The sequence below is a fragment of the Nicotiana tabacum genome, chromosome 4, assembly GCF_000715075.1.
Source record: "Nicotiana tabacum cultivar K326 chromosome 4, ASM71507v2, whole genome shotgun sequence".
Lineage (NCBI taxonomy): Eukaryota > Viridiplantae > Streptophyta > Magnoliopsida > Solanales > Solanaceae > Nicotiana > Nicotiana tabacum.
Window position 1 is genome coordinate 17,801,685 of NC_134083.1, and position 71,412 is coordinate 17,873,096.

Below are 71,412 nucleotides of genomic sequence, written 5' to 3' on the forward strand. Positions count from 1 at the left end.
CGACCGTTGACTTGGTGGCGTCGGATTCATCAGGAATTATGAAGGATCGAGGGATCCAATAGCCGCCATCCTCGTCGATCCCTTGCTCCTGCAATTGGGTCGAGGCCGGTGTCTATGGTTGCTATTTGGCCTCCTGCTTTCCCTTCGAATTCGATCCCTTCGTTGATAAGAGTGCCGATACCGGTATCACTTCATCGAATGCAAACATCTCCTTGACGGCGGGTTGCTCCCCGTACACTTTTTTAACTCCCTCCGATGTCAGGAACTTCAGAACTTGGTGAAGGGTCGAGGATACTGCCCTCATGTTATGGATCCACGGCCTTCCGAGCAGGGCGTTGTACCTTATGTCACCCTCGATCATATGGAACTTTTTTTCTTGGATGGTCCTCGCCACGTTCACTGTCAAAGTAATTTCACCATTGGTGGTTTTGCTTGCCATGTTGAAGCCGTTAAGTACTCGGGTTGCGGGCATAATTTAATCTTGTAGGCCGAGCTGTTCTACGACCCTCGATCGAATAATGTTGGTCGAGCTACCTGGATCAATCAAAACACATTTAACTTGAATTTTATTCATAAGGACAGATATTACCACTGCATCGTTGTGGGGTTGTAAGATCCCCTATGCATCCTCGTCATTTAAAGACAAAGTCTCTTCCGATACATAATCTCGAGTCCGTTTTTCTCTCGTGATCGACACCTTGGTGCGTTTGAATACGAGCCCATGAGGAATATCGACCCCTCCAACAATCATGTGGATCACGTGCTGCAGCTCTTCTTTCTCATTCTGTCTGTTTGAATCTCTATTCTTGAAGTGGTTTTTAGCCTGATCGCTTAAGAATTCTCGAAGATGCCCTTCGTTGAACAAACAGCCTACCTCCTCCCTCAGTTGTCTGCAATCTCCTGTTCTATAACCATGGGTGACATGATATTTGCACATTTGATTAGGATTTCTTTGGGTCGGATCAGTATGCAAAGGTCGGGGCTACCTGGTGTCTTTGATGCGTGCAATGGACGATACAATAGTCGATGCATCAATGTTGAAGTTGTATTCCGATAGTCATGGTGCTTCTTTGGGTTCGACATTTCTGTCGAAACCGCTCTTACTCAGAGCCCTCGAGAGCTCTGTCCTCGATCATTTCTTCTATCAATTCGAATGAGGGTGCGTCCAGGCCCGTTGTTTCTCTAATCTCCACCGTATAGTTGATATCAATCTTTGTTTGACCGTGGTTCCCGGTCAATATTCCTTTTAACTTTGTCGATGGTCCTGTTTGGATAAACGGACCCGGAAGGAGCCCCCAACTGGTCATCCTCGACCCTAATCTTTGACTGGTATCGATTATGCATATCGACCCAGGTTACAGCTGGATATTCGATTAAGTTCTACTTTAACTGTTGTGAGGCTACCGAATTTCGTATGTTTAGGCCTTGAGTGAAAGCCTGAACGGCCCAATCGTCGGCGACCGGGGGCAGATCTATACACTCCATTTGGAACCGAGATACAAACTCTTTGAGTATCTCGTGGTCTTTCTGTTTTACTTTGAAGAGGTCTGACTTTCTAGTCTCGACCTTTATCGCTCCGGCGTGTGCTTTGAGGAAGGAATCTGTGAGCATGGCAAAAGAATCAATGAAGTTATGTGGCAAATTATGGTACCATATCATCGCCCCCTTTGATAAAGTTTCTCCGAATTTCTTCAGCAGTACGGACTCAATCTCATCGTTCTCTAGATCGTTCCCCTTTATTATGCATGTGTAAGAAGTGACATGCTCGTTGAGGTTGGTAGTTCCATTATACTTGGGAATTTCTGGCATACGGGATTTCTTCGGAATGGGCTTAGGAGCCGCGCTCGGCGGGGGGGGGGGGGGACTTTTGTACGAACTTCTTTGAATCCAAACACTTCAAAATCGGTGGTGCCCCGGAATTTGATCAACTCGGGAGTTATATGTTTCCATTTTTTTGTCATTAACTTCAATCTTCTTCTCCCTCGATCCAATTCGCTTTGTCAGCTCCTCGAACATTTTCAAGATAGCGGGGTCGGTCCTTGACTCATTCATATTTGACCTCCCCTACACTATACTGGTTCGGCACTGTGAACAACTTCCTGTGATAGCTCGGGTTCGACCTTACTCGGTGCTTGGTTCTGATTTTGAAGTTTTGCTATTGCAGCTTGTTGAGCCTGCAGCATTTCGAATATTATTCGAAGGCTGATTCCGCCTTCTTCGCCGCCCTGTGCGTTCTGACCGGCTGATCAAACGTCTCTGTGGATGTTATTTTCGGAGTCGAAGCCCATATTTGCATTCAGGGCAACATGGGAACTGACGTCGATGGGGTCTGCAACTCGTACTCCCTCGAGGTCAACTGAAAGCACTTTGTTTCGTGTGGTCGCTACGTTGTCGTTTTTGCCATGAAAACCAAGGCCATTATCGTTGTGTGTGGGTACTGCTCGAGCGTTCGACATGCTGATCCTGGAATCAAAAACGCTTACAAGAACAAGTGTAAAGCAATGTGTGTTATCAAAATTAGCACGAGGCAATCACTATTATCCTTAGCCCCACGGTGGGCGCCAAACTGTTTACCCTTAAAATCGGATAACAATTAAATTTGTGAGTGGTTTTAAGGATATGTGATTTCACTTGGCACAAACTCAGAAATATGAGAATTGAAGTTAGAAATTAACTGTAAAATGAAGCAAACCAATGTAACGCGCAACTTTGACCCTCGAGCTAGGTCGCCCTCGAACCAACTGAGTATATTATTGAAAAGCAAGAACTGAACAACTGAATAAGAGATCTTAAGAGAGAAAACGTAATATATTGCTTTGTTATGCGTGAATGTTCTTTTTACAAATTATTGGAATCCCTTTATATAGTAGAGGAGTTCTACATATGGTACAATTCTAAATACAGAAGGAAATCTCCTAATTGGCTAATCAACTGGTCTTGACTTGATACATGCCGAGATCTCCGCCACAATCCTCGCCTGGTCACGGATTCCTCGGCTTTCTGTTATTCGACTTAGCAGGCTTCCTTCGATCTCGCTAGATCTCTATCCTTCTCGGTCTCGATTAACCATACAAAATTCGATTTTGACCGTATACAGAGCTGATCGGGGTAAAACTGCATACTCACTACCCTCCCCAAACTACACTTATAGGAGTACACCGGGTATATTGTTATTGTTGTTGGTACTCATTTACGGCGTAAATGGAATCTTAGCAAAAACTAAAAAGAATTCTTAGATAGTCCTAAACCATGTTCAGATATTGGTACACTCCTCGATCCTATCTCTTGACTCTCGAGTATTACCCAGTATTTCGTTATGACGAGTAAACAAGCTGTTGTTTACTTCAATTTTATCAGTTCTTCATTGGAAGATAAAAATGTGAAAAAGAAAAGGTTAGAGAAAGGACATTTTGAGGTAGATTTTTTTTTTTTTTTTTTAAGCACGTTATCAAGTATTTCGAATTTCTCATTGATTTGAAGACGAGGTTACAATCAAGTAAAATTGGAAGTACTATTGTATCAAGTATCAACAACTCTCCTGATTTTGGAAATACGAAGGCTACCCATCCTTCATTAAGTTTTTCTTGTAGAGTTCAAGTCAATTATTCGAAAAGCTGCAACTTTATTGGCCTAGATCATTCTATGCATAAACTCCATCTATTTTGATTTGAGTTAAGTTTTATTCACTAACAATATAAAAACAAACTACACATCACTCACTTATAAGGTAAATTACAGGTTAAATATCATTGATGATCGATAAATAATAATTAATAATCAGATAAAAATAATATTAACATGAGATGACAAGTTAAATTACATTGTTAAATTAAAAGTACTTGCCTTATCGATGCATATAACTTAAAATCTTGTATGAATAATATACCTTTTTATTTGGTCAAGAATGAGAATTATAAGGAACAGTGGACTCTAAACTTTCTCTTCCACGATATCATATAAATAATTCTTTTCATTCTTCCACGATATCATATGACGACTATCCATTATCCAGTTTTTGTTGCTTTTCAATACAAAATCAGAATATAGTTAAAAAATGAAACACGAGTAGTTTATGAGATCAAGCATTTATTAATACGTTAATAGCTAGTGCGGTAACTATTGAGAACATTTCCCTCCCCTAAACTTTAGTAGCTAGCTGTGGTCATTTTCCAGACTGTATACATCAATGACAATATTATCTAGATTAGTAATACTACTTTTCTACCACCTTTAGCTAATTAATAACAAAGGTTCTACGACAGATTACCATGTCTATTTTTGAAAAGGTTGGACACAATTGACAAAAGTGCTGGTTGGTGAATTTCCAGGAAATCTCTAGGGATCTATCTACTCGTGTGTAGTCGAATTAGTAGAAGAAGTAAAGAGAGAAGTTCTAAACTTACTTTGTTTCTAATCTCTTATTGCAAAAATACCTAAACAATTAATTCCAATTGACTTTTATGTATCCTTGTATTTTCTAACTGAAGCAAAAAGTTGACTATACGTATAAACTTTATTGGGTTGACCGTTGACCAGAATTAGAAGAAGCTGACCTTAGAATTAGAAGCGTTTGGGGCTCTTTCGAAGAAGCCGTTGCCACTGAAAGACTAGTAGTAGTCTACTGTATCATTTGACATGATAGTTCAATATTCTTAACCATCATCCTTGAGCAGTAATATATGATTCGAGTTTTGAATATAAAATCACATTTGCTAAAAGCGCTTTACACTATTGTAAAATTTTCTGGTATGAATTAGGCATCACATCGAATAGAAAAAAATAAGAAAATAATGTGATATGCAAATATGAGATTACGTTTAATGCTAGCAACGAATCTAGAGTATCCTACCAACCTCAAGGTTGACGTAGGCAACTGTAATTTTGTGTGTCAAAAAACTGCGGAGATGGAGATTTTTCATATTCACAACTATAATGTATGAAATGGATTTTAAATGCTACTTGAGAAGTGGACTCATTTTCTTTATAATGTAAATAAAAATGCAATTTGCTAACTATTATAATGTGTGAAATGCAAGGCATTTGTAGAGTTTTGGCGAAAAGAAAAGGAATTAATCAAGAAAGAATACGTTGTTCATTAGGAATACAATTTAAAGCGAAAAGTGTAAAGTCGGTTCTTTTACTAGAGATTGCAGTGGGATTGAGTGGTGACTTTTTTTTATAATCGTGTAGCTAGTAACTTAGTGATAAAGTTATTAAAAGTTAAAAATCACATTATAAAGGTGCTATCGACCTTTAATTCCCGGTCAATAATTTTGTTGTGCACTTTCTGTAAACTCTTTTAAAGGTTAATTAAATGCTTAACAATTACTACTACTTTTAATTAAAAGACTTCGCAATAATAAGAATTAGGGAAAACAAACTTTAACAATGCAAATATGTGTAGTTGGATTGAACAGGTCAACTTAATGTCTCACAAAAACAGTACTTGATCGCTGTTGTATGCTATTTCCAAATTCAAAAAGTGCAACACCGACCCTTGTTAAATGTAATGGATCACTTTCTTTAACTGTAAAAGAAGCAAAGGAAAAATTACTAGTATACGTTTTCTTCATAAAGGGGCGGGCCTTACCATTTCTTCTCTACCTTTGTTGGGTTATAAGGTTGACCAAATATGAAAAGATAGACTCGTCAACGAACAGAGATTTGACTTTGGGCTGCTGCTCTATAAGGCCTAAAAATACTCGCTAAAACGCGGTTTCTTGTATTGAAATGTCTGTATTCCAAATCTGGTAAATATTAATGTTAGAACTTAGAACTAAAGCGAACTTGTGAGAATCCTATGCCTAAAAGATCATGTCTGTTAAGTGTTATCACAGCTTCCGTCCCAAACCGCAATACTTTTGCATATAAACGTTCAATTTTTACTTTATTGTATTAAAGTTTAGTATCTTTTTCATAGCGGAAACACTTTACGTTGCCAAAGTATTATAAAAAAAAATGTCATTTGGATTCTACAAAATAATAGTTGCCTGATCATGCATAAAACTCCGTCCGACATATCCATCGATGATAGTTTCCTGCTCGACCTTTATATATATAATGCTTGTTTTGATAACAGTATTACATTCTATATACTGAAATGTTTTCAATGTCCCCTTGTGCAATTAGCTAGAAAAACCTCTTCTTATTCGTTATTATCTTTTCTTACAGCTCATGACTAACCACGAATTTGCCAAAAAGCTTTCTATTTGGGCGAAAATATACAAAGAATAGCAAGTATACTAATTCTATGCATTTAATAGGTAAAAATTTGGAATTGCGAGGAGAACAAACCCGAGGGAGAAAAAATATTTGAATATTTGGGGTCAATTTGCTCTATTAGACTAGATCAGAGCTTCTGCATTGCAATTAATGCTCTCTGTCTCTGGTCTATTAATTGCATTTAAGATTATAAGGATTTCGATCCCGCCATTCATGCTGAGTGACTTAAAGGATTCTTCTTATTGAACAGTTCCATTATTCTTGTAATTCAATTCTGTAATGGAAAGTAACGTTCACTTTTTCTTTTCAGACTGATGACGTTAATTAATGCTCATTGCATGATGTGACCGCGTCAACAAACACAATTATAGATGTATTTTGCTCTTTATACCAACTCTTGAGAACCAATCAATATAGGCATAACTAATACTAATATATGGAAATATACGTGCTTAAAAGTAAGGGCGTACGCAAGAATTTTTATAAGCGGTGTCGAAATTTATAAAAGAACAAGAATAATAACTTTAATTATCATATTTTTAAATAAAAAATAGCCTTAGTCTATTGGTTTTGTTGAGTTTTAAGTTAGAAAAAATCACGAGTTCAATTCTATTTCATCATAATTTTTAACCATAGAGGCTCTCTGAAGTATTTACAAAAAAAATATGCTAGTTGAGATTTGAACCTTTGACCTCTTAGAACAAAATCAAACACACAAACAACACACCAAGAGACAATTTCTATAAAGTTGTGTCATTTTTTTCTATTTATCTGTTTCCTCATAGTATTGATACATATACTTAGTAAAAGCTTCCAACGAAGCGATGTCGTGTGACACCGCTTCATTAAAGGTGCATCCGCCCCTGCTTAAAAGAATTTCCAATGTATAACTATCATATGCCTATCCATGATTTTGCCTTTATGAGTTCGAAATTAATATTCTATTACAACTCATTTGATTAATGGTTTAAAATTTATTATTTGTACTTATTAATTAATTTTTAACACGTAAAGAATACTCTACATTAGCCCTGACTATGATGTACTGCTAGGTGACTCACAATATCGATCCGAAGGTACAAATTTTAAGTGTTTTTGTTGGACGATAGATAGTCAATTTGAAACACAAAAGCTGGTGGAAAACATTTTCTTTTTTGAACAAACTAGTACAGACATAGTTCGGTAATTTCTGCTACATTACGTAGCGACAAACTAAACACATGTTTTATCCAAAAGGAACACTTTTTAGTAATGCAAATGAAATTGAAGCAAAAACTATAAGAGCTTTTCCAAAGCAAAAGATAAGAAAGATAAGTGTTCAGACTACTGGAATTTCTCCTTACTACATGTCCCACCTGGTTGATACTTTTGACAAGTAGTAGACCGTTGGAGGGGAAAAAAGGAGAAGAAAAACAGAGAAAGAAGGGGTATTACGTGCCATATTTTCTCACGTTTATCTAATTAAAAACATGTTTCATAAACTCAGCTTGTTTATTTAAATATGATTATATATCAATAATACAGGGCATGAAATAGTTGCCTGCCTAAGAGTCTACTCGAGCTATTACTGTTCTAAAATATTTACTTTTATGTATAATTGATCGACGTGTTATGGTGTTGTCACTTTGTGGATTCTTGGGATCTCTACATAAATAATTGGCCGAATTTTTAATTTACTTTTCCCAGTTGTTATACATATATTATATACTGATTTAACGGGTCAAATGGTTGTGTATGTCTTTACAAATTTATTTTTAGTTTTATGACCATATATATATATATTTTTTACACATGAAGATTTGCTTTTACACATAAGAAATATATCTTTTACACATAAGAGATTTAAAAAGTATACTTTCTTAATTTCAACATTGTAAATAGCCATGTAGGCCCATTTTCTCCTGATTATACATATATTATATCCGCTAGCTACTTTATGTAATTGATCCAGTGACTATTTGAGTCAATTTTTATGTTAGATTAGGTAATGAGATCTTTACACAAATAGCCCGTTATATTCATTATTTACCTTTTCTAGACATATATATGGATTATATATAATTATACATATATAATACATAAATTATGTATATATTATACTTTCACCGACTATTTTTAGTTTAAATGGTTAGATAAATGACTATTTGGGCTATTTGCCTATTTAGGTTATTCCGTCTGCTAACTTTATTTCAGCCCAATCAAGTGGTGGTAAAAATGGGCCGCTCCCGATTTTAAGGACTAACTGGAATAGCTAAAAAGAGGGAGGAAATGTACGCGGTATTAGCGTTCACAAAGCCCAAGTTAAAAACATTTGAAGGCCCAGTAATTAGAGGAAAGCCCAAAATACATCTATATATATATCAAATTGGAGGGAAAATTTTCAATTAGAGCATTTCAAGGAAGAACAGTTTCCTGGCTTCTTCTGTACTCCTCAGGTTTCACCATTCTTTCGATTCTTTTGCAATTCTTTCTTTCTAATTCTGTGTACTCTTAATTCTTTTCGCCTCCCTTACACATGTTTTTTCTTAGAATTATAACTATTTATCGTATATTCATTCATGAAATTGTATTCAGATTCTTGTAGTCACATAACAAATTCCAAACGCCATAGACTCGATTTTTCTCTTCTTCCATGCAAGAAACCTAGATCAAATGCGTTAAATACAGCATATGTACAAATTAAACCTCTTGGAATTCCTTTAATCCAAAAAACTACTGGTTCTTCCTGTGATACTATACATCTCCAACCCTTTAAACCTTACTCTATTGGCCGTAACTGCAGCCGCTGTGATTTCATACTTGAAGACTGCCGAGTCAGTAATATTCATTGCCAGATTCTTTTTGACCCCTTGAACAATAAATTGTACTTGTCTGACGGGTTATTTTTTAGTTCAAGTAAATCTAGGGTTTCGCTGAATGGGGTTTTTGTTAATGGGGTTAGAGTTGCAAAAGGCGAGGTTGTGGATATCTATGTTGGTGACGAAGTTTCGCTTGGCTGTGGAAGTCAAAGGACCTGTTGTATGGGGTTACGGTTAGGATTTTGTTTGCAAAAGGCTGTCTTTGTTCAGGAGGTTGTCGATAGAAATATAGTTGGAGATAATGATGTTACATCCACAGATTGTGTTCCAATTGGATATGCAAGTTATAAGCGTATTGCTAAAGCAAATGTGTTGTTACATATGTGTAGGGAGGTATTAAGTAGCAATCATCCTGTGTCGTGTATCCAAAAACGTGTTATTCTTGATTATGGAAAGGGAGTTAGATGTCATGGTAAAATTGGAGTCAATAAGGATTTTAAGTTTCCAGTGGCTAGTGTTCTTGGAGTACATTCTGGTGAAAAAGCTTGTAGGAAAGAGGTATCGATTGTTGAGGATGCACCTGGCCAGAATCGGGAATGTGATTTCCACAATGATGCTGCACTTGCTTTTGAGGTGGAAACATGCCATCTCGATGGGAAGGGTGCAGAACAAGTCAATAACGATGGGGCATCTCATGAGAATGGGTCCGATGCTAATGGCAGAGAAGAAGTTTTATCTCTGGGATGTATGAGGAAGGAGGTTGTTGGTCAAATTGATGATGTAATGAAAGAAAAGAATAGAATTGGCATTGTTCCACCTCCAGGAAAGAAGTTCGTTTTGAATCGACTGGCATGTGAAGGGCCAATTTTTTCAGAAGATCCTAATGTTGTATCATTGCCAGAGCTTCTTTATCCAATTGAGAATATTGAACAGCTATTTATTGCAACATTTACTGCTGACATACCATGGTAGGTCAGACTTGTTTTGTTGCATTTTGATTAGCTTCTGTTTTGTTACTTTCCTAAAAGCTGGACATTCTTGAAACTTGTAAGGTAATTCTAAAATGACCTTATGAAAAAACTGAAGATTCACTAATACAGTCAACATAGTCAATTACAAAGTTCAAAATGTCTATGTCCAGACTATATGTAGCTTTTGTGTTTTTATTTTATTCTGAATGGAGTTTTTCTTATAGGTTTCTGTCCTACTGTGAGATTCCAGCTGATCTACCTGTTACCATCGCTTGCCACAATGCTGAACGGTGTTGGAGTTCCAGCCCTGATAAAAGAGCCTCCAAGCCTTACCCAGATTTTCCAAACCTAGTTGTTGTGTAAGTTGACATATTTCCCCCCTTTTCACTCTGTTTTGCCAAATGGTCACGAGCATGCACTAGAAATGGTTGATTTTCTCAACTTGCTTTGGAATGGAACAATGAACAACTTTTTGATCAAGTGAATTCATGGTAACAGTTACCCTCCATTTCCTGAGGTGATAGCATTTGGTCAAGACCTGAGGAAATCAGGCATTGGTTGCCATCACCCAAAGTTGCTTGTGTTGCAAAGGAGAGATAGTCTCCGTGTAGTGGTCACATCTGCTAATTTGGTGGCAGGACAGGTGCTTGCTTAATCACCTTTCTCTCTCTAGTCTTGTATGAAGCTCATTTTCTCTCTCTGATCTTTTTTTAAATTATATTCATTAATTTGTGAACTTGAAAGTAACACATTTCCTTTTTGGAATCATGCACTGAACAATTTTTTTTTTTTTTCTCTTTGTGTTTCCCATTTCCTCAGTATACTTATTAATCTTGATAACCTGTTAAAAGTTTGAGAAAGGGAAAAGAGGACAAGATTGTGGTGCTCGTAGTAAGGTTGGATGCTCAATTTTTGCCTGGTAGAGCATATAGAATTTTTTTGACACCTGCAACGTCGTGTTCTGCTGCAAGTAGAAGTTAAGAGTCCATGATATATTCTTGTGAACAAGAAAAAAGTAGATTAGACATGGTCCTCAACTTTGAAGAGGAGTAATCAGGCTTTCTCATGTTCCATCCCTTATGAGGTTTATAGTAGTAGGTTAGAAGGACCCAATATTTTATATGAATTTGTTAATCATCTATCTGTTAGTACTAAGAACTGTTTCTGTCCAGATGTATTAATGTTTTCTGCTCCTCAAATGCTGCAGTGGTGCAGAGTGACGAATACAATATGGTGGCAGGATTTTCCTCGCCTGGATGTACCAGACTACTTCTCACTTTTCACAGCAATATCTGGAGAGGAAAATGGACATTTGGTATCTGATTTTGCTGCTCAGCTAGCTGGATTTATGGCCTCCTTGTTAGCTGATGTACCTAGTCAGGCCCATTGGATCCTGGAGCTGACAAACTATGATTTTAAAGAAAGTGATGGCTATCTGGTCGCTTCTGTACCTGGAATCCACTCAAGTCGCATTCCTTTTATATCAAAACCAAAACATTTCTTAGGGGTCAGTAACCTCTGTCCTTGTGAATTCATGGTGTCATGCCTGATACAGTTGCATATTCGAACGGTTATTTTCAGTCAAACTGAGGATATTTTCCTAGTGTTGCATTGGATTCTAAAGGAATTACCTGTTTGTTTGTTGTATAAAAGAAAAGATAAAAGCCTAAGTACAGTGATCTGTCAGCTTGCACCTAATTTAGACTACACTTTGTGGTGTTATCAAACAGTACCAGTAAGAGAAAATATTGCAAGTGGAAGTGCAAGGGAAAAAGATGCACTTACATATCTATGCACATCAATATGGAAATGAAATTAAGAAATTTAATTACTGATGCTTTTGCTTGAATGGCAACAAAATATCTTTACTTTTTTCCCCCAAAACGATGTAAAGGTTTGTGCTGCCACATTCACCAAGACATGGTTCTGTGACTATTCGGTTCTAGCTTTTGTAGGAATTCTGGTGAAAGAACAAGTTGAAAGTACATCTTAAGGCCGAGATTTGAGAAATATAAAGTATCTCAAATAAAGAGTTGTTACAAAAAAACTGTAGAAAGAGGAGTAGTTTTCTCATCTGCCTTGGGGAATGAACAGATATTTGTAGAGTTCTCTGAGTTTCTAAGCTATATATTCCCGACAATTGTGTTAAGACTTTACTTGTTCTATTATCTTAAATTTGGAACAGCTACCTGTTGATTGAGGGTGAAAAAGGTATTTATTTGAAGATTATCTAAATAATCCCACCCATTACATTCTGATTTTATGTTAAGAAGATGTATCTTCCAGTTGTATGAGTGAATCCACCCTTAAAATTCTAATAATAGGAGGCTTAAGGTCTGTTCTTGTGGGTTTTCATATCTGATGAGCTGTGCAGCTTTGTGAATACCCTCTTATATATGGTCAAATAGTTGTGTATTCTTTCATTGTTTTCTCTCTTTTTTCACTTCTATTAATAAGGGACAGCCTGGAGGCATTTTCTTGGGGTGTGGTTGGTAATGTTGAAGTTTGAAGTGCACTACTACTACTGCTGTAGGGTGATTGTGTGCCAGAGTTATGTCACTTTAAGTCAGTCGGTTCTGTTGAAGCATCAGTGGCTGGTCTAAGTCATCTCTTCCGTACTTCAGTGGATCTTAATGGAGCACGGCTGAAGAAACTTGCAACTTACCTTCGGAAATGCGGTGAAAATGTATATGGAATATCAGAGGTTATTCTAAAGAGAGACCCAAATATACAAGCCGATGCAAATGCTGTTAGCATTCTCGTACCTAATCCTGACAATCTCTCTTTAGGGGGTAAATTACTTTCCCCTTCAAATATACATATTTGAATAGGAAGATTGGCTATTTAAACTATAATCTATAATATCTGTATTGAAATGTAATGATAAGTCTCATTACTAGGGTCAGTTTGATTTGATGCATTTTCGGACTCCTTAATTAGAGGAGAGTTTACTATAAATGTCAGTGGTGGTGGCTGTGACATACGAATGGTCATAGCAGCTTGGAAGATGAACTCGTAATCACTCAACATTATGATAACAGGAATAAGAGCTGAATTTTGTATTTTACTTCATCCCAATGAAAAGGAGCTCAGTCTTGTTCTCGTTAGCATCTTACTTTTTGTCCACTTTGTAAGAGTGGCAGACTATTAACTCATATACTAAAATAAGTATGCATGAATATTCATTTGCTATCTTCTGTTGCCAAAATTATTCTTCTTTTTATTCATTTTGAACCAATTCTTTTGCTTTATTGTGTGCTAGAATGTGTTCAACTTGGGTTTCTTCCAAAGAATTTTGCGAAGTGGGTTGCTCCACTCTCGGACAGTGGTCTTTTCATGTTTTCTGCTTATATTTTCCCAAGTGAAGTTCTTAGTGCTGCTTTAGAGGGAAGCTGCAGCAAGGTACAGTTAGTACTGCATGTATCACAGGTATGCCTACCACTAGTAGGGTTCATCTGTGACAATGCTGTTGAACATATTTGTCTTGTGTCTAGTAGTCATATTGAGATCATAACCTTGCAGGGTCCATCCTTTTCAGCCATTTCAGAAATTATTAGAGGTGAACATATTTCTGCAATTTGCACACTCATTGCATCGCTTCAGAGGTGTTGGGGAATCTGGCGGCTTCAAGAGGTAATTTTTCTGAAACAGTTGGACATATTTTTCAAACCTAAACTGATTTTCACATTGGTGCAATTAAGAATAATGACTATGTCTTGGGCCTGTGGACTACTAGTCACCAGTTTTTGGTGTCAGACCATAGAATTCTCAGCTGTGGGCTTATGGGCATTGCGTTTCAGTTGTGGCAAATTCTTACCTTTAAGAGCCATGCTTTGTACCCCTCTCATGTTGTCAGCCTAAAAGCAGATAGAAGACTTGAGATATCCACAGTAATACAGGCCCTTATTCTCAGTTGTATTTGAGTGTAGCAATTGTGTAGACCTCAATCAAAGTTAAAAGTATAAAACAACTATGATTAACTTCACTAAACAGAATATTTTCTGTGTACACCATCTTGTTCTGTTTGGACCATGGAGTGATTCAAGTGATGGTTTACCTTGGATAGCAGAGTCTAAGAGCTTATGGGGCTTAGACACGAAATAGCCAATTTTATTCTTAATGCATTATCCATCACTTTCACCAATTTTTCGAGAAAGCCAATTTTATTCTTAATGCATTGTCCATCACTTTCACAATTTTTTCAATTTTCTTTCGAACTATCTTGTGGTTCCTGAGTGAGATTGATGCTAAGGTGATTTCTCGCCTTGGTTGATAGAGTTACGTGGTACCTATGTTGGTGGGAGGTAGCAGGTACCCAGTGGAGTCGAGGTGCGCGCAAGTGATCCGGACACCACCGTTATTAAGGAAAAAAGAGCAGTAGTTTCTTGGTTACTGGAGCACTACCAAGAAGCATGCAAAAGAGTCATAGTAGTGATTCAAAATGTATGTTATGTGTGAGTTGGAACAACCAGCCAGAGCGTAAAGTTCGACAGACTTCATTTTTCTGATAAATAACATTTTTATTTATAACAGTAACTGGAATCCTGACTTTTTTCCTTCCATTGCACCTTGTTCAGGTTTTGGGCCAGTTCAAATGGCCGGAACATTTAGAAACTGATTTTGTATTTAGTGAGTGTTCTATGACTACTTGATGATTATCATACTGCCCTTCAAAATATATTGAGAATTATCATATATGATTATTGTTGCCGTTCTGTTAAGGTGCATCCTCAATTGGGTCCATCAATGCAAAATTTTTAGCTGCATTTTCAGCAGCAGGTGGGAAGCGGTCATTGAGGCTCTCTGAATCAGAGGAATCTGATCCAGATGTGAGTAGCCACCACTAAATTTTATGATTTAGCTGAGTAATATATTATTGCTAGGTTCAAGTTTTGCCCTTTCTTTTTCTGGCAGTGGGGCTGCTGGAGTGTGAGCCAAGAGCTGAGGAACCCTTCCATTAGAATTATTTTTCCTACCATTGAAAGAGTGAAAAATGCGAGCAGTGGAATTTTGGCATCCAGGCGTATATTGTGCTTTTCACAGGTAGATTAATTTGATCTCTCCCTTAATTCTTGAAAAATATTTGTCCTTGAGTTCTTTATTTTTTTTTATTTTAAAACTGACTGTGTTTGACGACTGGAAGAATGGATTCCCTCTTTCTTATCAAGTTATTGAGCAATCATTTACTGCAATTTAACTAAAAAGTTTTACCCAATATTTTGTTTCTCAGAAAACTTGGTATCGGTTGAAAACTATGGGCATTCTACATGATGCGGTTCCTTTTCCTGGCTACAGAATTGGTTATCCCATGCATGTCAAGGTAAAAGCTGTCAGAACATAGTTGCATAAGTGTTCTACTACACGGTCTGACATTTAATTTTGTTAAGTCCTATGATAAGGGTTCTTATCAAAACTCGGTGTCTGCTTTAACATGCTATGTGATGAGTTGAGTACAGATAGTGTTTGCTTCTGTTCGAGACTTGTTCAGGTTTTGGGCCAGTTCTATACAAATGATCCAATTTGCTGCTTCACTATATGATGCTGTTGCTTTGCAGATAAATTCCTTTGAGATATAGAACTGAGTTAATTTGTTTCATGCCCAACTTTTAAATTGCTTTTGGAGGTCATTTTTATTTGCTTGTCTCTCGTGCGACTTTCTTGGAAAACCCCGACGCTAATTGCATTCATAACTCTCCTTTAATGATTTTATTGCCTTATGGAGGTTCATGTGCCATCACCGATTTTCTACGTGATGTTTATGCTGATCTTATCTTGTCTACTCTGTTAACCCGCATTGTTTTTTTCCGGTACAAATGGACATGTCCTTCATCAGAAGACTTGTTAGTTTTCCATGTTTTTTGGTTTATACAGCAGTGGACACTAATTACTTTAGATTTGAGCAAAATAATTTTGAGTGCTTTTCTTTCACATTAATCATCATTATCTGTCAGAGAGTCATACATTTGATTGCTCTCTCTCTCTCTCTCTCCCTTCATTTCTCTGGTTGAACAGCGTTAGTCACTACTTAGATAATGAGTTCTTATTCATGTTCAGTATTTCACTTAGAAGTCCTAATGACAAAAAAAAAAAAATATTGTATGAGGTGAGCAGGTTGCTCGAAGAAGATTTCAGTTGAAGAAAGATGCGTCCCCCTTCGGATGGGTTTATTGTGGATCACACAACTTCAGTGAAGCTGCATGGGGGTGTCCGGTTTCTGGTTTACATGACAAGAAAATTAATGGAAATACAAATTATTCTAGTTTAGGTTCGAGACTTCATGCCTGCAACTATGAACTAGGTATCTTATTCATTTCTCCCCCTCCAGATGCTCATTGCAAAATAAACCAGCAGACAAACTTAGATGATATTGTTTTACCCTTCGTTGTGCCTGCACCAAAATACAGACCAGCAGACAAACCTGCAACCGGTCAGGAGATGAGGGAGGCCTTATTTGAGCAAACTGAGTGGGGGAGAGAGGTAAATGAAGCAGCAAAAGAGGCGGACGAGTGGATACAGGAAGAAATACCTGTGGAGGAAGTAATTGAGGCTACTGACTACTATGTTGTTAAGGAGAGAGAAGATGAGAAGGCTTATGCTGAGAAACTATGGAATCAAGTTGATTCCTCGGAGAACTGTTAGAATCTAATAGGAAAACACATTCAAGTAGAGTAATGTAGGAGTAGATATACTGGGACGGCCTTTCTGAATTTGGTGCAAATGATTCTGAGTTGATGCCTCATTAATTTAGGGCCCCGGCACTGGTGTGGATTTAAAATGTATTATGATTATAGTCGAAAGGGAACATTCTTTAGTTTTATAGAAATATAGTTTCGGTGATTTGGTGAGAATGTATGTATGATTGTAATTGTAAAGGTAAAGATAAGGACAATGTACAAGTCATTTATGAACAAGAAATAAGAATCTCGTGGAAGATGAGACATCAGCTTCTTTCTTTTGAATGTTCTACCATTGACTTTGGGTTGTCAAATAAAATATGGCGCATTGCTTCGTTAGGTTTGATCCTCCAGAACTCGTCAATTTTCAGTAACATTAAAAACATGGAGATATTTTATAGGACTAGTGTTTTTAGCTTCTTGAACTGGTTCGCTACAGTTGACTTTCAGCACCAGTGATATAGTATAAGAAACAAACTCCGATTTTGGTTGCTTTCCTTATTGACCAAAAATATGAATAGGAAAAGGAGATCCTTGTGGCAAGTGAGGGAATGGTCTAAGACGTAAAGGAATTTCGGCAAGTCGACAGTAAATGCAATTAATAGATGGAAAAGTTTATGGTCTTAAAATATAAAGTAAAAACTGTTATTCCCGTCAATATTGCTGTATTTGTAAATAATAATTCTGCAAAATATAAATTAACGTAATGAAACAATAATAAATTCGAGCCCACTGAATTCACAGTGTTTCCTTAAGGAATTTAATCCCCTCCTAGTACCCAAGGTAATGGATTATTTCCTCCCAGGATAGAACGAATAACACACTGGTGTAGCGGTACTTCAAACCCCAGTGTTTCAGCGAACACAAAGTTCGGTAGCAAATCACACTTACAGTTGCTTTGTTTGAAGTTAAAAACAATGCAGAACGAAGGAGTATAAACTCAGAAAATCGTATGGAAATGCTGAAAGAAAGGAGTGCAATGTATAGCCAATTTGTTGAGCGAATTGTGTGTTGTGTGTCTTTCTTCAACATCTGCTGCACATATATATAGCAGCCAGTGTTGAAGAAGACCAAACGTCCACCCTCCATGGTGGAGCAAGCACATTCATGTTTGTGAAGCAAGCACATTCATGGTGGGAAGAGCATTAGGCTGCTGCCAAATGGTCAATACACGAATTGGAAAATATCCGTTACAAATGCGGATAATCTTACGTTAATATTTACTATTAACAAATAAATTTGGTCCAAAAAATTAATCAATCAATCATTTGACCAAATCCGAATCCGAATCCGAATCCGAACGAGCGACGACGACGACGGCGCGAGGCTTGCTTTCTTCTTAACTCTTTAAGAGCTACAAGAAGAGCAATTATATATATACCCACCAAAAATCTCTTCCTCTTCCAATATGGGACAATGTCTCATTGTCAAGAGGGGAAAACTTAAAATTTTACTCAAAAATTTCATTTTCCCTCCATTTCCCATTCACCCTCATTTTAAGACTATTTCATCTTAAAAATTAAAACCTCAACAAAAACTTTAGAGCGGTACAAAAAGTACCTTATGCAGAAGTTTCCTTTATGTGTGGGGTATGGGAAAGAACCGGACTAAAAAGGCATATTGTATGCAGTCTTACCTTGTATTTCTGCAAGATGTTATTTTTATGGTTCGAACTGGCGATCTTCTGATTAGGGGTGCTTATCGGGCGGATAATTATGCTTAACGGTTCGGCTTATCGGTTATCGGATTATAAATATAGTAATCCGCTAGCCATCCAATAAGATAACAGGCGGATTGGTATCGAATTAACGATTATCGGACGGTTTATCGGCTAAACCAAATAGAAATTTTTTGGTATAATATTGAAATGGATTCTTTTTTATGGGTGGTTTTGTTGACGGACTTAATGTACGCATCCTGAGAGACCTGATGAGTTGGATAGAATTGAAAATAATGGTGGAAAAGTTATAAATTGGAATGGACATCGAGTCTTACGAGTTCTTGCTACTTTAAGATCCATAGAAAAGTGTAAATATAAAAATTCTTAACGGGTTAACGGTTTATCCGATAAGAAAATTGAATAATCTGCTCCCAAATCGTTAAGCCGTTAATTATAAAATATCAATCCGTTCACCATCCATTATCCCGATAATACTAGTCATCGGTTCGGTTCGATTTTGAACCGCCCGACTTCTGATTACATGACAGTAACTTTAACAATTAAGCCAATACTTCTCGAACGAACGAAAAACATCACCGTAAGCATCCTGCAGGCGTTTTTGTCTGAATTCGTCGAATCAAAAGAAAGCAATCTGTTTTCCCTTTGGCTCGGAGGAGACCAATAATGGGATGACAGGATGGAAAGAGAGATGAAGTTTGAGAAAGAGGATTTGACACTAAAATCTTTTTTTACTTGCTGCTTCTCTGTTATTTCTTGAATTATTATAATGCAAAATGTCTAATTTGTATGTTACTTATCAAAAAAAAATAAAAAAAATTATGACTTAGTGCTGAGAAAGAGAAAAAAGAATGAAAACGAGAGTACAAGAGTTTTGCCAAATCACTTGGGTGTTGCAAGAGAATGTAAAGGTGAAAAAAACAAGTAATATTGGAAAACTAAATTTGCTAGAAGCACTTAAAAATTGAAGAATATAACGCTACTTCTCCGGTCCACAATAAGTAATTAATTTATTTTTTTATTTGATCCAAAATAAGTGTTTATTTATATAATTAAGAAAAAATTTAATTTATTTTTTCAAAATTAATCTTATGTACGTATTCCTAAAAAATTTTTACTCATCACATTAAATATGCTACAACATTTAATTAAGAATAATTTAGTTATACTAACTATTTTTGTCTAAAATTTAATATTTTTTTAATAAGTGTGCCCAAATTAAATTGATCATTACTATCTTCAAGATATTACAAAAGAGGCGGCGTGTGGCGAATGACGTGTCTTGTCCACAAGCCAAAGCCACTCTGGAAAATGGGAATTCGTTAATTCATACTTCATAGGTAAGGGACCTCTAAGTAGTAATGAATCCATCCTTTCCGTAAGCTTCTTTTCTCCTGTCTTCCGTCCAAGGAATTGCGTGCTCCCTCTGCATTCTATTATTTCCATCACTGCCCCCTCCCCCCTCCTCTCCTTCCGTGGGCCCAGACGAATAATTACATTTAACTATTACTTCGTCATATTTGATTAGGCATCAAATTTAGAATATTGTAAACATGCTTTATAATAATTGTAGTAGGAAAAAAATTAAAACAATAGTAGTTGAAAAGTAAAATGTGTCATCTAGTGGTAAAAGTGTGATCTAATGATCCATGAAACAGAAATGAAAATTATGAAAAACTATGGTGCAATTCTTTTAGTACTCCTAAAATTAGCTTATTTTGAAAAGTGAATTTTTTTAAAAATATTTTTGATAAGAAACAATTTGTATTTGATTAATTAATTTGAAAATCACTTCTGAGCAACAATTGGTATTTGACTAAGCTTTAAAAATTACTTTTAAGCGTATTTTTTCTCAAAAATATTTTTCAAAAAAATATTTATAAGAATAAGCTAATTTTTTCTGCTTCGGCTTCTACTCAAAATATATATATATATATATATTTTTCTTTTAAAATCTTGATCAAATACTTTGATTTTAGAAAAAAAATATTTTACAAAATAAAAAAATTGATCTCGGAGAAACTTGACCAAACAGGCTATAAGTCTTGACAATCAGATATATTCATACTAGACAGGAGAAAGCAAATGCGCTGGATTGTATATGCGCAAGTTTGTCCAATTGCCACAGTTATCAAAATATAATTAAAAAGTAAACTTAATAGACAAAAATAATACTATATCAAAGTCTAAAATTTACTTAGGAAAGAAGTTTTAAATTTTGTAGATTTTGAATAGTGTAGTGTAAATTATTAGAAAAACAATATCTGCTATGAAAATAATTATATTGTGGATGTTCATTTATTACTCCGCTATAGATAATCTTCCTGAAGAAGATTATCCATTTAGTACTCTATTGAAGTTTGTCTACAAGCAGCTGATGCAGGCAGGTTGCAAGCAGCTCAATGAAATAATTTGTAGCAGCTTCTTATTAAACAGGCAGGTTGGAAGCAGCTCATGCAGACAGCTTACAAGCAGCTAAAGAAAAGCCTTGCAACTGCTTCATGAAAAGCCTCGCAACTACTTCCTTTCTTCTATAAATAGAGGAGTTTTTAGTTCATTATGTACATAAGTTTGAAGTTTGAATAATATATCAGTTTCTCTCTATACTTGACTTTACTTTACAGTTTTTATTTTATAATACGTTATCAGCACGAGACTCTGCCATCTCGAGCAAATACTTTGAAAGTATCACAGGTACGAACTTTCTTTTTCTAAATAATGTCAAACCTTTCTAAACTTGAATTTGTAGCCCTGGATATATCGGGCAAAAGCTACATGTCTTGGGTGCTTGATGCCGGAATTCATCTTGATGCGATGGGTCTGGCAGACACCATCAATGACAAAAATCAGGCATCAAACCAAGACTGTGCCAAAGCAATGATATTCCTACGCCATCACCTTGATGAAGGCCTGAAAATGAAATATCTTACAGTTAAAGATCCAGTCATACTATGGGATAATTTGAAAGATAGATATGACCACCTGAAGATGGTCGTTCTTCCCCATGCATGTTATGATTGGACTCATCTAAGGCTATAAGATTTTAAATCTATCAGTGAGTATAATTCTGCTATGTTCGGAATTATTTTCCAATTGAAACTATGTGGTGATAATATTACTGATCATGATATGTTGGAGAAACCTTTTACCACTTTTCATGCCTCGAATATGCTCCTGCAACAGCAATATCGAGAAATGGAATTCAAAAAGTATTCTGAACTTATCTCACATCTTCTTGTAGCCGAGAAACATAATGGGCTATTAATGTAAAACCATGAAAGCCGACCTACTGGTTCTTGTCCATTCCCTGAAGTGAATGAGACGAATTTCCACCAAGCTAAGCGTGGAAGAGGACGTGGCCCCAATCGTGGTCATGGCTGTGGTCGGGGAAGAAACTCTAATCATGGTAATAATAATGCACCAAAGAACCTTTCTCACCACCAGCAGTGGAAAAGGAAGGAACAAAAGCATGAAGCGGTGCAAGTAGTAAAGCCAGAAAATGCATGCTATAGATGTGGAGGAAAAGGGTACTAGTCACGTACATGTCGTACGCCAAAGCACCTGGTTGAGCTGTATCAAGCCTCCCTGAAGAAGACAGAGAAAAATGCTGAAGCAAATTTTATTTCTCAAGATAATTTAGACTTCATGCATTTGGATGTAGCTGATTACTTTGCACTCCCAGAAGGAGAAACAAGTCATGTGATCGGTATTGAATCTGTAGAGATGTAAATATTTTAATTTTTATTGTTTGTAGTATATAGTATGGTTATGTAATAGTTGTACATAAATAAAAATTATGCTTTGATAATAAGGTTTACTATCATATTTATTTTGTTTATGTCATTTTGAAGAATATGGATAATCCTCAAATTATGTTTGGATCAAAGACCAATCATGAAGATATTTGTGTAATTGACAGTGGAACAACTCATGCCATATTCAAAGATCAGAAATACTTTTTTTATTTGCATAAGGAAAAAGCAAATATGTCTACAATTTCTGGTAATATAAGTTTGATTGAATGCTCCGGAAGAGCTATTGTATTTATGTCTAAGGGAACAAAACTTATTATAGACAATGCATTATTCTCCTCCAAGTCCCGAAGAAACTTATTGAGTTTTATGGATATCCACCGAAATGGGTATCATGTTGAGACGATAGATAAAATGAATATGGAATATCTTTGTATTACAAAGAATGTTTCTGGCCAGAAGTGCATTGTAGAAAAATTACCAACTTTATCTTCTGGCTTATACTATTCAAAGATTAGTACAGTTGAAGCACACTCTATCGTAAACCGGAAGTTTATTGATTCAAATACTTTTGTGCTTTGGCGTGGACGTTTGGGCCATCCTGGATCAATAATGATGAGGCGAATTACTGAAAATTCGAGTGAGAAGAACCTGACGATTCTTACAAATGATGAATTTTCTTGTGATATTTGTTATCAAGGCAAAATGATCACTAGACCATCACCAATGAAGGTTGGCATTGAATCCCCTGCCTTTTTAGAACGTATACATGGGGATATATGTGGACATATTCACCCACCAAGTGGGTTGTTTAGATATTTTATGGTCCTAATAGATGTATCTTCAAGATGGTCTCATGTGTGCCTACTATCATCTCGCAACCTGGCGTTTGCAAAGCTATTAGCCCAAATAATTCGATTAAGGGCGCAATTCTCATATTATCCTATAAAGGCTATTCGCCTTGATAATGCTGGAGAATTCTCATCTCAAGCTTTTGATGATTATTGTCTATCAGTTGGGATAAAAGTTGAACATCGTGTAGCTTATGTTCATACTCAAAATGGTCTTGCAGAGTCATTTATTAAATGCCTGCAATTGATAGCAAGACCACTACTTATGAAAATAAAATTGCCCACTACTATTTTGGGGCCATGCTATCTTGCATGCAACATCACTTATCCATCTCAAACTGATACATTATAATAAATATTCTCTGTCACAATTAGTTTTTGGTCATGAACCAAATATTGTCCATCTGTGAATTTTTGAATGTGTTGTATATGTGCCAGTAGCACCACTATAGCGCAGTAAGATAGGCCCGCAGAGAAGGTTAGGAATATATGTAGGGTTTGAATCACCCTCTGTTATTCGCTATCTTGAACCATTGGCATGAGATTTATATACTACTCGATTTGCAGATTGTCGGTTTGATGATAGGGGGGGAGAAAAAGGAAATCAAAAGAGAAATTGTGTGAAAAGTTTCATCATTATATCATTTTGATCCACGTACCCCTATATGTAATCAGGAGGTCCAGAAGATCATCCATTTGCAAAATATAGCAAATCAAATGCCAGACGTATTTACTGATTTGAAAAGGATAACTAAGTCACATATCCCTGCAGAGAATGTGCCTATACGAATTGATGTCCCAGCAGGACCATCTACTAGCATAAGAACTAGTGAACCTAAAGCACGCCTGAAGCATGGTAAGCCTTTGGGTTCTAAGGATCGAAATCCTCGAAAAAGAAAATCGACAAATGATCAAAATGATACTATAAAGGGATCTCCTGAAGAGACAAATGATCTGATTAGTTCTGAGATTCCTAAAGAACTCACTGAACCCGAGACTCAAGTGAGCGAGGAACTTTTAATAAGTTCTACTGGTGATGGGATTAATTTAAATCGATCTGAAATAGTGGTGGATAATATTTTTGCTTATAATGTTGCACTTAACATTATGCAATATAGTGAGGATTGTGAACCCCGATCTGTCGAAGAATGTCAATAAAGATTTGATTGACCAAAATGACAAGGGGCAATTCAATCAGAATTGAACGCACTTTCTAAAAGAGAGGTCTTTGGACCAGTAGTCCAAACACCTGCTAGTATAAAACCAGTTGGTCATAAATGGATTTTTGTGCGAAAAAGGAATGAGCAAAATGAAGTTGAAAGATACAAGGCTCGCCTTGTCGCATAAGGATTCTCACAACGACCTGGAGTCGATTATGAAGAAACATATTCACCCCTTATGGATGCCATAACATTTCGATATCTCATCAGTTTAGCCTTACGTGAAAGGCTTGAAATACATATAATGGATGTGGTTACATCTTATCTATACGGGTCACTTGATAATGAGTTTTACATAAAAATCCCTGAAGGATTTAAAATGCATAAAGCATATTCAAAATCTCGGGAAATGAAGGTTACATAAATGATGTTATTTGTCCATATATTTTTATAAAGAAAATGACATCAGAATTTGTTATACTTCCTGTTTATGTTGATGACATAAATCTTGTTGGAACTCCATAAGAGCTCCAAAAGGCAACTGAATATCTTAAGAAAGAATTTGAGATAAAAAATCTTGGAAAGACAAAACTTTGTCTTGGACTGCAAATTGAACATTTAGCAAACGAGATCTTTATGCATCAATCTGCCTATACAGAAAGGGTCTTAAAACGCTTTTACATGGACAAAGCGCACCCATTGAGTACACCAATGGTTGTTCGATCACTTGAAGTGAATAAGGACCCGTTCCGACCTCCAGAAGAGGATGAGGAACTCCTGGGTCCTGAAACACCCTATCTCAGTGCAATTGGTGCACTTATGTATCTTGCTAATGCTACAAGGCCTGACATAGCATTTTCTGTTAATTTACTAGCAAGATATAACTTTTCTCCTACTCAGAGACATTAGAATGAGATTAAGCATATTTTGCGATATTTAAAGGGAACTCTTGATATAGGTTTGTTTTATGCTAACAAAGGTAGTGCAGATCTTGTTGGTTATGCAGATGCAGGTTATTTATCTGATCCACATAAAACTCGATCTCAAACCGGGTACGTGTTTACATGTGGAGGTACTGTCATATCATGGCGCTCCACAAAGCAGTCAATTGTTGCTACCTTTTCAAATCATGCTGAGATAATAGTTATTCATGAAGCAAGTAAGGAATGCGTATGGTTGAGATCAGTGATTCATTTTATTCAAGAAAAATGTGGTTTGGAGTGTGATAAAAGATCCACAATTTTATACGAAAACAAATGTTGCATGCATAGCTTAATTGAAGGGAAGATTTATAAAAGGAGATATAACGAAGCACATTTCACCAAAATTATTCTACACACACGATCTTCAGAAAAATGGTGACATTGATGTGCAACAAATCCGTTCAAGTATCAATCCGACAGATTTATTCACTAAATCTTTGCCAACTTCAACTTTTGAGAAGATGGTATACAAGATTGGAATGCAGAGACTCAAATATTTGAAACAAAGTTTTCATCAGGGGAGTAAAATACGGGATGTACTCTTTTTTCCTTACTAAGATTTTTTCCCACATGGTTTTTCCTAGTAAGGTTTTAACGAGGCACAATACTTTTTAATGAACATCCAAGGGGGAGTGTTATGAAAATAATTATATTGTGGATGTCCATTTATTACTCCGCTATAGATAATCTTCCTGAAGAAGATTATCCATTTAATACTCTGTTGAAGTTTATCTACAAGCAACTGATGTAGGCAGGTTGCAAGCAGCTCAATGAAATGATTTGTAGCAGCTTCTTATTGAACATGCAGGTTGCAAGCAGCTCATGCAGACAACTTACAAGCAGCTAAAGAAAAGCCTTGCAGTTGCTTCATGAAAAGATTCGCAATTGCTTCCTTTCTTCTATAAATAGAGGAGTTTCAATTGATTATGTACATAATTTTGAAGTTTGAATAATATATCAGTTTCTTTACTTGTCTTTACTTTACAGTTTTTATTTTATAATAATATCTATTTTTTTGTTGCATAATTAAGACAAAAAGGATAATCTCTAAACAGGAAAGCACAACTTGTACTCCTTTTCTTTTTGGCATAAAATGACAGGTTTCGGCATTTTCATGGAAAAGTCACATTTTTTCTGGGTACAGACTCTTTTGAACAGAAATTTAACATATCTAACACATTTTCTCCCCCCATTTTTACCAAAACGTGCCTTTAACGTGTAGTCTTCTCCAATTCCAGAAAGAATCTTTCAATCTCAGAACTTTATATAAATGTACTCTTTCTAAATCCTTAAAAGTACTTCACCCTCCCCTTTTGACTTTTCCTTTCATCATCTTCTTCTTCTTCTTCATCATCTCCTATTTTTGTTGAAATTAATTGTATATATTTTTGCTGAAGAATTTTTGAATGGAATTAACGTGCTCGTCTCCACTTTCTGTGAACTCAACAATCAGCTTCAATTCTCAGCTTCGTCGCTATGTTTCTGCTTACCCTCACAAGAGATGTCAAACCGTGTTTTCGCTTTTCCCATATTGCCCTTCTTCCTCCTCTCATATTACTACTACTACTACTACTACCGCCACCACCGCTACTAGCAGTTCTACTTCGTCCCTTTTTGGAATTTCCCTTTCTCATCGACCCTGTAATTCAATTCCTCGTAAAATCAAGCGCTCTTTGTATATTGTCTCTGGAGTGTTCGAGAGATTTACTGAGAGATCGATCAAAGCTGTGATGTTTTCACAGAAAGAAGCAAAGGCTTTGGGCAAAGATATGGTGTATACACAGCATCTTTTGCTGGGTCTGATCGCAGAGGATCGTAGCCCTGGTGGATTCCTTGGTTCTCGGATAACTATTGATAAAGCCCGCGAAGCTGTTCGGAGCATATGGCATGATGACGTGGAGGATGATAAAGCGAAACTGGCTTCTCAGGACTCCGGTTCTGCTACGTCGGCTACTGATGTAGCGTTTTCTTCAAGTACAAAGCGCGTATTTGAGGCGGCGGTTGAGTATTCAAGGACCATGGGACATAATTTTATTGCTCCTGAGCATATTGCTTTTGGTTTGTTCACCGTTGATGATGGTAACGCTACTCGTGTGCTCAAGAGGTATTACAGATAGTCAGTCAAGAAAGCTATTATTTTTTTTCATTTTTTGGCAAGTAGTTTTGTTTTCAGTATAGGAACTGCTGGTTTTTTTGGTAGAGCAAGCAAGTAGTTAGAGGCGGATACACGATTTGAATATGTGTTCGGCAGTCCATTTTGGGTTTGAAATCTATTATTTGTATTTATTTGGTGCATATTTTAACATATATACATGTTTGAGCCAAAGTTAATTGGGTTTAGATGAACCTTTAACTAAAGCACTACATCTGCCTCTAGTAGTGGATGATGAGTATATTAAGAGCAAAAGTAATAGGCTTTTGGTAAAGCTGAAACAATCTTCGGATCACGAATAGATAAGCTAATGTTGCTTATTTTGAGTCCAAAACAGCTTCTACAATTGAGGAGCAATGAGATGTTGTCTCCGACTGTTGCTAGGAAGCAATGAACTTATTGCTAGAAGTTATCCTTCACTCGTTTATCCTTGCTTGCCATATATTACATTTAGTGTTGTTTTGCCTCCCAAGCGTATACAAAATACCAAGAGATATTTGTTTGTTTGCTTACCTTAGTATTCTGTTCTTAACTTATGAATGATATCTGCCTCTTTTTATTTTTATTTGGGTTGTCTTCTTGTGTGTACATGTATGTGCATATTCTTTTTCAAGTTGTAGGCCTGACAACCGTAGCTTAATATTTTGACCTCCTGTAGATAAGCAATTTCTGTTTCTGTCTTTCTGATGGTGCGCTATGCATGAACGCATATTGTGCTCTAAACAAAGCATGCTGATATACTTGTCAATAAATAGAAAAATAAAAAAACAAATGCTCTCTTGCAATATGATTATCTTTCTGTCATCTATTACAAGTAATTTATATAAGAATGGCATGGTCAACTGACCTAATTTCAGGTTAGGAGTAAATGTAAATCGGTTGGCAGCTGAGGCAGTTTCCAGGCTTCAAGGAGAGCTTGCTAAAGATGGTAGAGAGCCAATTTCATTCAAAAGGTCGCGCGATAAATCTTTTCCTGGAAAAATAACTATCGACAGATCCGCTGAGAAAGCAAATGGTATGGCCAGTTCCTCTCACTCTCTTGTTAGTGTTTAGTTCGGCACGCTGTCTCAAATGCATTTCATTTCCAGCAGAGAAAAATGCTCTGGAGCAATTTTGTGTGGATCTTACTGCCCGTGCAAGTGAGGGCCTTATAGACCCAGTAATTGGCAGAGAGACTGAAGTTCAGAGAATTATCGAGATTCTCTGCCGTCGAACCAAAAACAATCCTATTCTGCTTGGTCAAGCTGGGGTTGGGAAGACAGCAATAGCCGAAGGGCTGGCGATAAACATTGCTGAGGGAAATATCCCTGCATTTTTAATGGTGGGCTTTTCAATGAATTCATATTTTGTATTCTTTTTATTTTTCCGGGGATTCCTTGAACCATTTTGTAATTTAATATGCATCTCCTATACTCTTGTTCCACTAACTGCTGCACCAACTTAACTAGTGGTTATTTGCTACGTACACAGAAAAAGCGGGTAATGTCTTTAGACATTGGACTACTGATTTCAGGTGCAAAGGAGAGGGGTGAACTAGAGGGGCGCGTGACTACATTAATTAAGGAGGTAAAAAAGTCAGGTGAGCATAGAATGGAAGTAAAATTTGGTCAAATTTTTAGATCATTGGCTTAGCTTGGTGACATAATTTGCAGGCAATATCATTCTATTCATAGATGAGGTCCACACCCTTGTTGGTGCTGGCACAGTTGGACGGGGAAATAAGGGTTCTGGTCTTGACATTGCTAATTTGCTAAAGCCAGCACTTGGGCGGGGTGAACTGCAGGTAATTTCCTATTCTGGTTCCATGCATTACTCTATGTAGTTGCATTCATAATGTTGGATTTTATGGACTCTGTGCTTAAATTTTGTTCTTGTAACAGTGTATTGCATCTACCACCATGGATGAGTTCAGATTGCACATTGAGAAGGACAAGGCCTTTGCCCGAAGGTTCCAGCCCGTCTTGATTAATGAACCAAGTCAGGTGAATAATACTCTATGCATTTGTATGCACAAGTGGGTATCTAAGGTCCTAACAGATATTCTTGTTTCCTAAATTATATAGGCGGATGCTGTCCAGATACTGTTGGGATTGTGTGAGAAATATGAGTCACATCATAAGTGTAGATACAGTTTGGATGCCATAAATGCTGCTGTGCAACTGTCAGCAAGATATATACCGGATAGGTATCTTCCCGACAAAGCTATTGATCTTATTGATGAGGCTGGTAGTAAATCTCGTATGCAAGCTCACAAAAGAAGAAAGGAACAGCAGGTATCTGTACTCTCACAATCACCTAGTGATTATTGGCAGGAGATTAGAGCTGTTCAAGCCATGCATGAAGTGGTAATAGTACTCAATGTTATACAAACTCTCTAGATTTTGCAGTCTTGAAAATTTTGAACTACCTTATGTTGTCTAAATACAATAACCTGTGCCCCCTCTATAGCAGATCCTGGCAAGCAAGCTGACAGAAAATGATGATGCATCTTGTTTGAATGATGACAGTGAACTTCATTTACAGCCAGCATCGTCTTCTACATCTGATGAAGATGAGTACGTAGAATAAAGATTGTCTGAAGTCATAAATTTAAATCATAAGTAAATTAACTTAAATTCTTTGATTTCTACTCTAGACCTCCGGTAGTTGGACCTGAGGAAATAGCAGCAGTTGCTTCACTCTGGACAGGCATTCCCCTTAAGCAGCTTACTGTTGATGAAAGAATGCTTCTGGTTGGTCTTGATGAGCAGCTTAGAAAAAGGGTTGTTGGTCAGGATGAGGCTGTTACAGCCATTTGTCGGGCTGTTAAGAGATCCAGAACTGGCCTTAAGGACCCAAATAGACCAATTTCGGCAATGCTCTTCTGTGGTCCTACTGGAGTTGGAAAATCTGAACTAGCTAAAGCTTTGGCAGCGTCTTATTTTGGTTCTGTAAGTATTAATAAAAATGAGCTGTTTTGCATTATTCATCCAAAGACGCATCTCCAGATTAAGCAATTGTGGTACTCTTAAATTGAAATATTGCTTCCCCACAATTTTGGTTATTAAATGTAGAGCATGTTGACCAAGATTTCTGGCAGCATTATTTTGCACAAACAAAATCTTGCTCTTATTAGTTTGTCTAAATTTGAGAAGAACTATGTAAGATAAGAAATGTGCTTCATCTTTTCATTCTAGATGCCTTAATTGTTTCACCAGACAGTCCCCGAGTTTTGCCACTGAAGTTAGTTTTGTTCAAGAAGTTGCAATCCAGCCACTTCAGTGACAATGGTTAGGCACTGGTAATAGTACTGGTGTTCTCAGGACTTTTTTTGGTTCTGATGTTCTTGGGAATTTTCTATGTTGTTGGTAGTGGTGATTCGGGTAAAGAAAGTATTATACTATGATAGTAAGATATGGTGACTGTGTTTTAGGTGGTTGTGGACACACATGATAAAAACCGGAAAGAGAGAAGGAAAGGGTACCGGAGGCTGTGCTGTGTGTCCATTCTAGGTTTCTATGGCTATTACGGCATGGTCAAATGAAGCGTTGGAAACACCACCAATTAATCTTGTCGGAGAACGACTTCTGATTATTGGTGGCCACTAATAAGTACTTCAAGTTCAGACATACTAGGTACTAGGTAGTGCTCTATTACTGGCTTATTTCAAATCTCTTTTCCTGTTGCCAGGATCAGATTATTCCTTCATCCATTTCAATGAGAAATGAAGTCAAGCATTGTCTATGCATCTGATAAGTCCGCTACATTTACTAGATCCTTGCATCTTACACCCCACTCAGCCCGCCTCAAAAGAAAGAACAGAAAAAGTCTCTGATCACCTATGGTGGGAGGCACGTAATTTGGCAAAATAAATGAAAAGTACTAAGTGAGCTTTGATAATGCGTATGCTTCGTCTAAAAGTTGGATCTTAGTCGTATAGTTAGCACTGCTTTTAATCTTGTCATCACACTGAATTTGGATCTCTTGGTCCTAGACGGTTTGTGACTTAAGTGCAGAGATTGAATCAAATCAAATTCATCTGAACGACATTCTCTGTTCAACCTTTTAGATGAAAATTGTGGCTAAGATTTCATTAAAAAGAATTTCATCATCAAGAATTATACTTCTACTTTTCTTAAAAGTTCATCATCAAATTGCTAGAGTTATATTTGTTATCTTCGGTTCTGTTTCATTTTAAAGATCGCTTGGTTTTGTGAATTTCTATGTACTCAGCGAAGTATCTTTTTGTGTTGCACAGGAATCTGCCATGCTAAGATTGGATATGAGTGAATACATGGAGCGGCATACTGTGAGCAAGTTAATTGGATCGCCTCCTGGTTATGTAGGCTATGGAGAAGGAGGAACACTTACTGAAGCTATCAGAAGAAAGCCTTTCACTGTAGTGCTGCTAGATGAGATTGAAAAGGCTCATCCTGACATATTCAATATTCTCCTTCAGTTGTTTGAAGATGGTCACCTAACAGACTCTCAGGTTAGATCCGTTTTTACATCTGGCTTATTGTTCTAAAATGTTCCACAAGGTGGGGTGTAAAACTTGTTTTGGAAGATTGTCGTTGCTAATTATGAAAACTTGATTCAACAGGGAAGAAGAGTATCATTTAAGAATGCCCTGATAGTGATGACTTCTAATGTGGGTTCTACAGCCATAGTAAAGGGTAGACAGAATACTATTGGCTTCTTGCTTGCTGATGACGAATCAGCAGCCTCCTATGCTGGTATGAAAGCAATAGTGATGGAAGAGCTCAAGACATATTTCCGCCCAGAGTTGATGAATAGGCTAGACGAAGTAGTAGTATTCCGTCCTCTAGAGAAGCCCCAGGTTCGTATAATATACCTCTAGTTTGATCTGAAAAGTTGCATTGATCTGATAACTCAATGGACTGGGGTGGTCTTTTATTCTCTCACATCTCTTTAGAAAGCAGTCGGATACTGTGAGTTACTGCTTTGTTTTTTCCGTTTCAGATGCTCCAGATACTAGACCTGATGCTGCAGGAGGTAAGGGCTAGGCTTGTTTCATTGGAAATAAGCTTGGAGGTGTCAGAAGCAGTAATGGAGCTTATATGCCAACAAGGATTTGACAGAAACTACGGTGCACGCCCTCTTAGGAGGGCTGTTACTCAAATGGTTGAAGATCTCCTGAGTGAATCTTTACTTTCTGGGGATCTCAAGCCTGGTGATGTAGCTATAATTAATTTAGATGAGTCTGGAAATCCTGTTGTCGCTAACAAGTCAACCCAGAGTATCCATTTGTCTGATGCGAACGGAAATCCAGTTGTCACAAACAGGTGAAACCAGTGTATTCATTGGTTGATACATTTGTATTGTAAGGTATAACAGCACGATGCAGCTCCCTGTATGAGAGTAAATTTTTGTATAGTTTTAGATAGCTGATTCATACATGTAAAGACATGCCGCAGATTATTCTTTCAACAATGTGTAACTTTTATGATCGTTGTATTTAACCCACAATTTATCTGCTAAAAAGAGAAAGAAGCTAACCATAGTTCACCTTATTTTTTATGAAGATAGAATTAGTTAATCATGTGAATAATGAAAAGCTTCAACCAAGACGGGTTTGGTTGTCGGATATTCTTTCTACGGAAGATGCGCTTGGTTAATCATCACGAACTTTCATTTAGTTTATCAGAGGGAAAGAAGAGAACAAAGAAAAGACACGACTAACCAAACCTTTTGTTTTTTGTTTTTTGTTTTTTCTACATTCTCTCTCATCCAACCGACAGTAATACAACTTTGACACATTAATTCAGCTTTCTCACTTGATGCTTTCAAGCTAAAGATATAAACTTGGCAGCTATTCAGTCTTTTAAGATCAAAATGCAAGAAAAGGTCTTAGTACACAGCAGAATACAATTTAATCCCTATCTCTTAAAAATGAATCTGCAGATCAACCGTGCATGACTAGAGGCACGGTACTGGCATCGGAATGTTCCACCTCACACATGATAACTCCGGGTGTCTACTCCTGAAAAAAGTAAAAAAAAAAAAAAAAAAAAAAACAGAGGAAATTAGGCGACTTAAACAGTACAATGCAGTTTTCTGGAATACATTGTGAAAGTCAAAGGGCATAAACAAATAGACAAGTCTACTAATGCATTTACGCATTAAGCTAGATGATTTATTTAACACAGCTAAACCGGTGCTGACAAATAACCAACCCGCAATGAATAGGGAAGGTATAGTAATGCTATGAGTGATTCTCAAAACTTTGGCTCAAGAACAACAACAAACCCAGTAGTTTCCCACAAGTGGGGTCCGGAGGGGTAAAATGTACGCAACCTTACCACTTTGGCTCACTGTTCCAAAATTTAGGCATGCAACAGTTAAGTAACTCAGTACGTTGACCAAAATGATATTCTTCTTGTAAGCTAATGCAAGTACCAACCAGTTCCAGATGATAACCCAGAAAACTTAAACAAGAGGCAGTATAACATAAGAAAAAAGAAAGACAGTCATCAAGTTTTATATTAGAATAATTTGCACCTGCTCCATATCTGTAGGACCGTCAGTCTTCTGCTCAGGTATATTTTCCTCCTCCGTCTTGTTAGCTTTATCGTCGCCATCTGTTACCATCTTGTCTTCTTTGGCGTCTTCCTTTTTAGCAGCAATATCGTAATCACCAATATTTAGATCTGCAGGAAGCTGGCCAGACCTCAATGCCTGCACAATTTTACACGTCACCATAAGTTTCCCAAAACATATTAGAAAAAGTAAGGGGATATGAGCAAGGTCTTCTTCATAAAGGAAAAAGTTGACAAATATACTAATTTAGTAAATCAAAACTTTATGTATCACCTGTTCAAGTCTAGCAACCTCCTCGAGAGTTTGGGAATTCACAATGGCAGCCTGCACATGCAAAAAGAAATAAATTAATTGAACTAGCAAGAAGGAAAGGACTGTTCTATTCACTTTTGGAGTGGTGTCTTCTTCACAAATCCATGAGGAGAGTTATTCGGCATGCTTCAATCTACTGGGTGCGGTTCCATAATCATGAAAACCCATATTTAGACCAAATTTTACCAATAAAGAGAAAAGCTTAGTGCATCAAGACCAATAAGTATAAACTCCTTCTAGCCTCTCTTGTGCAACGGTCCATTGATGTTGACAACAAATTCAGTGGACATGACATGCTCCTATTATAATAAAAGAGCTAACTAGTTGAGCTCTGACCTACAAGTCACTGGAAGAGTCTGATGACTTCTCTTACAAGATTCAAACAAGTAGCCTCAATCCAAAGAAGGTACTGTTCTTCTATGACTCAATATATAGTTTTCTTTCTAATGTTCTGGTCTATTACGACCTGATATAGTGAAGATTGCTTTGTTAACCACTGTTCGTTCTCAAAAAGCATTTCATTTTATGATTGGTTGTGTTGCTGAAACTAGTTGATTTGTAAGCTTTATATGGGCAAAGTGCTGTTCACAGAGCTGTACAAAGGAGTACTGTATTTTTTTATTTTTTTATTTTTGGGGTGTGTGTGTGTGGAATGATTGGCACTTGCAACTGAAGGCTAGACAGAAAACATAAATCAGATAGTAAGTAGTTGACCTCTTTTACACAGACAGTAAATAGGTTGGTCCTATCCATATTTCATAACAACAAATTCCCTCGACATATAGACATGTCAAAACAATCTGTTCCACCATCCTAATCCTTAAAATGCAATCGAAAAGAGGAAGAATTGCTAAGGAACAGTAAGTGATAAATGACATATTGTACCTTAATTGCTATAATTTGCTCAGGTGTAGGAGCAACTGGTTTAGGTGCTTCATCTTCCTTTGTTTCCTCGGTGGCTGCCGGAACCTCACCAGGTACAAAGGTCTTCACAGATTCCTTTTTAGCCTGTTCTTCAGCTTCTTCTGACGCAAATAAATTACTTGCTTCCAATCGCTCCTATATCAACAAAATTAAGCCCGACAGCTCAATATGCAGCTGTTTAAAGTAATTCTGGGTGCTTCCTCACCCACCTCCAATCCAAAGGAGAAAATATAACATTTGGATTGGTTAATCATAAACGCAAATGGAATACAAGCTTCAACGGCATGGAGTACAAAAGCTCGATTTCATACATCACTTAATACAGATTTAACGAACATACCCTAGAAATTCTGGCATGAAACCAGAAACAACCAGTCAACCATCGAGCATCAGCGAATAAAGAGATGAGCAAGCATACATAATAGTTGTATGTTTATATAGACAAGTAAAAGAGTGTAGTAACATTATATGTTAAGGTCTGAGTTCATGTGTCTAATCCCAGAATATCTCAATAAAATAATGCTTATTGGCAATCTCATAAAGCAAACAACTACAAGTTAAATCCAAGACAAGTAATAGAGTTTTTCTAACCAAATACTATTAAGTTTTCGACGGGTAATAGAATTTATACCAGCTATGTCCTCTGCTTTAAGATATAATCTTAAAACTTCTTTAAAAGGATAAAATTAAGATACTAAGAATAGACAGCACCCTAAACCTAAAAGTATTTTTCATTTAGGCACCTTATCTTGGGGTTCGGCCTATTCAAGGAGGGTAACCTTTGTCTTCTCCATTTCCATTTAATTTTCTAGCAAACAGATTTACAAGGTCTGTCATTTCTCTATGTGTGCAAACTTGACGCTATCTTATGCAACTACACTGGTTCAGACCGCATGCTGAACAGCCCCCACTTAATTAAAGGAGCATTTTGCAAGGATAAAAGAAGAAAATGCATATGGTTTCAAAATTGGGAACCCATTCTCTGTTTCTTTTTATACGTAATAAATTGTTATACTTTTTCTAGCATGTTTGAGGAAATTCAGGATGGCACCGTATTTCAAGTCCAAATAACAAGTACAGCAGGACAATTTTACCTAAAACCACAAGCTGAACCATCAACATATTTTAGGAGTTCCTACATCATTCAAATGAAGAGACGGAAGGAACCAGCAAACTAACCTTTTGCTTTACTTTCCTGAAATCCAACAAACGCAAGGACTTCAATTTGTGAATGACATAAAGTCGATAATTTGGTCTCTTTGTGATATTGTTGTCAAGCAGACTAAGAAACTTCAGGTTTGGTAGAGACGCAAGCGGATCAATTTCAACCAGATTTGTAAGTCTATTGCTGGTAAGAATCAAAGTGTGCAACTTTGGCAGAAACTCTGCAACATCACAAAAAACAAAAACAAATCTCTCATCAAATAAAAACCCTAACAAAATCAAATTTATGACACTTAGAATGGAACATAAACACTTCATTCGCCTAATATCTCACCTCCAATGTTGGGGTTAATACGCGTAATCCTATTGTTGTTCATTAGTAAGGTTCCAAGCCGATTAAGATAAGGAAAATTCTCGAGTTTAACAATCTCATTATCAGATAAATCAATTGTGTCGAATTGATCCTGTTAAACAAAAAAAGCAATTTCTGAAACTCTTCCCAATAAATATAAATCTTAAGTAAAACAAGAAGCAAAAGAAGCTGACCTCAGTAGCACCCAAGTTCTCAATAACAGGAATCTTATTTCCTGTGCACAAAAAAAAGTTATAAAATTAAACATTAAGCTTTTACCACAGCGCGCTTTAAAAGTTATGTGTTGGAGTTCGAAGCTAAAAGAGAAATACTAGGGTTTAAAGAAGAAACCTCGAAGATCTAACTCGCGTTCGCGAATGGCATTGAAGAAGTGAGGACTTTTCCAAATCAAATCCGCCGTTAGCCTCACCATTTTTCTATCACTTCTGCAGCCGAAGCAAGAAAAACCCCTATATTCTCACTGCTTAAGGTTTTTGTAAGCCTGGAGGAGAAACTAAGAGTAAGTTTACTATATTGCCCTTGGTCGGACTATATTACAGTACGATTCGGCTGTATATATGTCCAAAAATTGTTCTGCATTACATTTTTCGGCGAATACATAAACATATTGTTGTCAATTTTAATTCTCAAAATTAATAGTACTAATACATCACTTCTATAATCTCTTTCTCACATTTACTATTTGCTATAAGTTACTTTTTGCCTAACAGAATATCGAAATATGGCCTACAAATAAGTTTTCTAATTAATCTATTTTACCACAACTGCACATGTAACATCTTTCATGAAAACTAAATACCAAAGACACCATCATCTCTTCTTTTTTTTCCTTCTGTTTATTTTACGGGTCAGTTGATAGGACCACTGAATTGAAGCTTTGACCTCTTGGATTAAAGCAAAATGAGATAAAGAAACAAGGAGGAAGGGAGCAAACATAAAATGTATCTGGTGTATTTAAGGAGAATGAGATAAACAAGTAAATAAAATTTGAGATCTTATTATCTAAGCCTTGAATATTGGCTAGAGTTTTCTCAGTAGCTAATGAAACGCAAACATTTCTGAGACTATGTACGTCTTAAGAGACCTTAGTGAAATACAACAAAAATAGAAACTAAGGTAGAAAGTAATGACAAACTATCTCGGCCAGTACAAGTAGGACAAAGGATGAGTATAGCTGCAGGAGGCCAGTCCGTCATACATGGCTGCATTTCCAAGCCTTCCATATAGCTGACCAGTATGACTCCCTATTTGCCCCGGTGTACTATCAACTCTTTCCTGTTGTAGCCATGGATTTGAAACATGTGAGTGCTTCGGTTCTTTGTTGCTGAACCATCTAGACGACTCAGTTTCATCAATTTTTCTCTTTTGTGCCATCTTCGCACCTCTGGCAATTTCTTTTTTGTTAAGGTTCTCACCTACGGTAATTTCTTTCTCCAAGCTCATTATTTTCTCATTGATTTGCCACCTGGGAAGAAGTTCTGAAGGATCAATATCATGATGTCCCAAACATTTGATAACAGATCTCAGATCAAACAAGTGCTTCCTTTTTGCTTGATCCTGTACAAAATAACAAAATGTACGGTTAACTTGAGCAGATCAGGAGAGAAATCAGGGAGGGAGGGCTATCAGTGCTGGAAAGAAATTACCACAGCAGCAAGTGAACCTTGTGATTGTTCCACCATTTTCTTCAATGACTCTTCTGACTCTAGTAAAAATGATGTCAAAAATCTCTGAGGGCTAACTCTGTCCTCAATTCCAAAGGTATAGGCAATATGAGCAGCGTCAACTTCCATCTTTTGCATCGCCATCCCCTCTATTATATCTGCCATAGATTTACATAAAATAGTGTTAAGTAAGCGATAAATTAGCAACTACGACAAGGTCAAATGTATTATTTGAGATAAGGTATCAAAAACTGTAAAATGAATCATATAAAGATATAATCACATAATAAGGCTTCATCTCCGAAATCACGAACAACGAAAACAAACAAATAAGAAGGAATGTAACCTCCAAGCAGATATGAGGTTTGAAAAGAGGTCCATGACTTTTACAGTTTACCTAAATTGGAAAGTGTAAAAATGCAAATCTCAACACCAACCACTGATTTATATTGTGATTACTGAACTCTAAATTACAACTGACAAAAGGAACAACACAATTTCTAGCACATCACAACTAAGTAGAGAATCTGGAAATAACAGAGAAATAAGTAACCAGAAGGGGATGAGGAACATAGATGAAAGGAGATGAGAAAACAGAGCCAAACAATTGACAACTTCAACCTCCAAAATGCTCTGAGCCCTTTTGCTACGTTTATAACTAATTTCTCACCCACACTTTTGCTCAACTTCACATGCTCAGTCTATGTCCCACACAAAGTTATTTTGCATTTCATCCGTGGCATCCGTCGTGGAATCATAGTCAGCTTGGTACACTTGCTCCTTCACAAGAATACTCACATCCTCAATAAGAACCTTGTCATCAAGGTTCAAGGTAGGAAATCCAGACAACAATGAGTTAAATTACAACTTTTGGTTCTAAGGTAGTACGCTAGTGTGCATAATGGTGCAAATATCAGTCTTCTGTTTATGAAAAAGTTCATGAGCCAAACTTCCTGTTCAGATCTTCTCAAGATAAGCTAGATAATACTTGATCCTCAGCTTCACTTATTTTTGTGCTGGAAATGTTTCCAAAACTTGTCAGATCATGCAGCATGCCAGCTTTTAGATCATTGTTTGTTCCTGTTTCACAGCCAGCAGCAGCAGTTATTTCACCGTCACCATCAGTTTCAGCTCCATTACGGAAAAGCAGTAAAAATTGGACCAGGGAAGTAGTACTCAAATAAGCACAAAGCCTAGACCCTCTTCGAAACCAGTAATCCAATACATCCTTCGAGATAGAAGGTCACCAAATTCAGTCATGATTTGATGGAATGATGATGTGGTCATCAGTGTAAAGGAGTAAGTTCGTCACCTTAGAAGCCAAGAGCTTCTCCTGCTTGTTAGTGAATCCTCAATAATTATCTCCTGGCCACCCTCGCTAAACTGTATAAGAAAGAGAGAACTCCTATATGAATTTTTATTTTTTGCAAGCAATGGGTCCTTCATCCTTTTCACCATAGTGAACCAGCTAGGAAATGCTCTTGTACTTTAGAGGTGTAGCAAGTTTCAAGCCACCGGGGTAGGAATACATTAACTCCCCTAATTTGGCAAGCTTTCTCTTCACTTTCATATTTAGAGCAGTAGCAATTAGCTCAATTGGTTTAGTGGCTTCTAATAATTATCAAAAAATTGAAGCCCCCTAACCCATTACCACCATAATTTATATTACTGTTCTCGTTGGATCAAACATGGAATAAAGTCAGCAATCCTTACACGCAAACCAATTTTACTTTACAAATCAACAATTAAAGCAAAAAATACATATATACCGAATTTCTTACTTGTTTGTCCTTTTTTGAGTCTCTTCTTTCTGAGTTCGACCAAGACATTATGTTATACTTTTGCCACTAACTAATGTATGGGAACCTCACCTCAGTACATCGAAGAAATACTACTTACATAAAACAATCAACTTTATCAACTATGCCTCAATCTCAACCTAGTTGGGTACTTGGGTCCAATTATATGAAAATACTTTGCGTCAATTGCGCGCTATTGAGGTTCATTTCATTCCAATACTAAATAATTTGACTACCACGACAAATTAGGATTCCAATTCTATGAATTTTCAAATTTATACATTTATCCCTACACCTGTTGTAAGTGCAACAACAAAAACTAAGCCTTAATCTCAATCAGTTGGTATCACCCATATGGATCCTCTCATTTTATTATGTTCTAAGCCAAATATGCACTGATTTTGTAGGTTTTTAGGTCCTTTAAGACAACTTCCCTCCATGGGGTTTATGATTGGTAAGTCCAATTTTATCACATTCAGCCATCATATTATTACACCTACCATCCGGGCACATGGAGATCTACTCACCAATTTTGACCTTTTATTTTCTCCTCTATGCGTTACTTGCACCATCTGTTGGATGTGATTATTTCTAACTTAATCAAATCTTATAGAGTTAATATATTCATTTTAACATCCGCATTTTTACGTTCTTCATTTTTGTGGATATGTTGGTACTTAAAGGCCCATTCGTTCTCATATAAAATTGTTGGTCTTACAACCCTTCTATAGAACTTGTCTTCCACTTTGTTAGACATCCTTTTCTCACATGACACTTCCGTAACACTCTTTCATTTCATTTTTCCTATCTTAATTTTAGGTTTTACATCCATCTACTGACATAAAAGGAAGAAATATACAAAGTAAGAAATTTATGTTGTGGAATAAAGAACTTTGAAAATGAGATCATTAGGTATTTATTTGTTGCTTCTAGGTAATCATGTCCAATCAGACTAGTTAAATGGTCACCAAACAAGCATGTACCAGAGTAGCGAGTGATGAAATGCAAACGTAGCTTAGTGACAAATTGAATTCATGAAAAAAGGACCTGGAATCTTTGCCACGAGGACATTTGATCTCCTGAGGCTACCAGAAAATAAAATTTTGCGAATTCTCCCCTGCCCGTGGAAAATTACCCAAATCAAATCCCTGATATCCTCATTTTTAAATCTTCCTGGAATTCCGAAACACCCAACAAGCATCAACAAACCCCGGGCATCAATTTCTTCAGCCTTAAGTATGCCTGCTTCGGCAATCAACCTCTTTCTCCATGCTAAAGCTGCCTGCTCCGCCTCTTGCTTCACCCCTATCTCAATCTCGTCGCTGATTCCCATCAACAAGAAGCACTGCAAAACCAATACAGAAGCCTTCCTTGACTGGACCATTTGCGAGCCCTTAACGAACGCCTTGCCCTTTTGAGTATAAAACTTGCCGACACATTCCAATACAAGCCTTGCTGGATTGCTGGAGAGTCTCAATGCCTTAGGGACTTGCTCAAGCAGTCCTTTTATATCTAAGAGATGCATTACCATGTACCTCCGCAGACCGCGACCATCCATCATTTCGCAGAGGCTCTCCAGCTCTGAACGAGGAGTAGATATCAGCTCTGAACGAGGAGGAAATCTCACGTCTTCCTCTTCTTTTTCTTCTTTCACTTCTTTTTCGCAGAGGCTCTCCAGCTCTGAACGATGAGTGGATATCAGCTCTGAACGAGGAGGAAATCTCACGTCTTCCTCTTCTTTGTCTTCTTCTATCACTTCTTTGTCGCAGAGGCTCTCCAGCTCTGAACGAGGAGGGCATCTCACGTCTTCCTCTTCTTTGTCTTCTTCTATCACTTCTTTATCGCAGAGGCTCTCCAGCTCTGAACGAGGAGGGCATCTCACGTCTTTCTCTTCTTTGTCTTCTTCTATCACTTCTTTATCGCAGAGGCTCTCCAGCTCTGAACGAGGAGGGCATCTCGCGTCTTCCTCTTCTTTGTCTTCTACTTTCACTTTTTTATCGCAGAGGTTCTCCACCTCTGAACGAGGAGGGCATCTCACGTCTTTCTCTTCTTTGTCTTCTTCTATCACTTCTTTATCGCAGAGGCTCTCCAGCTCTGAACGAGGAGGGCATATCAGCTCTGAACGAGGAGGGCATCTCGCGTCTTCCTCTTCTTTGTCTTCTACTTTCACTTTTTTATCGCAGAGGCTCTCCAGCTCTGAACGATGAGTGGATATCAGCTCTGAACGAGGAGGGGATCTCACATCTTCCTCTTCCTCTTCCTCTTTTTCGCAGAGGGTTTCCAGCTCTGAACGATGAGTGGATATCAGCTCTGAACGAGGAGAGGATCTCACTTCTTCCTCTTCTTCTTCTTCTTCAGATGGGTCGGATTCCCAAGATGATTCAGGGACTGGGACTGGGGTTGATGTTGTGTCTGCGGCTGGGGCTGGGGAAGCCGCTGCTTGTGGTGATGACGTGGTTAAAGGAGCGGTATTAGTTGTATGTGGGGGTAGCATAGAGTCGATTGAGGTCCGGATGGAATCAACGTGTTGTTGTAGCTCAGTGAGGCAGCGATGGACCGCCAAAAGGGCACCGGAGATTTGGCGGAGATTGGAAATTGAGTCATCCTGGGAATGTAATGGTGGTTGCTGAAATTCCGATTGTTTGGTTAGGTAATTCTGCAGCGAATCGTTTGCTGTTTGTGCTTGGACTTGAGTGGCCAACGGTGGCTGTGACTGAGACGTGGCGGTTGCGGCGATATTTACCGGTTTACTCATCGTCGGTTTAGAAGTGGAGAACCGGAGAATTGAGAATAGACAAAGTATAAGAATCCCCTAATGCGTCGCCGTTTCCGATTGTTGATTGCACAATTCATAAACGGACGCTTCTTACTGCAATCCTCGCCTTCATTTTTTTTTGGGTAACTAATCACCAAATAGCAATTACAAAACTATAGCAATTACAAAACACAGTTTGCTATCATACTATGGACATTTCATACTCTACTATCTAGAAACATAAGTTATACACTAGGGGGTGTTCATGATTCGGTTTGAGTCGGTTTTTCCCTAAAAAGAAACCAAACCAATTAAGTCGATTTTTCAAATATTAGAACCAAACCAATTAAGTCAGTTTTTTATCGATTCGGTTTTTGTTGGTTTTTCGATTTTTTCGGTTATTTATCGGTTTTTTCTTAAATAGACATACACTACCAAACGCATATTTCGGCGACTATATTTTTAATGTAGCACTATCAAACTAATTGCTCTTTGAGAAATCTATCATTTAACAAGATATATTGATGATAATCGACTCAAATAGTGATGAATAATTTAAGTGCTCAATTAAAAATCGATTATTTTTAGCATAAAATAAATTCTTGTACTTAGCAAAACAAAACTACCTATCAAACTAGAAGGCAAAGAATTAGATTATTATAATAGCAAAGAACTAGACTAAAAATACAAATGACTAATATGTACCATAAAATTTCAGAAACTTTATATAAAAATAAACATATATATAGGTGTAATAATAAATTTATATAGCTACTTTTTATAGTCGGTTTGGTTCAGTTTTTTCGGTTATTTTTTTATTAAAACCAAAACCAAACCAAATTTGATCGGTTTTTAAAATTTAAAACCAAAACCAAACCAAACCTAAAAAGTATCGTTTTTTTAGTCGGTTTGGTTCGATTTTTCGGGTTTTTATGAACACCCCTACTATACACAAAAGACTTGTTTCTAGGAGTAACTCGAACACTAACAACATAGGCTATTTCCTTTGCAGTCTGCTCCCATACTCTATTTTTTTTGTTCAAAAATACGCTTGTTCCTTTCAATCCAAATTTGATAAGCAACTTCCGCATAGACCACTTTAAAGACCTGTGCATGCTGAGATTTTCCTTTAGCGCACATTACTACCCATTGTAGGAACTGGTGCCAATCAATAAATCCCAGGTACTGCTTTTGCATCCAGTTGCACAGTTTACTCCAAATCTGCTTAGTATATTCACATTGTACGAATAGATGATCTCTGGTTTTCACTTGTTTTCTGCACATTACACACTGAGTATCAACAATAATCTTCCAGCTGCTCAATCTGTCACATGTCATCAATCTTCCATGCATCATAAGCCATATTATGAATTTTGCTTTTGGTCTTGCTGTATTATTAAACATCAAGCTTTTCCATTCCACCCTGTTGTAATCACCAAGCAAGTGCAAGTAGATTTGTCTGATCAAGCTTCTGTTGTGAAGTTGTACAAAGTGTCTAGCTTCCAGTATCTCCTTTGCCTCAATCACTTTCCTCACCATCCAACAAGCTTGTTGTGGTATTGGCATTGTGTTCATCTGTTGATTTTTAATGTAATATGTATGTATCCATCGGATCCATTGCTTGTCTTGCTTATGTGCTAAGTCCTAGCTGGTCTTAGCAATGGCTACTTTGTTCCATAACTTAAAATTGATAATATTAAGGCCACCTCCAGCTTTAGGTAGACATACTCTGTCCCAGGCCAGCAGAGCCTTCTTTGTGATTTCATTTGCTCCGGACCATATATAAGATCTACATATCCCCTCCACAATCTTGATCACTTTTGTTGGGAGTATAAATAATTGTGCCCAGAAAGCCTGGATACCAAATAATACACTTTGAACTATCTGTTCTCTTCCTATATATGACAAGGTCTTTGCAGTCCATGAAGTAATCTTTGCAGTCATTTTATCAATGAGGGGCTGCCATTGAAGTACACTCAGTTTCTTAGTAGATAGAGGCACACCTAGGTATTTGAAGGGTAGTTCTCGAGTAGAAAGGCCCAAAAGTTGAAGGATTTGTTGTCTATCTTCTATAGGAACTCCTCCAAAATATGTTTCACTCTTGTTGAGGTTTGCTTAGAGCCCAGAAACCTGAGTGAACTGATAAAATTTTTGTTGCACTACTTGAACTAACTTCAGATCTCCTCTGGCAAATAACAACAAGTCATCAGCAAAGCTTAGGTGAGTGATCCCTAGCTTGGCACACTTAGGGTGATATTTAAACTCATCCACCATCTTAAGGTTAGCCAGGTTCCTACTTAAGTACTTCATTGCTATGGCAAACAAAAAAGGTGACATAGGATCACCCTGTCTCAATCCCTTAGCAGCATTGAATGGCTTTGTTGGCTTACCATTAATAATAATAGAGTAATCAACTGTCTGTATACATTCCATAACCCAAGATGTGAATAGCTGAGGAAATCTTAACTCTTCCATAACTTGCCTCATATATGGCCATTCAACATAATCATAAGCTTTCTGTAAGTCTATCTTTATCATACACCTATGAGAAATGTTCTTCCTAGAATAAGCCTTCACCAACTCATGTGCCAGTAGTATATTATCTGCAATCTTTCTCCCAGGTATAAACCCCGCTTGAGCTTCATTGATGATTGTACTAATGATGCCTTGTATCCTTGCTGCTAGAATCTTGGATATCATTTTGTATAGCATAGTGCAACATGCAATAGGTCTGAACTCTTTTACAGTTTTAGGCTTAGAAACCTTAGGAACCAAGGTGATGGCTGTGCAATTTATAGCCCTATACAATTTTCCAGTGGTAAAAAACTCCAGTACAGCTTCAGTGACTTCATCTTTGATAATGGGCCATGCTTTCTTAAAGAAGCATACATTGTACCCATCAACACCAGGTGCCTTATCATCACCAATAGAACACAGACCCTCATAAATTTCTTCTGGAGTCACATCTTTACACAATTCAATCCTTTGTTGTTGATTAAGTTTAGGCCCCTTGTGCAGAACCATTTTATCTATAGCAGGAAGTGATTGAGCATCAACGCCCATCAGTGACTTATAGAATTCTACTATCTCCCTTTTGATGTTTTCTGAGTCAGTTATTCTGTTACCAGTGATAGAATGCAGCTCTAATATTTGCTTCCTTTGGCTCCTTTCTTTCATGACATCTGAGAAATATTTAGTATTGGAATCACCTAGCTGTATCCACTTTGCTCTAGCTTTTTGTTTCAGAATTCCTTCTTCAATCATATCCCACTTTTCCAGATTTTGTACCATCTCATTTTCCTTCAGCAACATCTCAACAGAGCAGTTTGTATCAATGCTTCTTTGTACCTTTTCAAGTTCAATTCTGGCTATCTCTATCTTTTGTCTAATGAACTTAAACTCCTCAACATTAAGCTTTCTCAGTACTGGCCTTAATGCTTTGAGTTTCATCCACACATCTTGGATCTTCTACCTGTGAAATCTTTATTGCCAAATTTGCTGAACATCAGTTAAGAACCTCTCATGGTCTGCCCAGACATTAAAGAAATTGAATGGAGTTTTCCTGCTTCTTTGATTATCATTGAAAGTTAAGCTCATAGGTGCATCATCAGAAATGAAAGGCATCTTATATACAGTAGAAATATGCCTCCATTGCATCATCCATTCATAATTGCCAAAAATCTTGCCAATTCTGCTCCATATCCTGTCACAGCCATCTTGTTTATTAGACCATGTATAGTACTCACCTTCCCAAGTCAATTCACTAAGTCTTAGGTCTTGTATACACCTGCTGAAGTCTTGAGTTTCAGCCATAGTAACTGGATTTCCATGCATCCTATCTTGCAATTGTAGGACATCATTAAAATCCCCCCAATCACCCATGGAATGGATGTCATTTGATCTATCTCTATCAGGTTTTCCCATAACTGCTTCCTTTTTTCTACTGCGTTAAATCCATAGACTATTGATACTGCATACTCGTGGTCCTTCCTGATGTCTTTAACAACACAATGGATAACATGTGCTTCTGCCTTGATTAACTTGACTGAGTAGTAACTAGTATCCCATATCACCCATATTCTTCCATTTACTGCAACATTGTAATTGTATAGTATCTCCCAGCCAGGGGCAATGTGGTGGCTGACTCCTTTAGCTTTCTGCTCCTTTACTCTAGTTTCAATCATACCTGCAAATTTGATGTTTTTGGTCTTCAAGTAGTTTTTCAGCTCCTTCCTCTTATACCACTTATTAATACCCCTGACATTCCATAGTAACCACTTCATTGATTGAGTTAATTCCCCCACCCCTATCATGAGGCAAGGTAAAGCTCCCACTAGGAACTATTGTTCCAATTTTAGATCCATTTTTACTAGACAAAGGTGTTAGCATAGGAAAATTTTCAAGGCTAAAATCTAACACTTGCTTCTTGCCTTTGTCTATTGCAGCCGCTCCATTGTTCTCTATGCCTCCTTCACTTTGATTATGATTGGACTGCCTTGTCTCCACTGGTAAACAGTGTTGAGTTTTCTCCTAGACAATCCCATTTTACTTATCAGTTACTTCATCTGTCTTATAGATCTCTATACCACTTGCTTCTTTCTGCACATTTTTTATGTTACATGCTGCATTAGTGATAGGACCTTTAGTCCTCCATTCATATGTTACTTTCTTTGTTTCTCTTCTTCTCTTTAGTTGCTCTTCATTATGTTCTCTTGGCCCTTATTGAGTACGACACACATGACCAATAACCTGGCATTTGTCACAGTATACTGGCTTCCACTCATACACCAAGTCCTGTTGAAATACCCTTCCTCTAGGATCCATCACCATAATCTCGGTAGGCATTGCTTTTGTAACATTCACTTCAATCAGCATTCTTGCATAGAAAATTCGTGTTTGTTTAGTGGTGCACTCATCAGCAAATAGGGGTTTTCCAATAGCACTAGCAATTTTGCTCAAGGCATCACTACCCAGCAACTCATTGGCAATTTAGGAAAAATCACCCTCAGTGGTATATCAGATAGAAACTCTTTACTTAGATCAAAATCTAGAGACTATGGCTTGAGGATTATTGGTCTATTTCTGATAGAATGAGGCCCGGCATAAAACACTCGATGTATATCAGTTAGGTTTTGAAATTTTATCACATAATATCCATCCTCATGAAGAAATAGATCTGGCTCAGCAACATCAAGTCAATGCTGAGCAATATACCTCCTCATAGCATTATATCCAGGATTATCACCTACAATATAGGTTATCAACGCAGCACTCTATCTCTCTTCTGCTTCTTTCACATCTTGCAAATCTAGTTTCACCACAGTTTGACCTTCTATAATCTGAGGAGGAACATACCTGAGAGCCATTCTATGAGTAGCTACTCGATTTTGCTGAAACAATTTGGTCCATGTTTTTGGCTCTGTTTTTCAATCTACAGGATTCACCACCTTAGAGTCCAGAGCCACCTGCTCAATAGCTCCCATAGTAGCTTCAATTTGATCTACCGTAGCCTCTTTGCCTAGCTCCTCCTGCATGTCCTTAGTGTTCAGCTCAGTTGTAACACCCCAAATTTTTACTAATATTTATATTTTCGATTGAGCATCTTTATAATGAGAAAATATTTTAACTTCGCACTTCCTAAGCGTGAAATTTACAATACATAAAAATTTCTTACTCTAGGTTATGTTAATACTGACAAAGAAGTTCCATGGTGCGGCTATGCGTAACACTTAATATTATTTTGATGAATTATTGTTAAATACATTATAATTAAGTTTTTGGATTGTCGCTCTTTTGTATTTATCTAAGGATATTTAGTAGTAGGGCAGCCATTTTTATTTCATATTTATCCAAAAATTTTAAAGACAACTTTGATTGACTTAGTCTTCCATAAACTCCCCATTTTTATTCTTTCAAGAAAAGGAAAAACACCCCTACCATCTCTCCTTTTATCACCTGAAAACTTCATGGAAACCACCATAAATTTTCAATAAACCAACCAGCAAAATTCGTTCTTGGTGAAACTCAAGTTGCTCATCTATTTTGTGGTAAGATACTAAACTCGTTTTTACACTAGATAGCTATTAGTGTTTTCTTCATATCTTGTTGTATAGAGATCCGTTTTAAGTGATCTAGGACTTTCTGAAAATCTATTTCATAGATATATAACTCTTATGAAGGAATCAAAATCTGATTTGTCCTTTATTTACCCGAATATAGGTGATGAAGTACAGGGCAGGTGCTGCCCAGATTTTCTATTTTACAAACCCTCCTTGTACTACTGTTAGTAAGTTTAGCATAACTTTTTGTACAAAATTGACATGGGGGTAATTCAAGATGTTCTGAAACTCTAAGACACATATCTACAACTGTAAAGAAGACCACATAGTCTAGTTTGTCCTTTTTAATCTTCAAATCTGAGTCACAACACGAGACAGTGATACTGTCCAGAATTTCTGTTTCAAACATTTTTTGTAATTTTTACCAATATCATATTTAGTTTGACATGTTAAATTACTAAAATTATATAGATATTTTATTATGTATTTAAGGTATATACATCCTTATAAAATCTAAGGAGAAGTGTTTGAGGAAGTGGACGGATTTAGTTTGTCTAGGTCGTAGACGATTCGAACGTCCTCAAGTTGTGGTTGAACTATTTTGTGATAAAATACCAAGATTTGTGTATAAACTTTGTACTCTCTTTACTTGCTGAAATATTTTAAAATAACCTGATATTTTATTTTTTTCTCTTCAATTAATAGCATTGTATTCGTGTTATATCAAGTATTGCAAGATATTTGCTAAATCGCCCACTCGTACGGATTGTTTGATCATTTTGCATTCTTGTTGGGACTTTGTCCTTCTTGTGGCAGTGACGTTGTCACTCATCTTGGCATGCCTCTTGATTTGGATCTTTTACCATCTTGACTTTGGATTTGTAGTTCATCTTAAATTATGGAACTTGTCCGTATTAAGTACGAACTAGGAAGCCATTTTTAATATAGTTCTTGATTCTCTTGACTGTTGGTTTTGACCCTACTTGATTTTGGATTTTGGTCCATCTTGATATCTGATTTTGCTTAGTGTGATGACATGACGTACATATTGGGCGAAAAAATATATTTTTGACAAGCTTTCTTGGATTGATAGTATACACTTTCTCAACTCTTGAATCTTGAACATAGTTATTGATAATTGGAAACACTTCTAGGATTGATATTTGATACTTTTGATATATTTATTTACTTGTTTTAAATTATATGTCATTTGAGCTACCTATGACTAAAAATGAGAATTGGAGAAATTAATGGCTCCAAGCCCCCAAAGTTTATACGCCACTAAGCTTTATGCTTAGCGATAGTTATTTTCTATCGTAGGTAATGTACGGGATGGAATTTGAAGACGGCCTTATGAAGTAGTCTTTTTGGGAGCACTTATAGAGATCACATTTGCATATGCACCATGGTTTTGTATAGTTTTGGGACTTGTACATGATATATATGTCATTCTTATGTATATTATTTGGAGGCTTGGATATTAAGACCAAAATCTTGTAACTTGAATTTGGTAACTTATTTTGCTGTTTTAAGGTGTGTTAATAACTCAAGTCTTGTAATATGTTAAATTTACGCTTTGTCTTATATATATGTACAAAGGAGAAAACTAGTTTTCCTTTTTATACCCGATAGTTTGAAATTTATGTACAATACAAACTTGCAGTGATGTCGAAAGAAAGTATAATTTTGTTAGGAAGTTGCTTTAACGTGTTGATTATTCAAGAAGGGTTATATCACCTTATGTTGAAATTTTGACATTGTATTTTATTTTAAAAAAATAAAATAAAAATTATGAAGAGTATTTTCGAAAATAAAAATATTGCATTTTGAACCTCATCGCATGGGCCTATTTCCGCTACTAAATTATTCTGAATATTTTTTAATTAATATCTTCTTAATGTTGTAAGTAGTAAATTAGATTTGTTTCGTAAGTAGCATCCTCCCAAAGGGGTTGCTACATCAGTTACTGTTCCATTAGAGTTTCCGTCAACCATGGGATTAACACTCGCTTCACTTTGATCAATTTGAGCTGGTATACTTAGAGTCAATTTCCTGTTAACCTCCGAGCTAGTCGAAGGAGTAATCTCATCACTTCCGGTCATAACTAATCCTTGTTGTTATGGCATTTTCAGCTCATGACCTTGCCCTTGAATTACCTTTCCAGCTTTAGAATTGTTACTAATTGAGCTTCCAATTGTTGAGATCGGCGTTTTAGGAACTTTTTTTGGTCTTTCTCTACCTCGCCTCCTTCCCATGACGGACGCAACCAGCGCACGTTTAGCTAACGTGAGCTGAAAGCATGAGAGAAGACGAGCTTCAATTAAGTATTAATATTACTAAAAAACAATTTGTAAAACAGCAAATAAAATCTTTTTAATGTTTTTCATTAGAAGTAATGTTCATTTCAAGGGGTGAGGTTATTCGCACCAGTAGCATGTTTAGTGGTGCTGTTTAAAATGTAACCATTTATTTGCAATGTATTTAAAATATAGTCACAATCTCTCTCTCTCTCTCTCTCTCTCTCTCTCTCTCTATATATATATATATATATATATATATATATATATATATATATATATATATATATATATATTAGGAACTTTTATTATCTTTTCTCATTATTTAAATGCTATTTCGCCTCTGGCAAAAAGAAATGGATATAACTATAAAATCCTTTCACATTTAAAACCCTATAATTATAGTTCTTTAAAACACTATAGCTAGATTTGAATAGGCGAATTTCTTTTAAAATAAATGTAATATATAGGCTACACGTCTATGTTTTGCAGATAAAAAAAAATTAAAAATCGAATAAAAGTTTACTTACATATATAATAAAATAAACCTACATGCTGGAGAAAGAAACATCACAAAAATCAGTCGATATTAAAAAATAATTATTTTTTTCCTTTTTGAAGAATGTTTGTTTGAAGAGTCAATTTGTATAAATGGACATCAAACAAAAAATAAAACGTTGGCTATACAATTGCTATCATATATTTTAATTTAGCACATTCAGGAAATTGAAGGGTATAAGCTGAAACATCTTCATTTAGCTGCAGTCAAGCCAACATAGCAAGGCTATAATATTTTTTTGACTCTTTCCTAACTGACGCTTTCTTCTCTGGACTGAGTTCCCCTCGGTGTCGTTGAAGAATTTAGATTATGTGAAAGGTTTTTTTCTCGAATTCAACAAGAGAGATATTGGTTTTCTAATTGATATTTTCTATAGCGGTTTTCAAGTGTAACATAAAGTATATTTAAAAAAAAATGGTATGACAGTGAATTTTTTAAAAAAAATATATAAACAAATTATTTTGAAATGGATTATTTTTTAAATATAATGTAATTTTAAAAATAAAAAGATAAGATATTTTTCAATTTTAGTAGAGAGTTTTTACAATTATTATAATAGAAGTCATATCATGGATAAAATAAAATAAAAACAAAATCTTATGGAATATTTACATAAATATCCGGCCAAATTAATTATTTTTTTATAGCTAATATACATAGATGATATATCGACAACACATAATTATACACATATTATATATGGATTATATATAAGTTACACATCATTCGATTTTTTAATTTAAGTGGTTTGGCGAACACCCATTTAGGTTGATTAGATAGAGCCAAAATAAAAATATGAAAGAATTTCAACCAAAGACTAAAATATAAATAAAGTACTTATGTAGACAATTTCAATTAAAACTCATCCTTTTATAGTGAAATAAATTAATTTTTTTTTGTAACAAAAGAAAGAAAGATAGCAAAAATTAGATAAAAGAAAATAAATATGGAAAAAATATATGAAAAATCTAAAAGCCAGAAATAACAGATGACAACGCATTTCTTCTTATGTTTCATCTTTATTGAGTATAAAAATTTGGAAGCTGATCTCATCGATTTCAAATATTATTTTCAACTCAAATACATAGATTATAAGATAAGGATATCCCATAATATATATTTTTTAATTTACACTGTGTGTCATTTTAAAAAAAAAATTACTATTACTAACAAACTGCTATGATATTCAAATTTGAATTTAAATACAATTTGAGTAGTTTGCCATGAGGTTAAACCAAATATGGTGTCGAGAAAAAATACTTGGCAATTTTAAGACAATATATGTAATGTTATATAATAACAATCAACTAATTTAATATTTAACGATTCAAAGAACAAAAATATATGTATATATTGGGTATTCAAAATTCAAAATTTGTGGCTAGAGATATCGATAAACTCAAAATGGAGTCATACTGAAATAAAGTTTTACCGGATAAAGAATCATTTAATTTTTTAGATAGTCGATTAAAGTGAATTTTAAATTAAGGATAATATCTTCACTTGCATCATTATAAAGATAATTATCATTGAAATATATATAAAGTTTTAGAAATTGAAATTTCAAAATAGAAACACTTTTTTAAAAACATAATAACATACCAAATAAGAGTTCAAGTCGTAGTAAAAGAGTCGCGTCGTAACCAAAGAATCGTTCATATTGTGTCAACCTTTGTGCTTTTTCATAAATACTTATTATTTCGCTTTGTGGCTATTTTTAGGTTCCAATGAAACCGATGAGAATGGGGCAAAAATAAAATTATCACTGCGAGATTTGAGAAAAAAGTTAGTTTTGAACTAAAGGATAATTTTGAATTTATAGATAAAGTTTTTTAATTTGAATTAAAATTAAAAATAAATATTTTGTTATCATACTTAATTCGGTTAATGATCATGTGTAGTCATGTTAGAAGCTTTTGTTATCTTTTCTAATTATTTAAATACTACTTTGCCTTTGGCATAAAAAAAAATACATATAACTATAAAATCATTTCATATTTAAAACCATATAATTATAGTTCTTTAAAACACTATAGTTAGATTTGAATAAAGTGAATTTCTTTTAACAAAATAGTGAATTTCTTTTAACACTGGTTCACGCCAACATTGCAAGGGTATAATATTTTTTTCATTAAAGAATATTAGTTTTGAATCATTAGATTATATGAAAGGTTTTTTTTCTCGAATTCAAAAAGAGAGATATTGATTTTTAAATGATAGTTTCTATAACGATTTTCAAGCGTAACAAAAAGTATTTTTAAAAATTTATATATATATGATATTCAAAATTCAAAATCTGTGGCTAGAGATATCGATAAACTCAAAATGGAATCATACTGAAATAAAGTTTTACCGACTAAAGAATCATTTAAATTTTTAGATAGTTGATTAAAGTGAATTTTAAATTAAGGATAATATTTTCACTTGCATCATCATAAAGATAATCATTATTGAAATATATAAAGTTTTAGAGATTGAAATTTAAAATATAAATACTTTTTTAAAAAATAATAACATACCAAATAAGAGTTCAAGTCGTAGTAAAAGAGTCGTGTCGTTACCAAAGAATCTTTCATATTGTGTCAACCTTTGTGCTTTGCCATAAATACGAGTTATTATTTTACTTTGTGAAACTTTAGGTTCCAATGACACCAATGAGAATGATGCAAAAATAAATTATCAATACGAGATTAGAAAAAAATGTTAGCCTTTTTTCATGTAGCGTTTCTTAATTAATAACTAATGATTATCTATAATTATTTAGAAGGTTTAAATTTTAAGGCTATTTACATATAATTCAAATAACATAGATATTTAATGGTTAATGTCAAATATCAAAATAGAGTCATACTGAAAAAAAATTCATTGGCTAAATTTTTGTTTTTAAATTTTTTTAGATAGCCGAGTACTAAAATGAGTTTTGAATTAAGGATAATATTTTCACTTACATTATTATAAAAATAATTATTATTGACAAATAAAGTTTTAGAAACTGAAATTTTAAAATAAAAATATGTTTTGAAAGATATTAACACACCAAATAAGAGTTCAAGTAATAGTAAAAGAGGCAAGTCGTATCCAATGTGTCCTTCATAGTCTCAACCTTTGATTGTTTTGCCATAAGTATGAGTTATTATTTTAATTTCTTACTATTTTTGAGATTCAATGACACCAACAAGAATTGTACTCAAAAGAAAAATAGAATTATAATTAGGAGATTTGAGAAATGGTTAATATTTTTTATTTAGTGTTTCTTAATTAATATTCAATGATTATCTATATTTATCGAGAATATTTAAATTATAAGATTATTTATATATAATCCAAATAACTCAAATATTTGACATGATTAGTGTCCGCGCATATAGGCGAGTGCTAATTTATGTTTCACATGGCACATCATACTCGTACGATGCTCTTTATTATTTGACAATTGGACTTATGGGCCCCGTTTGTTTACTTTATTTAAAGATAAAGCTAAAAAGGCCAGTTTAAAGTTTCATACTTTTCCTATTTGATATCCTTAACCTAAGGACAAAAAGAAGTACTACTACTACTAATAATAATGGTAATAAAATATTTGTCTTCTAGAAGCTAATTAACGTGTATAGATTCCCTTCCGATCGGCGCTTGTGTTTCAGAAGCTTATTATGGTAAATGATAATTTATTTATTTTTGGCATGAAAACAAAATTTTGTATAACAATAATCTCAGAACTCACAAAAAAAATAAATGAAAAACCATATTCTGATAATTCTAAACTAGTTCTAATTCATAGCCCGAGTACACTTATATATGTTAGATTAAGTATTATCATTATCTAAATCAATGAGCACACTTAAAATTTTTTGTAGTAAATTAAATACAATTCCAAGATATTGAAGTCTTACTTGATCGCTCAAAGTTCACATCGTGGAGGTCAGCGAGCACACGTTAATTAGCTTCTAAAAGACAATTTTTATTTATTTATTTATTATTATTATTATTATTATTACTATTATTATTTTATTAGTACTTCTTTTTGTCCTTACTTTACGGATATCAAATAGGAAAAGTATGAAACTTTAAAATGCCTTTTTTAGTTTTATATCTTTAAAGTAAACAAATAGGACCTACAAGTTCAATTGTCAAATACTAAAGAGTCTTATGATGTGGCGTGTGAAACATAAAATAAAATTTCTCTAAAATATAGGGTCGATCATATTTTTTTGTAGTCACAAATAAAATAAAATAAAGTAACCGAGACACGCTTTTAATTCTTGGTGTGTCCTCAAGTTGAACTCTAACTATGTGAATTTTTATTTTTCACGTTGGAGAGAACTCAACAATAATCCCTAGGTGAGCTTCTTAAAGGAGGGAGAACGAGCTGCGTAGCCCAAAGCACTCACTCAGCTGCATTAATTAGTTGTACATTGCCATAATTGGCTGCATGTAAGAGGCAAACCAAATAAGTCATTACATATAGTGATTGTTGCACCTTCTTTTTTTCGAAGAAAAGAGAGTTTTCTCAATTAAAGTAACATTATTCGAAATAAAATTATTTATTTAATTCAGAGTCACCACTTGAGATAATTATTATGGTATTCCAAGTCATCGGTTTATTTTAAGATCCCAAATCGAGAAAAGTTGACTCTATTTATGATATGCGAACACAGAAGACCGGATAAGGAATTCTGTTAACTCGAGATAAGGTGTGAGGCATTCCCGAGTTCCGTGGTTTTAGCAGGATCGCTTAACAATTAATACTTGACATAATTATCTGATTTATTATATGTTTAAAACCTTGATGTGTTACCGCTTTTAACAATTACGTACAAGTTGCGATGTCGCGCACTCGTTATTTTGTTACATATTGCAAATCACGCCACGTGAAACGAACTCGCGATTTACAACATGTTTATTTTATTATTATTTGAAGTTGTAAGATCAAGTCACGCGAGCGTGCACTTGAATTTGGAGTTATGTGTCATGGCTATGCCACGAAAATCGTATCCATAGCCAGGGCGATTATATTTATTAGACGTGCCTAATGCAACTAGCGATTGAATTATCTAAAGATTATCTATGCAAGGAATATGGAGGGCTTACAACAACATTAGTTGCTGATGGCATATTAATTCTTATCTAACAATCCAAATTATGTGTACTTTTACAGAAAGGACAAACTTATTTAATATCTATGTATTTATTGTTACTACTGGAGGGTTTGTCTTGAATTAGAAATGCTAAATCACAAGGTCACAGTAACATGAATCAATTAGCACGAGAAAAACATAAGCAATTTGCAATTTACAATCAAACAACCCAAGAGTAACGAATATCATTCTAGACCAAGTTAATTGGGGACTTGCATCTATACTCAGTTTTTAGGTCACAATTTAATTTATACCCGCTTTGTAAAATAATTACAAGCGTACCCACGTTTCGAGTAACTTTAGATATACGGGGCCTGAAGTAACAAGAATTTATGTCTGAAGTTTGAACTTCAGAATTTTTTGCCTGAAGTGTGACCTTATCAAAGTAAAACTTCAGATATTTTCGTCTGAAGTTTGGCCTGACTTGCAAAAGCAATCAAAAAAATTTCAGTTCGTAGTGCAAACTTCAGACAAATTATTCTGAAATTCTTCAGTTTGTAGTGCAAACTTAAGACAAAATCAGCTTGTTATATTTGAACTTCAGATAATTTTTTCCGGCATGATAGTTGCAAACTTCAGACAAAATTTAACTTGGTAATGTCTGAAATTTGGCCCTGCAGTCCCAAACTTCAGTTGATGCTTCTTCGAGTTTTAACAATAAACTCTTATTTTATTATTTATGTATTTTGTGTTGGGGTGCAAACTTCAGACAAATTACTCTGAAGTTCTTCAGTTTGTAGTTGAAACTTCAGACAAATTAGTCTGAAGTTCTTTAGTTTGTAGTACAAACTTCAGACAAAATTATCTTGTTATATTTGAGTTTCAGATAATTTTTTCTGGCATGATAGTTGCAAACTTCAGACAAAATTTAACCTGGTAATGTCTGAAGTTTGTCTTTGCAGTCCCAAACTTCAGTTGATGCTTCTTCGAATTTTGACAATAAACTCTTATTTTATTATTTACGTACTTTGTGTTGGGATGTATTAATATTTGAGAGGCAGTGACGAGCCTTTTTTCTTCTTGATTTGTTGCTTTGTTCAATTTTTAGAAACGATAACATATGTAACTTACAGGATAACATGTTTGAGAGAGAAAAGAAGAAGAAGAAGAGAAAAAGAAGAGGAGGAAGAAAGGAGTGCATAGGTCGCAAGATCTGAAGTTGTTAAAATTAGAGTATATATTAAGTAATTTTAAAAATATGGATATAGATTAAATGTGACGACCAAATAGGACGCGCCATGCAATTTTTACGGTTCATTGCAAGTATCGTGGTCCGTTAAAGTTAACAATTTTAAATTCTTGCCACAATAAGGAAAATATTATTTTACTTCAAGAACTTAAAACCCAAAACCAAGGAAACTTTGTAAACCACATGAATTTTTTCAAATCAACAGAAAGTATTAATAAAAGACAAAATAAGTCCATCTACATACCTAATAAATTCACAAATAAACAACTCAACAATCAGAGACGGTACAATCACAAGCATAATACAAATCGAAATGAACACTCAAAGTAAGACTTTCATTCGTTTGATATCAAAAGTAGAATAACTTAAAGAAACCCGTAACAAAGAGATAAATATGGAGAAATCAGACCTTTATTGATGGATGTGTAATACAACGAAAATAATGGCCATGGATCTTTCTTCAAAACTCGACCGGACAGCCTTGCCGACAAACTCAAACGAAGCTCTCGAAAATCTAGAACCGGACTCAACAGAAAGCTTCACTCAATCTATTCCATTTTTGGCTAGGATCTGCTAGGATTCGTGGAGGTAAAGCAATTGATTTCAAGGATGTTTTGTCACGATCCAAACTGATGGGCCGCGACGGGTACCTGGTGCCTTACTTAACCGAGTACCAGTGTAACATATCTTTCGTATCATAAAATGAATCAGAAAAGCTGTCATGAGATAACTAGAATAAAGCATGAGAGAATACTCAACATAGGATGACCCAATCTGATATACCGACTTATACATATGACGTACGGGCCTATAAGACCAAAATGATCACTCGTACACTGAACATAGGCCGACAAGACCATATAATTTTTCACGTACATGACATATGCCTACAAGACTCTAAGAGTAGATAAATACCATAAAGGTAGGGACAGAGCCCCGCCATACCAATCAATACATGTCCAAATCATACTAACCAAATAAGCAACTCCGGAGCAAATGGAGCGCACCAACATCTTCCGCTGAGCTAATAGACTACTTGGAGGACTCTCAACCTGTCTATCGGGACCTGCGGGCATGAAACGTAGCGTCCCCAGGCAAAAGGGAAATCGGTACAAATAAAGTACCGAGTATGTAAGGGAGGAAAAGCCGTATACAATAGACATGGAAGAATCATGGAGTAAAAGACTCAACCTGTAAGTCTGAATAGCTCTATGAATCATGAAACATTTATAATGTCATGCATATGCGTATAAATATCATATCATGCATAGGTATATGTGTATGCGTACATAACATCATCAAGCCTCTGAGGGCATCCCATCATATTATTTCGGCCATTGTGGGAAAAATCATCAACGTATACCAGCTGATCAGGTGGCGGTGCATATATAACACCGTAACCTTTTTCCATATTCCATATACATATAATATATGCATATATAACGCCATCTGGTTATGGGTCAATGTACATGTATAAATGAATAAATGCATAAGAAGTGTGTTAATAAGATCTTTCGGTATGTCATAAGATCAATATGCATTCGATTAATATCATGAAATAAATTTTATCAACTTACGTATTTTTTGAGACCCATGAACAAAAGATGTAATAATAAGACACATAAAAATTCAAGAACATAGGCACCTCTAATACTTCTATGAATAGAGTCATTTATGATAATTGTGTAATTGCTTGTTTCGTTTGTATCGTATGGATCATGCCAAAATAAAAGAAGGGATAGCCTTAACATACCTGAGCTGATTCTCTTGACAACCCCTCTAACACACGTCAATCACGACAAAATACGTAACGACGAGATCGAGGTAGGAGAAAATACGTATGATATTGATATTCTTGAGAAATGTTGTACCGTGCTCCCTTAGAATCACATCTCACGTTGTTGTAGCGTTATAAGGTTTCATATGAAATCTTGTTGAGAATCCCATCCGTTACTAGCAAGCTTATGTATCTCACTTAATAATGTAGGAAAAGCTCTTAAAATTATCGCTTACCCTCTCACCTTCACGAATTTACTTATCACTTGTTTGAAATAACATAATACTTATAACTTCAAAATAATCTTGTCCTTGAATTGATGTCAATTACCTTATGACAAATTCAACGTACAATACTACGGGGTGTAACATTGTCGTAATATTGCGGAGTGTAACATTGACGTAATATTGCGGGGTGTAACATGTTTCATGGCTGATTTTGCTGGGTTTTCGGCTAGAAAACAGAGTTGTTTTTGCTGGATTTGGAGTGCTGATTTTGGGTGGAAAAAAGGGACTGTTTCAGTTGGGTTTTTTAGCGTATTTTGAGCTGATTTTTGTGGGATGAAGCTGGTTTTAGAGCTTAGTTTCAGGTGTATTTTGGTGTTGATTTTGGGTGAAAAAGGAGCAACACTTTGGACTGTTTTGCAACTGATTTTTGTTGCTCTTCCTAGCTGTTTTCACAACTTGTTTTGTTGCTCTTTATTGTGGATTTTGAGGTGTTTCATGGTGTATTTTGGGGTGGAGATGAAACTAATTTTGGGGGATGATTTTAGTGGCGTTTTTTGGTTGTTTTAATGGCTGAAAATTGCTCATGTTTTCGAGATTTTCTTGGCTGCTTTGGAGGAGTTTTGGTATTGTTTTTTATGAGTGATTTGATTGTGCTTAAATTAGGTCTCAGATGATGGGGAAGGTGGGGATGTGAGTAGGGGACATGAGTGGTGAAAATGGGAGTGTGAGTGGGGGAAGTGGGAAGTTAGGTATTGGGGAGATGACTGGGGAAAAATTTTAGCACTGTCAAAAATTAGGTGCTCACAACATGCCCCTCTTTGCTTTGGAAACATGAAGAGTTTTTAAGCAAAGACAAAGTGAGTCATATGACTAATTTTTGACCAAACCGTTATTCAAAAGCAAGAGAAATAAAAGATAGGGTGCAATCGAATCCTGAGTTTGGGCAACCTACATATCCCGGGTTATAGGGGAATCAGGTCGCGTGTAGTTCAAGGAGAATGGTGGAATGATGAGTTGTAGAGTTGAGTGGGGTTCTGTCGAGGCTCTGGACCGTGGTCATGTTATTACATCTAAATCAATATCTAAAGGAACTAAATAAGCCTATCAGCTATGAGTTATAAGATTCCTATCTATAAGTCTTCTGAAACTTGATTTTGAGTCTTGAATGGTTCTTCATGCAGACGTTTGATTTGAACCTTGATGCTTGCTAGCTGCAGGTGCTAGTTCATTCTTCTACGACTTCTTCTGATAAAAACAGAGAATGCAGTACTCGTGACTTCAAGCATGTATTGAATAGTTCACATCTTTCATCTGCTTCTGCATTTTGGATTCACTTCTTTTTTCTTTTCTTTTATTCTGGATTGAGACTTCTTCTTTTGGTCATCTCAAACCCTATGCCTCGAAGTAAAACCTGCTCAAACACCAAAACAAACAAACAAACAAACGAAATTTTTTGCCCCAATTTTCACTAGGAACATTTCGTGAGTTATTGTAACAAAATTCTAAACTACTTCTTTATTGAAAGCAAATAAAAGGCGGGGAATGATGTACCCTGAAAAATATCATGTTAAATTTTTTTTATGGTGTTCCTTTATTGTAAAAAAGATATCTCAACTAAGGATTGGTGTACCTTATATTGGGAAAATATGGCCAGGGAATGGTATACCATATATTGGCAATGATACCAGGGAGTGGTGTACCCTGCATTAAAGATCAAATCATCTAGGAAGTGGAGACCCTATGTTGGAAAATGAGACTACGGAGTGGAGACCCTATGTCTAAAATCGAATCAACAAGGGAATGGAGACCCTATGTCTAAAATAAAATCAACTAGGGAGTGGAGACCCTATGTTGGAAAAGAGACTATGGAGTGAAGACCCTATGTCTAAAAATAAAAATCAACTAGGGAGTGGAGACCCTATGTTGGAAAAGGGACTAGGGAGTGGAGACCCTATGCCTAAAATAACTTCAACTATAGAGTGAAGACCCTATGTTGAAAAAATATACTAGGGAATGGAGACCCTATGTCTAAAACAAAATTAACTAGGGAGTGGAGACCCTATGTTGGAAAAGGAGACTGGGGAGTGGAGACCCTATGTCTAAATAAAATCAACTAGGGAGTGGAGACCCTATGTTGAAAAAGTGTCACGACCCAAAATCCAACTAGTCGTGATGACACCTAACCCAACCCGCTAGGTAAGCCAACTTTCAACTATCCAATTTTAATAACAATTATTAAAGCAAATTAAGTAAATAAAGATCTTAATCTTATATATTCCTCAAAAACTGGTAGTGCAAATCATGAGCTTCTAAGAATAGAATTTACAAAACTGAAATGAAATAATACATCATCTATTCGAAATATACATGAATATATTGTTATAAATCTAAGGCTACCATGAATAAGAGACAGATACAACCGGAGCACAAGTACATCTTCAGATCCGGCAACCCTTGAGCATAGCAACAACAGCAGCCAACATCTGTACGCAATGTGCAGAAGTGTAGTATTAATACAACCGACCCCATGTACTGAGTAAGTAACAAACCTAATCTTAGGTTGAAAATAGTGACGAGCTTTTACCAAGGTCGGGTCAAAAACCAATAGTCCACCATAGTCCATCACAACGTAAAGCAAATAATACAAGAAGTAACTCAGAAATAAAATACTCAGCTAAGTCATGATTTCTAAAAGTAGTTCTTCCTTTCAAGTACATCAATGAAAACCCAAATCGTTTATCGAAGTTGCCAAAAATATGAATAAGTTTGAAAACAATAATTTTTCCAAAATTCTTTCAATAATAAATAAGATGTTTCATTTTTTTTCCAGATAACCCGTGTAAAACAAATGCATCACTATGCCCATCTATTAACATGTGTGAAAAATCATGAATGATGTGATACTGTACAACATGAGGAAAATACATCTCTATGCCTGTATGTCATGTGTGCATGTCAATGCGATGCAACTCAGTGATAAAATCATATGCATACTCTCCGAGTATCATTTCATTCAGTCATCCTAGTCACTCAGCCCTCACAATCACTCAGTCCTCACAGTCACTCAATCCTCCCAATCGCTCAGCACTCGCACTCTACACTTGGCACTCGCACTCAATAGGTACATGCGCTCACTGGGGGTATGTACAGACTCCGGAGGGGATCCTTCAGCCCAAGCACTATAATCTGCACAGACAACTCATGTGCCGCATGGACAACTCACGTGCTGTATGGACAACTCATGTGCTATAATAATATCTGGATCCGCACGGACAACTCACGTGCTATAATAGTATCTGGATCCGCATGGATAACTCACGTACTGCACGGACAACTCACGTGCTATAATAATATCTGGATCCACACGGACAACTCACGTGCTATAATAAAGCCTATAAGTCCTGCTGCAGGCGGGCAGCCCCGATACATATAATAATCCTCACAATCAGGCCCTCGGCCTCACTTAGTCATCAATCTCTCTAGTTTCTCTCTCATGGGCTCAAAATGTCATGAAAATAACCTAAAATGATGATATGATGTATCGATAAATGATAACAGAAACTGAGATATGATATGTAATGACATGAATATGACTGAGTATAAATTTTCAATTTAAAACAAATAATTCACAGCAATACGACCTCTGTGGGTCCCAATAATACTGGCACATAGCCTCAACATGATTTTTAATATGATTCTCAACTCAATTTCTTTAGCACATAAAACTATATAGAGAATGCCAAGATTATTTGACTACAAAATTCCACGGAACAATTACGTCACAATTTCTATGGTGCATGCCCACACGCCCATCACTTAGCATGTGTGTCACATCCCAACAATTCACATAATACATATATTCAGGGTTCATACCCTCAACTCCAAGATTAGAAGAGTTACTTACCTCGAACAAGACGAATCCAATGCTGACCAAGCTAAACAATGCTCCAAATATCCCATTCTGTGCATATCAACTCCTGAACGACTTGAATCTAGCCACAATAAATTTGATTCAGTCCGCACAATTATAGGAATTAATTCCATATCAAATTTTTAATGTTTTCCCACAAAATCCGAAATTACACTCCAAAAATCGCCAGTGGGGCCCACATCTCGGAACCTGATAAAAGTTATAAAATATGAACGCCCATTCAACCACGAGTCCAACCATATAAATTTTACTCAAATCCGACATCAACTCGACCCTCAAATCTCCAAATTAAGCCAAGAGGGGTTTTCACAATTTTCCAACTTAATTCACCAATTAAATGTTAAAAATAACAATGGATTCGGGTAATTTAACCAATATTGAGTTAAGAACACTTACTCCGTTATTTGCTCTGAAAATCTCTTAAAAATATCCTCTTTCCGAGCTCCAATCCGTCAAAAATGGAAAAGAAATTAAACTCTATGCCCTGTCATTTGCTCTACGCAATCGCGAACATGCCCACGCGATCGCGAAGAACGGTTTTCCATTGCCCAGATTTTCTTAACCGCGATCGCGGAAATGGCCTCGTGATTGCGAAGCACAAAGTAGACTGCCCACACATTTTACCCTATGCGAACGTGAAATCACTCACGCGATCGCGGATTACTGCCTCTCAAACCTACGCGAACTGTTCAGCCCCATGCAATCGCGTAGAGGAATTGCATCCCTTCATCTACTGCTCAAATCCTTCTACGCGAACGCGACCTCATCCACGCGTTCGCGAAGCACACTTAATACACTTACGCGATCGCGTTCCTTCCTCTGCGACCGCATAGAACAAAAATACCCCTGCCCCAAATAAGCTTACGCGATCGCATCCTAATCTTCGCGATTGCAAAGAAGGTTTGAAGCACCACAAATCAGCAGCTACCAGCAGTGCAAAAATGAAGAAAAATAATCCGAATAATATCCGAAACACGCCCGAGCCCCTCAGGACCTCAACCAAATATACCAACAAGTCCTAAAACATCATACGAACTTAGTCGAGTCTTCAAATCACATCCAACAACACTAAAAACACGAATTATACCCCAATTCAAGCCTAATGAACTTTAAAATTTTAAGTTTCCACAAACAACGCCGAAACCTATCAAATCATGTCCGATTGACCTAAAATTTTGCACACTAGTCATAAATGACATAACAGACCTATTAAAATTTTCAGAATCGGATTTCGACCCCGATATCAAAAAGTCAACTCTCTGGTCAAACTTTCCAAAAATTCGACTTTGCCATTTCAAGCCTAATTATACTACGGATCTCTAAATAATTTTTCGGACACGCTCATAAGACCAAAATCACCATACGTAGCTATTGGAATCATCAGAATTCAATTGCGAGGTCGTTTACACATAAATGAATATCCGGTCAACTTTTCCAACTTAAGTTTTCAATTATGAGACTAAGTGTCTCATTTCACTCTGAAATCCTTCCGGACCCGAACCAACTAACCCAATAAGTCATAAATCAACTGTAAGGCATAAATTGAGCAGTAAATGGGGGAATGAGGTTGTGATACTCAAAACGACCGGTCGGGTCGTTACATTCTCACCCACTTAAACACACGTTCGTCCTCGAACATGCCAAGAGTTGTTCCTAACCTTCAAATATCTATTCCACCTTACCACGCACCTACCCGAGGGTGATCTCATGTCACCCTTTTCCATATAGGCCTGACAACGCAATACAACTGAAAATTCTCAATTTAACCTTAGCCCAAAAACTTTAGAATTTAATTCCCAACCTTTAGAATTTCTTACAAGACCCGAATCTCACAGTTACACATTGTATAAGTCTGAACAAGATGCATCGAGCCATGACCATAACCCCAGATATAATCACATAACATACTACACAACTCGCATGCTCGCAGCACCATTTCCGATCATAGTAACTACTTAAAACCAACCAAGTACTAGTATAAAAACCCGCATTCAATAGAACCTCATTCCGAAACCTTCGTACACTGTCAATCTTGAAAGAAACAATAAAAAACTCATAACCACTCATCAGATCAACTAGCCATGGAGCTCTCTCGCCCCAACTAAAATCATAATCCTCTCCTAAGCCGACTTTCAATATTATTCTCCCGAATATAACATAATCAAGCCTGATAGTATCCATTCTAGGTTCAATGACCTTATATTATTAAACACAACTATCCCACAAACACGTCACATCAATATAACTCAAGCCACAACTGCACAATCTGTGTACCCAAATATGGGAGAGGTCTCAAGGAAGATAACCGTATTGCAAGTTCAACAAGCACCACCACAACCGCAATGTTACAACCAACTACTCAAATTTCGTGAAGAGGATAACCGTAGGTGCATGTGCACAATTATAGAGGAAGGAAATTAATAGTTCAGATAAATTATTATAGAAATAGAATTCCCACACACGGCACAGACAACTCACGTGCCAATAATATGAATCGTCCGGCATGGTCACAGGCCTCTAGTCCCAGCATATCATACAACAAGTACACTTGTATATGATAATAAAATAAGATTCTCATGCTCTTGGACTGATAGAAATAGCACGCCATAGTGTAATCATGTGCAAAGTCAGTTATCACACTTCAAATCAGTAATTGTTAACGCAGAATTAGTAACTACCCCGTTTATTTAGGGAATCATCTTCTTTGTAACCTCAAGTATAGCCCAGATAGTTCTCAACATGGTACGAATATGGGAAACGTTATAACTTTACGCTTAACAGTCAACTCTAGGCATATAATAGCCTAAGCATTCTTCTGAGTATGAATACTTGCTCTAATGACCGCACATGGGCTCAAACCTCACATATATGCGCACGCATAGCGCATAACTATCACAAATAATTAACGTAACTAGTGCCTCCACTGGGCTTTAAATAAAATAGTCACCTCAAATAGGTCGCAACCCCGAAACAATATACTTCTGAGAACTCCTAGTCTCCAAATTCATCGAACACATGAATCACCGTAACTGATCCCAACTCCAGCACTAAAATGACTAACACATCTTCCATTCACGATAATCCCATGAGGAATACTTTCATAATTCTTCTATGCCACATAGCAATAATTTGAATATCAACAGTCTATCAATCAGGTGAGTACTGCAATACCGATGAACATCCGTAAGTCAAAACACAACGCGCCTTCTAAAATGCGCACCCTTATCAGAAATTATCGAGCAGTTATAACATTCATCAAAATATTTGAAACTGACCATGTTGTCCAATATTCATTACCTTCTCTTTAAAACTGAACTGTCACCTTGTACATGTAAATCCTAATCCCGCAAAATACACCACATCTATTAGAACTAAATTCCTCTAACTCGACCAAACCATGCATGTCACCAAACCTAAAAATATTGCCACCAAAACATCTGTAGAGTCTCACCACATTATAATTACCCTATAAATACCACAACCTAAACACCCACTCTGAAAATACCTTATTTGAGTCTAAGGTCGTTTCATTCACCTTCGTGATACCGAAATATAAAATCCATAATGATATACAAAAATGCCACAAGTCTCGACACCATCCAACTTAAATCTCAAATTTTAGCCATAAATAAATCCGCCAAAAATTCTCAATTGTTACATATTAATCTTGAATCCATTAGAACTTTCTCGAGAGTCACCCCCTTTGCTCAAATCCACATTACACCGCCCAAATGATCCAACAGACACGTGCCCCATTAGCACAACAACACTCAAAGAAGTAACTCTACTTTAATACCACCTATCAAATTCATACTCTGTGCACATTATATCAGTCACAATTAACCACTCACTCATCCCACGATTTTCATATACTCATAAGTGCAATATAACCCATAACCAGGAATTTTTTTATTCGAGTCATTTTCGAACTCCACATCTGCAAGTCATCACTGATTCCCAAGTATACTTCAGACCAAAATAAAAATTTGACACATACCCATGAATTGATTTGTCCATAGCAGACTCCCCCACTTGGCTCAAAGCCGTAGATTAAAACACTTCATAACTCACATTACTCATACTCTATTGCTGTCATAATGCCACAGTCAGTTCAACGAAACTTCTTCTCAAACTCATGCAACGCCAACCATAAAAAAAAAATGCCCCAAATTATCCGCTAAGCTCGCAATTATTCTCTTGACACTCAAGTCAACTTTCTCAACCAGATTCAAATTCAAATCTCCACACATACGCCCTGCTGGCAGAAAAGAAACTCTCCACTCACATATAAGGAACATACATACGTAGATTACTCCGCAGGGGATAACCCACCTGCTTAGCCTCAAATTGGTATCTTGCCACACCCTTTTGCAGTCGCAATTACTATGCAATCACTTAATCTTTCCAAGTCCAAACTTATTAACAAGACATGAGGATTTAGTTTGTCCCAAAATTTAAAAACGTGAAAGATCATTCAAAACATTCATACTCGAGACTGTACGTCACACCAAAACAAAAATAAGCACCCAATGGCCTTTCCTTTATATTTCATAGAAACACGTATCGTCACATCCAAATCGTCTTAACACATCCTACAGTTACATCGTACTCATCACAAGGTCATTCTACCGCTCATCGAGCCACAAATTCCACTCGTAGGGACATTACCGGACATATGAGTCTAATTATACAAGTTACAACTGAAGCTACCGAGCTTAAGCTGCGGTCTAACCATGGCCTCAAGTCCTCTAAACTAGCCCATCACCAAAACACAGAATACTCACCTCGAACTTCGCTCATGGAATCACAAGCCGGCGATGCACAGCTGATACGGAGCGCTCATATGCGCATACGAATGCGTGGAAGGAATTCAAAGAGTTATATTTCAAGCTAAATCAATTCCGCACGATAAAGAAAGAAAGATGGGAAATTATCCTAAATGCCCTGTAGCCTCTCGAAGATAAGTATGGACGTCATCATACCGATCCGTAAGACTCTACTGGACACTTGCTCATGACTTGTAAAACCTATGAACCTAGAGATCTGATACCACCTTGTCACGACCCAAAATTCAACTAGTCGTGATGGCACCTAACCCAACCCGCTAGGTAAGCCAACTTTCAACTATCCAATTTTAATAACAATTGTTAAAGCAATTTAAGTAAATAAAGATCTTAATCTTATACATTCCCCAAGAACTGGTAGTACAAATCATAAGCTTCTAAGAATAGGATTTATAAAACTGGTATGAAATAATACATCAGCTGTTTGAAATATACATGAACAGATTGTTATAAATCTAAGGATACCATGAACAAGAGGCAGCTACAACCGGAACGCAGGTATATCTTCTGATCCAGCAATCCTCGAGCATAGAAACAACAACAGCCAACATCTGCACGCAATGTGTAGAAGTGTAGTATCAGTACAACCGACCCCATGTACTAAGTAAGTAACAAACCTAACCTTAGGTTGAAAGTAGTGACGGGCGTTTACCAAGGTCGGGTCCAAAACCAATAGTCTACCACAGTCCATCACAACGTAAAGCAAATAATACAAGAAGTAACTCAGAAATAAAATGCTAAATCATGATTTCTAAAAGTAGTTCTTCCTTTCAAGTACATCAGTGAAAACCCAAATCGTTTATCCAAGTTGCCAAAAATATGAATAAGTTTGAAAACAATAATTTTTCCAAAATCCTTTCAATAATAAATGAAATGTTTTATTTTTTTTTCCAGATAACCCATGTAAAACAAATGCGTCACTATGCCCATTTATCAATATGTATGAGAAATTATGAATGATGTGATACTGTACAACATAAGGAAAATACATCTCTATGATTGTATGTCATGTGTGCATGTCAATGCGATGTAACTCAGTGATAAAATCATATGCATACTCTCAGAGTATCATTTCACTCAGTCCTCCCAGTCACCCAGTCCTCCCAGTCACTCAGTCCTCCAAATCGCTCGGCACTCGCACTCAGTAGGTACCTGCGCTCACTGGGGGTGAGTACAGACTCCAGAGGGGCTCCTTCAGCCCAAGCGCTATAATCTGCATGGACAACTCACATGTTGCACAAACAACTCGCGTGCTATAATAATACTGGATCCGCACGGACAACTCACGTGCTGCACGGACAACTTACGTGCTATAATAATATCTGAATCCGCACTGACAACTCACATGCTATAATAAAGCCTATAAGGCCTGCTGCAGGCGGGCAACCCCGATCCACATAATAATCCTCACAATCAGGCCCTCGACCTCACTCAGTCATCAATCTCTCTAGTCTCTCTCTCATGGGCTCACAATGTCATGAAAATAGCCAAAATGATGATATGATGTATCAATAAATAATAACAAAGACTGAGATATGATATGTAATGACATGAATATGACTGAGTATAAATTTTTAATTTAAAACAAATAATTCACAGCAACACGACCTTTGTGGGTCCTAATAATACTGGCACATAGCCTCAACATGATTTTTAATATGATTCTCAGCTCAATTTATTTAGCACATAAAACTATATAGAGAATGCCAAGATTATTTGACTACAAAATTCCACGGAACAATTACGTCACAATTTCTGTGGTGCACGCCCGTCACCTAGCATGTGCGTCACCTCCCAACTATTCACATAATACATATATTCAGGGTTCATAATCTCAACTTCAATATTTGAAGAGTTACTTACCTCGAACAAGACGAATCCAATACCGAGCAAGCTAAACAATGCTCCAGAAATCCCATTCTGCGCGTATCAACTCCTGAACGGCTCGAATCTAGCCACAATAAATTTGATTCAGTCCACACAATTATAGGAATTAATTCCATATCAAAATTCTAATGTTTTCCGACAAAATCTGAAATTACACTCCAAAAATTGCTCGTGGGGCCCACATCTCGAAACCCGACAAATATTATAAAATATGAACGTCCATTCAACCACGAGTCAAACCATAAACATTTTACTCATATCCGACATCAACTCGACCCTCAAATCTCCAAATTAAGCCAAGAGGATTTTTCACAATTTTCCAACTTAATTCACCAATTAAATGTTAAAAACAACCATGAATTCGGGTAATTTAACCAATATTGAGTTAAGAACACTTACCCCGTTGTTTTCTCTGAATATTTCCCAAAAATCGCTTCTTCTCGAGCTCCAATCCGTCAAAAATGGAAAAGAACTTAAACTCTCTGCCCAATCATTTGCTCTATGCGATCGCGAACATGCCCACGCGATCGCGAAGAATAGTTTTCCACTGCCCAGATTTTCTTAATCACGATCACGGAAATGGCCTTGCGATCACGAAGCATAAAGCAGATTGCCCACACATTTTACCCTACGCGAACGCGAAATCACTCACGCGATCGTAGATCACTGCCTCACAAACCTACGCAAACGCTTTCAGGCCCATGCGATCACGTAGAGCAATTGCATCCCTTCATC

The 71,412-nt window shown here is 36.3% G+C and overlaps 6 protein-coding genes across 10 annotated transcripts; 2 read left to right on the plus strand and 4 right to left on the minus strand.

The window, feature by feature from the left end:
- Positions 1–8,604: 8,604 nt before the first annotated feature.
- On the plus strand, positions 8,605–16,950 carry LOC107774414 (uncharacterized). 2 transcript variants are annotated; one of them, XM_016593940.2, is made up of 13 exons: positions 8,605–9,988; positions 10,216–10,350; positions 10,490–10,634; positions 11,199–11,498; positions 12,525–12,783; positions 13,254–13,420; positions 13,514–13,624; positions 14,569–14,620; positions 14,714–14,820; positions 14,906–15,034; positions 15,222–15,311; positions 16,103–16,289; positions 16,396–16,950. In XM_016593940.2, exons 1-13 carry the CDS (start codon positions 8,781–8,783, stop codon positions 16,428–16,430), a joined length of 2,925 nt encoding a protein of 974 aa, XP_016449426.1. In that variant the 5' UTR covers positions 8,605–8,780; the 3' UTR covers positions 16,431–16,950. The 2 variants fall into 2 exon arrangements, with proteins under 2 accessions (XP_016449426.1, XP_016449425.1); XM_016593939.2 differs by having other exon boundaries at positions 16,103–16,950.
- A 9,192-nt stretch (positions 16,951–26,142) lies between these two features.
- On the plus strand, positions 26,143–32,725 carry LOC107774412 (chaperone protein ClpD, chloroplastic). 4 transcript variants are annotated; one of them, XM_016593935.2, is made up of 12 exons: positions 26,143–27,193; positions 28,099–28,256; positions 28,330–28,562; positions 28,712–28,820; positions 28,894–29,024; positions 29,122–29,223; positions 29,305–29,586; positions 29,693–29,796; positions 29,877–30,171; positions 31,479–31,712; positions 31,824–32,060; positions 32,204–32,725. In XM_016593935.2, the coding sequence occupies exons 1-12, from the start codon at positions 26,496–26,498 to the stop codon at positions 32,528–32,530; spliced, it is 2,910 nt and encodes a 969-aa protein (XP_016449421.1). In that variant the 5' UTR covers positions 26,143–26,495; the 3' UTR covers positions 32,531–32,725. The 4 variants fall into 4 exon arrangements, with proteins under 4 accessions (XP_016449421.1, XP_016449422.1, XP_016449423.1 ...); XM_016593936.2 differs by having other exon boundaries at positions 28,333–28,562; positions 29,690–29,796; XM_016593937.2 differs by having other exon boundaries at positions 28,333–28,562.
- A 195-nt stretch (positions 32,726–32,920) lies between these two features.
- On the minus strand, positions 32,921–37,040 carry LOC107774413 (U2 small nuclear ribonucleoprotein A'). Its single transcript, XM_016593938.2, has 8 exons — positions 36,885–37,040; positions 36,728–36,768; positions 36,516–36,645; positions 36,197–36,402; positions 34,979–35,152; positions 34,055–34,105; positions 33,743–33,919; positions 32,921–33,224 (listed from the first exon to the last, which is right to left on the minus strand). The coding sequence occupies exons 1-8, from the start codon at positions 36,964–36,966 to the stop codon at positions 33,219–33,221; spliced, it is 867 nt and encodes a 288-aa protein (XP_016449424.1). The 5' UTR covers positions 36,967–37,040; the 3' UTR covers positions 32,921–33,218.
- Positions 37,041–37,531: 491 nt separating this feature from the next.
- Positions 37,532–42,987, minus strand: LOC107774411 (uncharacterized). The gene is made up of 3 exons (XM_016593932.2): positions 41,065–42,987; positions 38,201–38,376; positions 37,532–38,111 (listed from the first exon to the last, which is right to left on the minus strand). The coding sequence occupies exons 1-3, from the start codon at positions 42,770–42,772 to the stop codon at positions 37,689–37,691; spliced, it is 2,307 nt and encodes a 768-aa protein (XP_016449418.2). The 5' UTR covers positions 42,773–42,987; the 3' UTR covers positions 37,532–37,688.
- An 811-nt stretch (positions 42,988–43,798) lies between these two features.
- On the minus strand, positions 43,799–44,338 carry LOC142179811 (uncharacterized). Its single transcript, XM_075250689.1, has one exon. The coding sequence runs from the start codon at positions 44,336–44,338 to the stop codon at positions 43,799–43,801; it is 540 nt and encodes a 179-aa protein (XP_075106790.1).
- A 1,917-nt stretch (positions 44,339–46,255) lies between these two features.
- Positions 46,256–48,138, minus strand: LOC107774419 (uncharacterized). The gene is made up of 5 exons (XM_075250690.1): positions 48,128–48,138; positions 47,522–47,714; positions 47,035–47,302; positions 46,814–46,958; positions 46,256–46,715 (listed from the first exon to the last, which is right to left on the minus strand). The coding sequence occupies exons 1-5, from the start codon at positions 48,136–48,138 to the stop codon at positions 46,256–46,258; spliced, it is 1,077 nt and encodes a 358-aa protein (XP_075106791.1).
- Between the last annotated feature and the right edge of the window lie 23,274 nt (positions 48,139–71,412).

Excerpts from the sequence above, each read along its gene's own strand:
- LOC107774414 (XM_016593939.2), top strand. The coding sequence starts at position 8,781 with ATGAAATTGTATTCAGATTCTTGTAGTCACATAACAAATTCCAAACGC. Across the intron at positions 12,784-13,253 it reads TGACAATCTCTCTTTAGGGG|AATGTGTTCAACTTGGGTTT; the intron begins GTAAATTACTTT and ends ATTGTGTGCTAG. Across the intron at positions 14,821-14,905 it reads CAGAGGAATCTGATCCAGAT|TGGGGCTGCTGGAGTGTGAG; the intron begins GTGAGTAGCCAC and ends TTTTTCTGGCAG.
- LOC142179811 (XM_075250689.1), bottom strand. The coding sequence starts at position 44,338 with ATGCCAATACCACAACAAGCTTGTTGGATGGTGAGGAAAGTGATTGAG.
- LOC107774413 (XM_016593938.2), bottom strand. The coding sequence starts at position 36,966 with ATGGTGAGGCTAACGGCGGATTTGATTTGGAAAAGTCCTCACTTCTTC. Across the intron at positions 36,646-36,727 it reads AGAACTTGGGTGCTACTGAG|GATCAATTCGACACAATTGA; the intron begins GTCAGCTTCTTT and ends TTTGTTTAACAG. Across the intron at positions 35,153-36,196 it reads TCAGGAAAGTAAAGCAAAAG|GAGCGATTGGAAGCAAGTAA; the intron begins GTTAGTTTGCTG and ends TTGTTGATATAG.
- LOC107774411 (XM_016593932.2), bottom strand. The coding sequence starts at position 42,772 with ATGAGTAAACCGGTAAATATCGCCGCAACCGCCACGTCTCAGTCACAG. Across the intron at positions 38,377-41,064 it reads CCTCGTGGCAAAGATTCCAG|ATATAATAGAGGGGATGGCG; the intron begins GTCCTTTTTTCA and ends AATCTATGGCAG. Across the intron at positions 38,112-38,200 it reads AAGGTTCACTTGCTGCTGTG|GATCAAGCAAAAAGGAAGCA; the intron begins GTAATTTCTTTC and ends TATTTTGTACAG.
- LOC107774419 (XM_075250690.1), bottom strand. Across the intron at positions 47,303-47,521 it reads TATACTGTGACAAATGCCAG|GAGAAAACTCAACACTGTTT; the intron begins GTTATTGGTCAT and ends GGGATTGTCTAG. Across the intron at positions 46,959-47,034 it reads TGAAGTGGTTACTATGGAAT|GTATGATTGAAACTAGAGTA; the intron begins GTCAGGGGTATT and ends TCAAATTTGCAG.
- LOC107774412 (XM_016593934.2), top strand. The coding sequence starts at position 26,496 with ATGGAATTAACGTGCTCGTCTCCACTTTCTGTGAACTCAACAATCAGC. Across the intron at positions 29,025-29,121 it reads TTGGGCGGGGTGAACTGCAG|TGTATTGCATCTACCACCAT; the intron begins GTAATTTCCTAT and ends TTCTTGTAACAG. Across the intron at positions 29,224-29,304 it reads TGATTAATGAACCAAGTCAG|GCGGATGCTGTCCAGATACT; the intron begins GTGAATAATACT and ends TAAATTATATAG.